At 42.0% G+C, this 57,905-nt stretch overlaps 2 protein-coding genes and 1 pseudogene across 2 annotated transcripts; all 3 read left to right on the top strand.

The window, feature by feature from the left end:
* Positions 1–1,899: 1,899 nt before the first annotated feature.
* Btk (Bruton tyrosine kinase) lies at positions 1,900–40,470 on the top strand. The gene is given in 20 exon segments (XM_032889760.1): positions 1,900–1,992; positions 10,303–10,425; positions 10,427–10,477; positions 11,160–11,264; positions 15,621–15,689; positions 18,762–18,843; positions 24,557–24,685; positions 25,071–25,138; positions 26,918–27,105; positions 27,491–27,553; positions 28,288–28,342; positions 29,083–29,162; positions 29,321–29,448; positions 31,971–32,045; positions 32,769–32,940; positions 33,462–33,678; positions 34,907–34,971; positions 35,843–35,961; positions 36,805–36,962; positions 40,028–40,470. Coding segments are annotated over 19 exon segments (1,989 nt in total). The 5' UTR covers positions 1,900–1,992; positions 10,303–10,332; the 3' UTR covers positions 40,100–40,470.
* Positions 40,471–41,099: 629 nt separating this feature from the next.
* On the top strand, positions 41,100–45,271 carry Timm8a (translocase of inner mitochondrial membrane 8A). The gene is made up of 2 exons (XM_032890182.1): positions 41,100–41,504; positions 44,260–45,271. Exons 1-2 carry the CDS (start codon positions 41,373–41,375, stop codon positions 44,419–44,421), a joined length of 294 nt encoding a protein of 97 aa, XP_032746073.1. The 5' UTR covers positions 41,100–41,372; the 3' UTR covers positions 44,422–45,271.
* Positions 45,272–56,723: 11,452 nt separating this feature from the next.
* Positions 56,724–57,905, top strand: part of LOC116888047 — a 10,525-nt pseudogene continuing 9,343 nt past the window's right edge.

Raw genomic sequence — 57,905 nt, 5'->3', positions numbered from 1 at the left:
CATCCTACCTGGAAATATTTGAATTTCAAAGTTGGAATCTAGTTGTGAGACATCACTCTTCACCTTGTAAAATACATTGTTGAGTTTGAACTCTTACACCAAATGATGCAGGTCTTTTTGAATATTAATTGCCCTGATTCATCAAGTACACAACCTTTCACTATTTATACAATACATTAATTGGGCTACTTTTTCCCCAGGCTAGCCTTGAACTCATGAGCCTTCTGCCTCTGCCCTCTACAGCATGTCCTACTGGAGTGCACCACTACAACTGGCTGGGCTACTTTCTCATCTTCCACACAGCTGTTTACTACAGCTGGCACCAAGATCAGAACCTACAACATGAGTGTGGAGGTCAGGAGAACCGCTAATGAGAACCACTTCTCTCCTTCCATGGGAATTGGACATAAGTCATCAGGCTTGGCAGCAAGTGCCTTACCTGCTCACCCATCTCCATGGGGAACAATTTGAACTTACACTAGCTTATTTGTTCGCACTATGGTATGAGTGAGAGTGCTGGCTAAGTGGCTGTGATCAAAGGTTCCTACCTTTATTCTGCCTTCCGCCTTTGCCTCCCTAATTTCCCATAATGCTGTTATTAACTCCCAATTCCCACCCCAAATGGACCTTTAGAAATGATGGAGCATGTGACAAGAAGCATCTAACTGAAGACAAAGGAAGGTATGGTGAGTGTCTATGGTCACTCCATTGGTGGCTGGCACAGTTACTGCATGTGACTAAGGAAAGGTCATAACTTGTCAATAAAGCTATGACCATAAAGGGAGAGCCATATGAACTTGGTGCTCATTGATCTGTACCAGTGAAATGATTTACTGATCTGCCATTCTACAAATGCTTAAAAAAAAATCCCAGCGCTTTCAATTCTGACCCACTTTTGGGATCAGTAATATGTTCCTGTATTAGGGTGTAATATGAAAATGGCCGGTGAGAGAAGACAGACAAGATCAGTCACCAGGGCCTCTGCCACCATCACGTGGCAAATATTGGCTACATTTCTTTAGAGAATTCTCAGGGAGAAGAGGGAAGCTGGGACACAAACTCAGGACCTGCCGAGGGAACATTCGGACTTCAAAGATCACATCTAGTCTTGTTTACTAGTTGACGGAATCAAAGACAATATTGTACCTTGTTTATCTTGGAGGAAAAAAATGAAACAGAATCTCCTATGTTGTGCAGGCTTTGAACTGGTGGTCGTCCTGCCCCTCCATCACCCCAGTAGCTTTAATTATATGTGTGTTTCATCATGGCTCATAAGGCTGAAATTTGAAGGTAGAATATTCAGAAGAACATTTGAAGAAATGGGGAAGGGCACAAGTCTTTGTGTGGGCTTATATTGAGGCATCTTTATGTGCAGAAGAAAATTGCTTTCTTAGAAAATGACTCAGCAGGGAAGTCTTGTCTCTACCTCTGTCGGGCTTTGTATTTCAGGGTCTCTGGGTGACACTTCTTTGTCCTCCAAGTTGAATTGTGTGATCCTGACTCTCCCCTACTGAGGCGACAGGAAACCTTAAAGACACTGGCACCTCTCTTCTTCCTGTACTGATCATCCCCCACAGTCCTTTAGGTATGTCATCCCTTTGCTCCAGGAAGGAGAGTCTGATGACCTGTTTGCTCAGCCTAGCCCCATCATCTTAGGGGACTCAACCACTGCAGTAATGGGAAGAAAGTGTCTCTCAGAGCCGGGCTCTATGGGTGTAATGGGGGGGGAGGGTTGGAGGGGGAGCGGAATGGGGGGCAGCTGGAAGCAGATACCATATTGCTAAGAAGAAAAAAAAGGCATTGGTTTAAGTCAGGAAACAAAAAAAGGGAACTGAGTGGCTGTGAAAGGGTGGGGTTTGCTCAGACTGTCCTTCCTCTCTGGACTGTAAGAATATGTCTCCAGGGCCAGTGTCTTCAGAGATCGAGTCCCACCTTCCAAGTCCTGGCATCTCACTACGTCTGGGAAGCTACCTGCATTAAGTGAGAACTGAGGTGGGTCTGGGGTGAGGCAGGGCTTGGGCAGCAGCCATAATTCCTTCTGTTGGAACCCTCGAAGGTCGGACAGGAAGCATGGCTGCTTCCATCTATCTACTGGCGGAGGAAGCTCATGGAGAGTGGGAGTGTCACCAGCAGAAGGCCTGGTATTCCCTTCCAACACTGGAGGGAATATAAGGGTCTTTTGAAGACAGCGACTGTGATGGGGTGGTTATAGGAACAGGAAACCTGAGGTGTCCATCTGAAAGGACAGCAAATGTTGGAGGGGAGCTCTGCAGCTCGCGGTGGGTAAGAGACTCCACAGGCAGCAGCCAGGTAAAAGCAAGTCGTTTTTACCAAACACAAAATGGGTCCTTGTATCGATGAGAACCTTAGAAGAAGGAATTCCAGGAGGCTGCTTGGTCTGCAAACCCTAAAATAGCTCATGTGTCTCAAACGGCAGTGCTGAGGAAAGGTCTGTGCTACATAGGGTGGAAGCAACTTGTTTTGCCCTGCAACAGGCCAAATAGTACTAGGATAAGGGCTGGCTCATAGGACGGATTGCGTGGAGGCTGTGGCAGCCTCGTGGTTAATAGTGGGTAGGAAACAGAGCCAGCGGAATGCAGCCTCTGCCTCAGCCAAGACAGTGTGGCCAACCCCTGAGGTCTCCGGAAAGGTTTTTCCTCTTACAGTTACCTACCATGTGCATGCTGTCTTTTCTCTTGGCTTCATTATCTTTCCTCTCATTTCCTTTCTGCTCTCTCTCCTTCCTCTTCCTTTCCTGGCCAGTATCCCCCTGATCCACAATCAGCACTTAACAGCCTTTTTAAATAGCATCAAATTTGTCCTGCCCCTTTCTCCTCGGGCTCCTTTGTTTTTTTTCTCCTATCCGCTCCCCATCTACCTGTTCCTTTGTTCTGGACCGTTACTGCTAGCGCTTCAAGTGTAAATAAATGTAAAGTAGTTAAGGCCCCTGGCAAGAGTAAGTGCTGGATCTCAGCAGTCGTTACTAGTTTGGTTCTACCACAGTCCTGCCAGTGCCCAGTAGGGTTGGCCTAGGGGCAAATAGAGAGAAATGTTTGACTCTGCTTAGATCAAGCTGATGGAGACATGCTGAAACGAGCCTCCAGACATCCAAATGGAATCATATCCTCCTCAGTACTGAGCTCTCAAGGTTGGAAGGTTTGACCCATGCCAAGCATTTCCAGGGACAGAGCAGCAGCTGTCCAGAGGCTGAGGTTGGGGTGGGTGTATGCAGCTCAAGGCCTATCCACCCATCCTCTCTGTTAGGTAAATGCCTTAGCTCTGTTCTTTCCCTCATTTTGTTACACTTCTGAAGCAAGGGCACTATTGCCTTTCTCAATTATTTGAAATGAGCCACAAAATGCAAATTCTCGTGGAGACCTAAAGTATTACAGATTCGCAGTATCCTTTAAGCCTTGCCTTATCCATTGTAGACTATGTATTTATCTTTTTATGTGGAAGAAAGGTCTTGCCTACCTAGTCAAGGCTATGTAGCCCAGACTCAAACTTGTGGTCCTTCTGGCTTACTCACCTGCATGCTGGGATTACATGAGGACGTTGTCGCATCCACCTGACCTCTATTTTATTTAGGCCGTTTAATCTATTTGCTTGTGCAAAAAAAAAAAAAAAAAAGATTACTGTTGCTAATTGCTATTGATGTTTTGTTTAGAATCTTCGCAAATGCCTATGGGGGAGAAGTAGTGTAACTTTCTGTCTACTTGTAGGGTCTTGGTGCAGTTTAAACAGGCACTATGATGTGTTCTTTCCATCTGAGCAAATTTCCTATAAAGTATCTTGTCAGTGATCTGGAGCCATAGCAGGAAGTCACTTCGATATAAGGGGGAAGATATCTCTTCTGAAACCCAAAGTTTGGGCGTTCTCCAAACAGTCATATGTATCGGTTTCTCTACTTTTCCCTGAGCAGTGCTCAGATCTAATTGCTAACCCCTGAAGAGAAGGGACGGCTAGAATTCAGGGGCACAACAGAACACAGAAGAGCTAGAGGTGGTGGGCACATTGTAATCGGGGCAGGACTAACGAGGCTGAGGCAGGAGGTTTGCCTGGAGTTCCAGACCAACCTGAACCACAGAGGAGGAGGAGGAGAGGAGGGGGGAGGAGGAGGAGGAGGAGGAGGAGGAGGAGGAGGAGGAGGAGGAGGAGGAGGAGGAGGAGGAGGAGGAGGAGGAGGAAGTAGTTGTTGTTATGGAGGAGACTGACTTTTTTTACTCCAAACCTGCTTGGTTATGCATGAAGCCATCAGGGGAGGGGGAGGGGACACACCTCTGAGGAGCCTGAAACAATTGGGCCACGTGTAACTTTCAGTTTGTTATGGAGGTTTATGTACAGTAATTGAGCATCATCTTAGAACTTTATAAACCTGGGGTGTCTAACCACAGGCATTCCTCCCCACTGCCCACTCTCTGAATGCCCTCTTCAAAGACGCCTCAAAATGCAAAAAACTTCAGGTTATTTGAACCCTAGCTTTTCTCACGGCTGACCGTCACCAAAGTGAAAATAAAGCCTGACTCTATAAAGAAATTTAGAGAGTCATGAGCAATTGAGTTTAGACAAATGGAGACAAATTAAAAATAAACTGGTTTAGTGAAAAGTGTAGAATAAAGCCGGAGTTTTTGTTTTTTTTTTTTTTTTAATCACTGAAAGTGACATGAAAATGAAGTAAAGATGTAGAGAAAAGAACTAAGTCTCTCAAAGCCTGCTATTAGGAGCAGAACTTGGTACACTATCTCTGGAGGTAGTTTGGCAATATGTAGAGAAATGCAAAATGCACACACAATTTTTCACATTTCTATATATATATGCATATATATTGTGGTGTGTATATGTGTGTTTATGATATGTGTGTCTGTTTCTGTGTACATGGTGTGTGTGTGTGTGTGTGTGTGTGTGAGGTTTTTTTCATGGTGTAGATGTGTATATGTATCTGTGTGTATATATCAGTACCTGTATGGTGTGTGTGTGTGTGGTATGTGTGTGGGTATTTTGTGTGTGTGTGTGTGTGTGTGTGTGTGAGAGAGGTGTGTGTGTGTGTGTGGTGTGTGTCAGTGTGTATGCATGCACAAGTGTGTGCCGACGCCTTCAGAGAGTGTCAGAGTTACAGGATGCTGTAAGTGGCTTGATATGGATGCTGAACTGAACTCCAGTCCTTTGGACAAAGAGCAGGCACCCTTCTTACCTGCTGAGCCATCTCTCCATTCCTCCTCCTCCTCCTCCTCCTCCTCCTCCTCCTCCTCCTCCCTCCTCCTCCTCCTCCTCCTCCTCATTTCTCTTTGTTATTTAGATTTTGAGACAGGGTTTCGCTGTGTATCCCAGGCTGGCCTTAAACTCACTATGTGATCCTCCTGTCTCAGCCTCCTGAGTGCTGAGAGGGCACTCATACTTCATAGCCATGGCTAGGAATAATGGTAAAGAAAAATCTTAGAACTGTTTTGTTTTGTTTTTTTTTTTTTGGCAAGAAGTATGTTGCATGGCAGGATGAATGGATATATGGATAATTTTAAACATAAGTAACCTATACATGATATGTGCAATATGATTCCAAATCTAAGAAAAGTGCACAGGAAAAAACAAAAAGATGCCATGATTCAAATACACCTATATAGGAAGTTTGTGGTTGATTTTTAAATTTTTAATATCATTAAACTTGAAACATTTTCTACAATGAATTTGCATTATTTTGACCTAATAGGGAAAAATAAATGTTTAACCAAAGGGAAACAAAAAATCATTTGAAAAATAAGCCAGATATAATGGAAATCTTCGTTATAAATCTGTTCACCTGTTGTGTTGACAAAGTAAGTATTTTTCAGTCAAATTTGAGCAGTGTTTCCTGAGAACTTATCGCTAACATTTGGGTTGCCTTGATACTATGAGCCTGGCATTGTAAAGACATTTCTTCTGCCTGGGCTTGATGATATATGCCTCTAATTCTAGTACATGGGGACGCAGAAGCAGGGAAATTCTGAGTTTAAGGCCAGCCTGATCTACATAGTGAGTTCCAGGATAGCCAGGACTATGTAATGAGACCTTCTCAAAGAAAAGAGAAAGGAATAGAAAAGAGGAGAAGAGAAAAGAAAAGAAAAAGAGCTACTGGGTTTAATAGCACCACATAAATTGGGTGTGGGAATGCAGGCCCATAATCCCAACACTCAGTGCACAGAGGAAGGAGAAGATCAGAAGGCCATGGTCATCCTTGACTACATAGGAACAGCCTCAGCTGGTAGGGTGGGAGGAAGAAAAATCAACCTAAATCAACCTGGGAAGTAATAGCATGCTACAGAAACTGCAGGCGCTATAGATGGATGAAGATGGACAAGGTACACAGGCTACACATATTAATTTTATTATGTTTGTTGTCAAGAACCAATGAAATAACCCATGTAAGATGTTGGTCAGAAGCTGGGATGTGTGGCTCAGTGGTAGAGCTCTAGCCTAGCCCGCACAAGGTCCTGAGCTTCATCCCTAGTACCACAAACATAAATGATAAAACAATCTAAAGTGCCTGGCAGCTAGATGACACTAGAACAGGACTTCTTTCCTTTTTGTTTCATAAAGAATAGAAATAGCCAGATGCTTGATGGCCAACTATCAAGAGCTTTAAAGGAGAAATAATAAGAAAATGCTACTTCTTTGATATTCTGGTTAAGTAGTTCTGTTGGAGTACTATTGACTCACAGCTCTCTCATCAACTCTCTCCAATCATAGGCGAGCTGGGTCATTTCCTCCATATTGCTCCAGTTGTTTCTAGTAGTATTTCATCTTACCCTAAGCAAGGATAATTGCCAGTAATGATTTCATTTATTGATTCTTCAAGTGCTATTGATATTAATGCCTTGGCATGGTGCAGGTTGTGTGATAACTGAACTCTGACTAATAGGCTTCCTCTTTTTGAATTCTACTGCTGCATATAGAGCTGAGAGGCTGCAAAAAGGTGCCTATGTGTATTCCTTGTATTTGGATTTTAATAATGTTACAACACTGAAACTATGTGTCACACCAACAACTCGGATTTTCTCCCTTTTCTTTCTTCCCACCTGTATGAAGCCCTCTCAGTATATGTGACATTTCTGTTACTTCAGTTTCCACTGAGTCTCTCACCCCTTGACTAACACATGCAAGGTCAGCTCTCATCATGCATATTTTTGTGTGTGTTTGAATGGCGTCTATTAGCCAATGAAATCACTAGAGGCAAAATTAGAGCTTCCCACAATAAGTAGCTCCAAGGCTCTACCTGTTATCTTCTATATTATTGGCTAATGGACCAGAGGTACCTAAGAAGGAAGTACCTCCTTTTTAGGCTGTGTGAGTCTGGATTGCATTCTAAGGAAAGGAAGAAGAACGAAAGGATAGCAAACCATGGACATTCCAGTAACCATGCAGTTCAACGGTCTAGAGGTAGAGGCTATCTTACTCCTTGCTCAGAGGGGCATAGTGGCTTACTTCCTCATATTAGACTAGCACTAAACCTTACCTCGACACAAGCACTGTACAAATTGGATTTGTTCAAAGAAGGAAGGAAGGAAGGAAGGAAGGAAGGAAGGAAGGAAGGAAGGAAGGAAGAGGCAACAGCAGCACATGTCTTACAGGACATTAGAGCAGGTATCAGGACTGAAACTGACACTGGGTCTAAGCAGGAACGTGTCCACTAAGATCATACAACATAATAGAAGGTAAAAAGGCTCATGGTTCCTTGGGATGCATTTGACCCTCTACTGCTCATGCTACTCAGTTTCCTTAGGGTTTTATTTTGCCTTCTGTAATTTGGGTCTTTGATTATGAAAAGACACTTGATTGTAATTCATCATGAAGCAAGAGTGATATTATCGCAAATGGCTTAGCAGTCAATAAGTAATAATGACTTATTAATTGCAATCAATAAGTGATAATGACTTATTAATTACAAGCAACAAAGTGATAATTACTTATTAATTATAATTAATAAGTAACGATGACTTATTAATTACAATTACTAAGTAATAACCAAATGATAAGTAATAATAACTTATTACTCCATGACATAGCAATTAATAAGACTAGAGTATAAGGTTTGCTGTGTTATCACTGCTTGTGAGTAATTGGAGAATTATGCTATTAAGCGAAAATTTGGAGGTTGGCTGAAACTGAAGGTAGGACTGACGGCTTGTCACTCTGGTGGGAGTTCATTTTAGGCAGAGGGCAAGAAAGGGGACTTATGTAGCAAGGTGAAGGGAAAGGTTTGCATTTCTGCATCATTTCTTTTTAAAGATTACTAACAAAACATTAACCCCAAGCTGGAGAGATGGCTCAGCCATTTAGAGCACTGACTGCTCTTCCAGAGGGCCTGAGTTCAAATCCCAGCAACCACATGGTGGCTCACAACCATCTGTAATGAGATCTGATGTCCTCTCCTGGTGTGTCTGAAGACAGCTACAGTGTACACAGATACATAAAATAAAGAAATAAATCGTTTAAAAAAACTAACCCAACCCCTTGCCAGAAGGCAGCAGCAACTGTGCCATAGACAGAAGGCAGAGATCATTCTGACAGTCTCTGAATCCATTTTTGTCTTCTCAGTATGGTAATAGAACTGTCTGGGGTTGGGGATTTAGCTCAGTGGTAGAGCGCTTGCCCTAGGGGCAAGACTAGGGTTGGTCCCCAACTCCAGAAAAAAAAAAAAAGAACTGTCTACACCACAGGAAAGGGCAAAACAACTGTACATAGCACCAGGATTTAATTAAAAACCACCAAACCAAACCAAACCAACCCCAAACCCCCCTTGTTCTCCCTGCTTTAAAAAAAATCACCTTTTCAGAGGAAAAAAAGTAGAAGTGCTGACTTTATTTATTTGGCTTTTATAGTGCCACAAAAAGCAAAAGGTATTTCGTGAGAATAAAATTTCACACTCCTTCCAGGGCAAAGGCCTCTGATTCTAAGCTAAGTTCCAAGGAGATATAATGATTTTTTTGTTACTCTGTGGTCCGTTTTTATGACTATCATCTTTTCACATATCTTTCTAATGAAACTTTAGAATTGGCAAAATTGTGTGTAAACTTTAGGCAGATTGAGGTAAGAGAGAGTGTGTGTGTGTGTGTGTGTGTGTGTGTCTGTCTGTCTGTCTGTCTGTCTGTCTGTCTGTCTGTCATTCTTGAGCTGTGCTTGGTGTGCATACCTATAGTCTAGATAGCACTGCAGATGCTGAAGCAGCAGAATTGGTCTGACGTCTGGCCCTGTCTGGGCTTCCAAATGAGTAGAAGGTCAGCATGAGCTACATTGGGGTTTCAATCCTCAGCACCACAGAAAAGCATTTGATGGCTTTGTGGAATTTTCTGGAGAATTCTAAGCATATTTCTCTTCCTAAATGAGCACAGCTGGCATCCTTAAGAGTAACATAGTTACTTTACTTTTTAAAAAATATAGATGTTATTTTATTGTATGGTTATGAGTGTTTTGCCTGTACTAACATATATGCACCACTAGCACAGTGGATGCCCAAGGTCAGAAGAAATCACCAAATCTCCTGGAACTAGGGTTACAAGTGTTTGTGAGCCATCATCTGGGTGTCAGAAACTGAATCCCGATTTTCTGCAGGAACGAGTGCTTTTAACCATGGCTCCATTGATGAATCACTTTTACCTGGTGCCATCTAAGGAGAAGGGAGAGGGAGGCCGGAGTGCTAAAGTACTGCAGGAAAGCTGAAAACAAAGCTCTCCTTTACATCCTGGTTAGCAGGGAGTGAGCTAAGTCACCTGGCTGGCAGTTACTGTGTGCTCATAAGTACAGGTGAAGCCTCCATGTCCTTTTTAGCTACAGACCTGAGCGGGTAACTTTCGATAGATTACATCATTGTTTAAGATCCTGGGAACTGAAAGTTCAGTGTGTGCCTTAGTGACTTCTGGTACTTGAATTATCCCTTTGAGCATATCAGGGTCAACGGTTTCACAGAAAATTTTGCAGTTTACAGATTTGGAATGTGTCATAAAAGGGTAAATAGTGTAATGTGGTGTCTAGATATTCCTGATCACCCGCGGGCACATTGTTGGCCTACAGAGCATTCAGTTCCCTTACACAAGAAGCCCGGTTTTATAAACTCAGCACATAGAATCAATCCCCTGGTTAAATAGTATGCATTCACTGTACTTGAAATTTGACCAAGTTGGGGACTGTGAAAGAAGACGTTCAGGCAGAAATAAGGCTCCTTGCTAGTGCTATCTATTTGTGTTTTGTTTACAACAGGTAGCAGGGTTAAGGCAGAACCAGGTCGGACAAAAATGACTATGCTAGAACCTTAAAACCTTTTACTATCCACAGCACACAGACAAGTTCCAGAGAGAGGAAGCCATGGCTGCAGTGATACTGGAGAGCATCTTTCTGAAGCGCTCCCAGCAGAAAAAGAAAACATCACCTTTAAATTTTAAGAAGCGCCTATTTCTCTGACCTTCTGCTGAAACTTTAATTACTATGATATGACTTTGAGCGTGGGTAAGTTTCCCAAATTCTGACGCAAATTTCACCATTTCAAGGACATAGTCTTGGATCTTCTGTGAGGCACGAGATATGTCTTCCATGGTAGCAAGGGTTGGTGGGTAGGAATTAAGTAGACCTGAGTACATCAAACTCAAAAAAATATTTCCTAGCCTAGGAGGAGGTACAGTTATGCCAGGGAAAAAAGTCAAGGGTGTTAGGAAGCTATTCAGAATGTCTTACCATGGGATTGTGTGGTTGGTAAGAACTCACTATATGCTTGTTGAGAATAAAATCCAAGAACTTGACATTGCTTTTTTATTTCTGTTGGAAAAATGCATATAATCATTTATTCTTCTATGTTACCTGCTTCCCTTTTGGTTTTTAAAGGTTAGATAAAATGTTGGATTTTTTTTAAACTAACAGGTTCTGCCAGGCACAGTGACACATACTTTTATTCCCAGCACTCGGGTTTATGTAGTGAGTTCTAGGCCAGCCAGGGCTACATAGTGAAACCTGTGTCCAAAACAAACGAACAAAAACAAAACAAAACAAAACAAACAAACAAACAAAAAACAAAAAAAGGTTCTGTTAGGCTGCAAGTACCACCTCACCACGACAGTGACTAGATAACAGTGTGTAAATATCTGGTTGCTTGATCACTCGTAATCTTTCTCCATTTTCTTCCTCATTCTTTCCTTCAGAGAAGAGGCAGTAAGAAAGGTTCAATAGATGTCGAGAAGATCACCTGTGTTGAAACAGTAGTTCCTGAAAAAAATCCCCCACCAGAAAGACAGATTCCAGTTCCGGTAAGATGAAGCTTGTGTCAAAGAGGGGGAGCTACAGACTGTAAGGCGCTTGAAATTCTCAAATACTCCAAATACAACGGTGGTGGTGTAGTGCATTGTTTTGTTTCCTTAACAAATTCTTCACAGGGAGCCAGCAAGATTGTTCAGTGGGGAGGGGAACTTGCTGCCACGCCTGATGACTTGAGCTCCATCCCTGAAAATTGTCCTCTCACCTCCACCTAAGAATTGTGCCTCATATGTGGACACACACGCACGCGCGCGCGCGCGCACACACACACACACACACACACACACACACACACACACACGAAACAGATAGCAAGAATGCAAGAAAAATAATTGTTTTCATTCAGGCTGGATATGGTAAAGTGCTTGCCACAGCAAGCCCAAGGGGCTTCAGAATCCCCAGAATTCACCTCAAGCCAGGCCTGGCAGTGCATTTGTAAACTCAGCACTCCTATGGCAAGATGGGAGGTGGAGACAGGAGAATTCCTGGAAGCTCAAGGTCCAACTAGTCTGACATATGCAACAGCTGAAAAGTGATCTTGTCTCAAAGAAGGTGGGAGGTGAGAACTGATACCCGAGGCTGTCCTCTGACATGCACAGGCACGCTCCTGCAAATACATACATACATACATAAATACATACATACATGTTTTAAAAATTGCTTTCTTTTTTGAAGATTTACTTTTAAATATGTGTATTATGTTTATATGTGACTATGCATGTTATATATATACATACATATATACATACATATATACACACTCATATACATTATATAATTAGAATATAATATTATTATATACCTTGACTTATTTTCTTTGGGAAGGAGTTGGTATTTTAGATTTTTTATGGGTGTGTGTAGCATAAGCTTATGCAAATACACGTGAACCTGTTTGAGTGTATGTGGGAGCCAGGGACCTTTCTCTGTCAGTCACTCTCCTCCTTTTCCGTGTAAACTTTTAAAATTATATTTATCTGTGTGTGTGTATTATGTATGCATGTTTGTGTGTATGTATGTATGTATGTACTCGTTATTTATTTGAGACAGAGTCTCACCATGTAGTGATTGCTAGCCAGGAATTCCTTATGGAGACCTGCCTGAGTTAGGCTCACCTGCCTCTGCCCCCTCAGTGCTCGGATTACAAGTGTGTGCTAGCAGGCCTGGCTGCACTTAGTTGTTTGTTTGTTTGGTGCATGTAAGTGGGTAGGTTCAAATGCACCACAGCATGAATATGGAAGCCAGAGGTCAACTCATGGAAATCAGGTCTTGCCTTCCACCATCAAGTTCCTGGAGATTGGATTGACGTCACCAGGCTCGGTGACAAGTGCTTTGACTCTCCGAGCCATTTGGGGAACTGGAGTTACAGACATTTATTAACTGCCAAGTTGGTGTTGAGAATCAAATCCAGGTTCTCTGAAAAACAAAAAAACAAAAACAGCAGACATCTCCTTAGAAACTATCTCCCTACCCCCCTTTTTAAAGGTTTACTATTTGTGAATGTTCGTGTGCATGTATGTGCACTACATGCATGCCTGCTACCTGGTGTCAGTGGAGGCCAGAACACTGCATCAGTTCTGCTGTTTGCTGGGTCCCCTGAAATTGAAGTTGCAGGCAGTTGTGAGCCTCCATGTAGGGACTGGGAACCAAATCCTGGTCCTTTGCAAGATTAGCAAGTACTCATTGCTTTTTTCTGGATTTTCAACAGGTGTGTGTGTGTGTGTGTGTGTGTGTGTGTGTGTGTGTGTGTGTGTGTGTGTGTGTGTGTCCCTAGCTATCCTGGAACTTATTCTGTACACCAAGCTTGGCCTCAGCTGGCCTCAGAGTCACAGAGATCTGCTGGCCTCTGCCTCCCTAGTGCTGGGATTAAAAGTGTGTGCCCCAAACATTTTTAAAGGTATTTGAGTGTTTTTGCCTTACGTAAGTGTAAAGATGCTAGGTTGCATGTCTGCTGTGAATGAGTCAGAAGAGGGTGTCAGAGTGACTGGGCCTAAAGTTCCAGGTGTTTGTGAGCTGTGGTGTGAGTCCTGAGATGTAAACTGGTCCTCTGCAGGAACAGGCTTCCACTCTTTAATTGGTTGCGCCCATCTCTCTCCAACTCCAATAATGCTTATTATTTTTGTTTATATTACATTTCATTTTCTAGACGTTGCTGAAAATCTATGTAGAATTTATTTCTCCCATTCTCTATAACATGAGATATTTCAAATAATAGTTAATTTTTCAGAGAAAACATATTTTATTGCTGACTTATTTTTACCTATAAGATTAAACAATAATGTGTCATTTGTGAATTGTATGTTTCTTTTTTGACCACTTTTTTGAGGCATTTTGAGGTATTTGAGTTTCTCCCACTTTCAAAGGCATCTTGATATAAGACTATCAGTCCTTTGTTAATATTGTGTTGAAAATATTCTTCCAGTTTTTTAGTCTTTGAATTTGGTTTTGTTTTATTTTATTCTGCCCATGCCTCTTTCCTTCCTCTTCCCTATATGTCTCTGCCCCTCCTCCCCTCCCCCCCTCCCTCTCCCCCTCCTCCTCCTCTTTCTTCAAGAAATGGTCTCTGTATGTATTTTCCAGCGGGCTGCTGGTCTTGACCTTATGTAAAGCAGCTTTCTGTCTCCTAGATAGTAAGTTTAAATGTATATGCCAACACATACAGCTCTTTTTTCTTTTCCTTCTTCTTCTTCTTCTTCTTCTTCTTCTTCTTTTTCTTCTTCTTCTTCTTCTTCTTCTTCTTCTTCTCCTTCTTCTTTTTCTCCTTTTTTTCCTCTTCTTCCTCCTCCTTCTTTTTTTTCTTCTAAATTTTCTTTTTCTTGATATTTTTATTTATTTATATTTCCAAATGTTCTCCTCCCCATGTTTTCCATATCCCTCCCTGTTTTCCATATCCCTCCCCCTGTTTTCTCTATATCCCCTTCCCTGTTTTCCATATCCCTCCCCTGCTTCTGTGGGGGATGCGCCTATCTCAGCCACCCACCCAACCTCAATGCCCCTCTGGCATTATCTTACATTGAGGAAATGAGCCTTCACAGCACCAAGGGATTTTCCTCCTATTGATGCTGGACAATGCGATCCTCTGCTGCATATGTGACCTCTTTTTCTGTTTGTATTTTTGACAGTCTGACAGTCTCCCTCTGTAGCACAGGTAGCCCAAGTTGGCTTAAACTCCCTCTGTACCCAGGCTCCCAAGTACTGGGATTACAGCTGTGTACCATCACACCCACATCCTCATTTCTCTATAATTGTTTTTTGGCAGTGCTGGTAATTGAGTCCAGAATATCGTGCATATAAGGCAAGCACTCTAGCAGTGAGCTACAGCCCCATCCCATCATGCTTCTACTTTCATCTTATTTGCTTAATTCTATCCGAACTTTACATTGGAGTGTGATGTGAAATAGCAATCTAATTCCTAATTGCTGAGAAACTACATTTTTGCCAATGTTTTGAAATACCTATGGATCTATTGGAATGGAAGTAATCATTAAGAAATTATTTTGGTCCCTGGAGAGATGGTTCAGTAGTTGAAAGCAATCGTTCCTCTTTCAGAGGCATAGGTACAGTTTCTAACATGTGACTGGATGGCTCACCATCAGTACAACTCCAGGTCCAGGGCAAACCATGCCATTTTCTGGCATCTATAGAATAGACAGGCGACTAAATACAAAATAAATATTTTTTTTAAATAAAGGTCTGACATTTTTGCTAGAGTTTTTTGATGCCATGGGAGAAGATTCCCAGTACTGAAAGAAACCTGGAAAAGAGCAGCACTCCTGTCTTAGTTACTTTTCTATTACTGTGTAAACACCATGGCCAAAAGAACTTATAAAAGAAATGTTCAGGGGCTGGAGAAATGGCTTGGTGGTTAAGAGACAGCCTGCTTTTCCAGAGATCCTGAGTTCAATTCCCAGCAACCACATAGTGGCTCACAACCATCTGTAATGGGATCTGATGCCCACTTCTGGCATGCAGGTGTACATGCACATAGAGCACTCATATACATAAATAAATAACCATTAAGAAAAGAAATGTTTAATTTGGGGCTTATGGTTTCAGAGGGTTAGAGTCTATGATGGTGGAGCAGAGGCATGTCCAGAGGAACAACTGAGAGCTTACTTACATCATGGTCCACACCTCAGAAGCTGAGAGGTTGAAAATGAGTCTTTTGAAACCCCCAAGCCTATCTCCAGTGACACACGTCCCCCAAGTACAACACACGTCCTAATCCTTCTACCAAAGATTCCACCAACTAGGGACCAAGTATTCAAATTCATGAGCCAATGGAGGCCATTCTCATCCAAACCACCACAGCATCCATAGGTAACCAACTCTATTTCCTTTTTTCATTACAGAGGAGGGGTGAGGAGTCTAGTGAAATGGAACAGATTTCAATCATTGAAAGGTTCCCGTACCCATTTCAGGTGAGTTATTTTATCTAAGGCACTCGGAAAAAGCCTCTGTAATGAGTAATTAGAAATGAATTGAAGGATACTAGGTCCCAGCGAGTAGAAATTGAAGCCATCAAGGAAGACATGTTAAGGAACCAGGCCTGTTTGGCCCACTGCACAGTATGACAGTCATTAAATTGAGTTTCCAAGAGAGAAAGAGTTTATTTACAAGGTAGAAATAGGAGACGCATATCTCAAATAGTCTTCTTTGCTAGGGTTGGAGGACATTTATTGAGAATATAAGCACGGCAACTTAAGGTATGGACACAGGTGGTTAAAGATAATCAGTTGTTGGCAAATGCAGAATCAATTGTCACTGCTCTTCCTGGGACACATATTCAGAAAATGTATAATCTGAGGGTGGAGTTTTCATCTCTATTAGATCATTCTTTGAGGATCTGTACCGGCACAAGTGAAGAGCCAATGGTTTCTCTTAATTTTCTCTCTCCACACTACCCCTTCTAATTTTTCTCTCTCTCAGCCCACTCTCTGTCCCTCGAATCCCCTTCTCCTAACCTCCCCCAACCCCCGTTCTAACCCTCTTCCTTTCCCTCCTGACCCCACCTCCTTTTAGTCCTTTCCCTTTCTGTCCTAAACTTTCCATAACAATCTTCCTCTTCCTCTCTCCTCCACCAGTTTTAAAAATGATAAGATCTCTACAAAAGATGTAAGGCAGTTCTCAAACTTACAATCCTCCTACCGTAGCCTCCCAGCTGCTGGGGTTACAGGCTTACTAACTATTGCTACCACACCCAGTCAGAACTGGTAATTGGTTGGTAGAGACCTTGAGCTCCTTGAAAGGTAACCCAGGCAAAAAATTATTATAATTAATCTTCTGTCTGAGGTCTTTGCAACAAAGCTGGGCTGGCTAATACATACCTCAGCTGTGTTATTTGCAGGATTAATGGGGTGTTTTTGAAGTCAAATAAAAGCAAACAAAAGGTAGGTTAGTAGATGAGATTAGCCCAGCTGTGTTTGTTGACTGGTAATGACATAAGTTAGGATTCTGTCCTTCTATGGAGTCTTAGACATCTCTACGTCTTATTTTCTGAATTCCAACATTCATGAGATTGGCTCTCAGGTCCTTGGAAGATACTTTTGAGCTGCAAATGACTTATATTTACTAACAGAAGCCCTTCATTTAGTAAGTATGCCGCAGAAGCCTCCTGGGCAGCAAGACTAACAGGCAGAAAGAAAAATGTAAATAAGCAAAGGCTTATTTATTTACTTACATTAAAAGCTTACATGCAACATATGAAATTGACAAGCATATTTGCTTTTGTGTTTTCCCCACCTACCACAATTTCTTTCCATCTACACCTCAAAAAGGTTGTAAATCAGCGGTAGCCATATTCCGTTATGTCTTCTTTGTGATGAGTGAATTGAGAAAGACACTCTGCTTATTGACTGCTCATCTCACTTCCTCCTGGTTCTGCATGTCTATTTAATGGTGGTCATGTGGGTTGAAAAGGCAGAAAAGGGGAGGGAAGGGATAGTATTAGGAAGTTCAGTAGGGGGAAGGCTTATTAGACACTCATATACTCTGGTCTGGTCTAAACAGATGGAGAGTGTCTTTTTGATAGATGCAGTGCAAGCCATAGAAGAGAGTACGATTTGGGCTTCCAGTTGGCTTGTTTGTATCCTGAGAGCTGGGTAGGTCACATGCAGTGAATGTAGCAGCCTCTGAACAGTGAAAGTCAGAAAAGGAAGTGGAAAGTCTCAGGAGAGGGGGTTTTCTGTCATAGATTTATGAGCACAGCAAGACCAACGGGCAAAAAGAAAAATGTAAAATGATTTCTTTCATGTTGCTGACTGTTAGAAAACTTGTAAAGGTAGGGTGTTTGTGACATAATTTTGACTATCGCTGCCTTGGAACTTGATCTTGTTTGGCTGCATGAGCAGATAATGAAGAACAGCATTATATAATTCATAATTCATAATTCAAAAAACTGTATTTGACTTTAAAATTCATTGTGTGATATCTATTAACTTTATGAGAGTTAGACCTCAAACTTTTTTGAGACATTATTTCACTATGTACCCAAGGCTAGCCTAGAGTTCACCATCCTCCTGCCTCAAGTTCCTGAGTAATGGGATTACAGGTATACGTCACAGGTATATGCTTGACTTTAGAACCAAATCTTTCACATTTTATGCATCTCTGTAATACTTAACACAATGAAAATGGTGTTTGAAAAATACTGATGGATTTGATGATAGTCCCTGATATATACTTATTCAATTTGAAACAAATTTGTAGTTCTTTTTTTAAAAGATTATTTATTACATATTAATATATTGTAGTTGTCTTCAGATACACCAGAAGAAGGCATCAGATCCCATTACAGATGGTTGTGAGACATCATGTGGTTGCTGGGATTTGAACTCAGGACCTCTGGAAGAGCAGTCAGTGATCTTAACTGCTGAGCCATCTCTCCAGCCCCAAATTTGTAGTTCTGATTTGGGTTTGTTTTGGCAAATATTAGTGAGAAAACGCTACTGGAGAGAGGTGTAAACATCACAAATTAAAATTTTACTCCCTCTTATCCTAGCCAAAAATAAATAAATAAATAAATAACAAGAGTTTAAGTCATATAAATTACTCCTTCAACTTTCTCCCATATAACCCAAAATTTAATACTCAGATCATAAAATATCCTTTGCTAAAGGAAAAAAATCTATCAGCTAAAGAAAACATTGGAAACTAATTAGACATATAAATTAAAACACACATTAAGGGGACTTAAGAATATTCAAAAGCTAAAAAGTTTGAAGCCTTACATCCTTGGACATGAGGAGTTCAGGAATTCTTTAGGTGGTTTACCTAACTCCTGGACCAACGCTAAGTGAATACCCTGTTTGTTTGTTCTTTTTTTGTTTTTCTTTCTTTCTTTCTTTCTTTCTTTCTTTCTTTCTTTCTTTCTTTCTTTTATTTTTTGTTTTTCTTTCTTTTAAACTGTACCTTAAACCTTACTCATTGCTCTGAGATCTTTCTTCTTACTTTCTGAGGCCTAACTTTGGAATTTGGTGTGTTTGTCATTCCAGGTCGTATATGATGAAGGACCTCTCTATGTTTTCTCCCCAACCGAAGAGCTGAGAAAACGCTGGATTCACCAGCTCAAAAATGGTGAGGATCGCTTTGAAGTTAAACTAGTTTTAGAAAGGAAAATAAGGAATTTGTAAGAAAGAGAGGAGAGGAGGGAGAAAGAAAGAGAGAAGGAGAAATAGAGAAAAGAAAAATAAATTAATGAAAGGGAAAAGACTAAGCAGGGGGTAATAGAGGAAGGCGAGGAGAGTGAGAGTGTTTTACCTCAACAGATTAATGTTCCATCATAGGAATAAAAGATAACTTTATAAACTGAGAGTTCTAACTGGGTTCCATCATCATCTCTCCAGCACAAATTTGTGCTTTAAAAATGTGGCTATTATTGGTGGGTGGTGGTGATGCTGCTGCTGGTGGTGGTGTGTGTGTGCGTGCGTGTGTGGGCAATAATGGACAACTTTCAGTATTCAGTTCTCTTCTTCCATTGTGGGTTCCAAAAATGGAACTGGTGTCATTAGGTTTACATCGAAAGTTCCTTTTTCCGGGAAACCATCTCACCAGCCCTCTCTAATGCAGTTTCCTAATCATGGGACACCTTCATGTTCTGATTTATATAACAATATCATGTAAATGCTGCACCATTTACAAAGCCGGTGTATGACTCGATGATTATACAATATTTAACTTGCTGGGTATGAGATGCCTATCTATAAACATTCATTAGAAGGAGTGCTAGAGTGTTTGAAGTCAGAGTCAAAGAGCTTAGCCACTTTCTCCCATTGATTTTTGCCAAATAGGCCATGGGCTTCTTTGTGGTCCAGCTTTTTCTCCCAAATGGCCATGATGATAACGCCTGCCATCCTCACCTCCAGAGTTGCCTAAGAATCAAAAAACATTAACATGTTTTAAAAGTATGGGCTGAGAGATGGCCTAGAGGTTAAGAGTACTGACTGCTCTTCCAGAGGTCCTGAGTTCAATTCCCAGCAACACATGGTGGCTCACAACCATCTGTAATGAGATCTGATGCCCTCTTCTGGTGTGTCTGAAGACAGCCATAGTGTACTTATATATAATAAATAAATGAAAACGAAAATAAAAAATGTATGAAAAAAAAAGCCATAAGGGACTAGATAAGCCAGAGGCAGCCATCTCTTTATTGTGGGTAAATGTCTTCCAAGGAGCTACTTTGTAGTCGTTGCTTTGTGGAGACCTAAACTTGAACATTTCCTCCGCGTTTCACCACACAGTGATTAAGATAAGCTTCACTGTAAATTCGTGCAGCACAGGATGCATGCGCATATTCTAGTGAGTATATATAGCTACGTGTCAAGTGACTGAGAGATTAACTGGTTGAGTTGACATCAGGAAAGGCTGCCTAGAGAAACAGGAAGGAGGGCAGACTGATAACGGCACAGTTGGGCTAGCATGACAGCCCTTTGTCTTCACGGACATTTAGATTTCAATACTTGGTGGTTGGCCTTGTTCGCTCCTTGAAAGTATAACTAGTATAAATTATAATCACCAACTGTTTCGAAATAAAGGAGGAAAGGAAGAAAAGGGCCATTGATTTATTGAATTCTTACTGTGCATCAGACACTGAGCTAAGTAACTTGTTGTATGCATTATTGGATTTCATTCTTGCAATAATCTTGGACTAATAGCAACCATAGCTAGCACCCTACAGGCATGAACTATGCTCCACTGTCTGTGATTAAGTGCTTCAAATGTATTGGCTCATTTAATTCTCTCAATTGTTTTATGATTTACCATTTCCTATTTCCAGGTGAAAAGAATTGAGGCTCAAAAGTAACATAACTGCCTATGAGCATATAGAACAAAGTCAATGGGGAAGCCTGATATAGGCTTGAGACTCGGTCTCAAAATGAATATCTGTTCTAAGCCAGAGAAGAATTCCTAAAGACTGATCTAAGAACTAGAGAAGGCATCTATATTTGTACCTCTTTGGCTCTGTTGACACTGTTTCATTAACAGTTTTTGTACACAGAAAACAATTGAGTAAAAAAAAAAAAGACACGCATATTGAATTTTCTATGGGAGTTAAGTACCTATCACTAACCCAGGTTCTGCAATGCTGGCTGACAGCGAGTTAGTTAGGAAACAGGAAACCATGGGCAGACTATCTGAGGAGAAGCTAGGGAGAAATGTGTGAGTTAGCAGTTCTTTCACACTTTGAACACTCATTTCCAAACCAAGATCATTAACCAAAATGACCGGAGGCTAAACATGAAGCTAAGATAGCAGAAACATTGTCACTTCAGTTACATTGTTAATGGTCCCTAGACTGTGTGGCTAGGGACAGTTTTGCATTCTCTTCTGTTTTGCTGAAGATACCTCCAATCTACATTGCCAAACCAATTTGGACAAACCCCAGAAGACAACGCAGGAGCTTTCTTTTCTAGCAAGTAGTATTGTTGATGAGAGATTTAGATGAAAGTCTTAATAATCTCGGGTTAGTCCTAATAATCTCAGGTGCTAATGGTGAAAAAAGAAAAGTGCTGTCCTGCTTGATGTAGTGGTGTACATCTTTAATTCCAGCACTCAGAAGGCAGAGACAGGAGGTTCTTTGTAAATTCCAGGCTATCTTGGTCTACATAGAGAGCTCTAGGCCAGCCAGGGCTACATAGTGAGACCCTGTCTCAAAACAACAATAATAAAAAAAAAAACAAAAAAACCCCAACAACCAAAAATCTTTATTAGAAACCTTCGAGTCTTATTATAGTGATACTATCCCTCTCTTGGGTTAAAAGCATCAAATGAAAATCACCAACATGCAAAGGAAACGACTTTATCTGAGTATTGATTACTGCTGGAGGGGTATTAATCATAAAGAGGAATGGAGGAGCCTTCCAAATTATTAGGTCCAAGTGAGGTTAAACAGTGAGTGATTAAAGTGGCTTGCTATACACCGTAGGTCTGTGTCATTTGTCCTAAGAAAATTGTATTTTCTGTTTTCTATTTCTTCTTCTTCTTTCTCCTTTGGATAACAGAAATGGACCTATGATCTATACGTCTTTTGTTTCTCTCCCCCCCTATCTCTCTTTCTCTCTTTCTTTCAGACACTCTCACTATGTAGCTTTGCATGACCTGGAAATTAAGATCTAGAACTTTCCATCGACTTTTATCTGTTGTGTATCACAGAGATCTGCCGGCTTCAGCCTTCTGAGTGCTAAGATTAAAGGCACGGCACACTACACCCAGTGCTGAGAGGCTTCTGAACAAATATATTACAAAAGGAGACCTCAGGAAGCTTTATTTCCTCTCACTAGCATACATGCATAGACTACATTGTCAGAGTAGGCCATTGTTAAGTCTTCTAGTCAACTAGTGCCCTGACCTCCAGAAGGCAGAAAGGAGCTAGAGGTCTTGACTGCCACCCACCATGTGCTTGGTAGTGGTACAGAGGAACGCTGACATTTTGGCAGGGGAGTTTGGATAAAAGACTCAAAGCTCGTGATGAAAAGCTCAGTGGAGCAGCATGTGCCTAGCATGCTCAAGGTCTCCATTTTAATCCACATAATTACCCCATCCCCAATTAAGTCCATGTTGTGAAAAGCATCAAAAAGTCATCATCTTTTTTGTTTCTTTTGTTTTTGTTGTTGATGTTGCTTTTTTTGTCGTTGTTATTGTTGGTTTGCTGGTTGGTTTTCGTTTTTGAGAGAGGGTTTCATGTAACCCAGGCTGGTCTCAAACTGGCTACGTAAATTAAGGATGGATGGTCTTGACCTTCTGCGTCTACTTCCTGAGTCCTGGGATTACCAATTACTACGCCTGTTCTATGAGGTTCCAGGGATTGAACCGGGGTCTTTGTAGCTAAGCAAGCACTCTCTCGACTGCGCTACATCCTCAGCTTCAGGATTTTGTAGTGTATTTTCCCCAGCCAAAGCTTGAACTTCTGCTCTTCCTGCCTCAGCCTCCCAAGTGCTACTTTGGACTACACAAGGAAACCCTGGTGCAAAAACCAAAACCAAACCAAGCAACCAGTCAGCCAAAACCACGACCATAACAAAAAAGCACTTTTAAGTTATTTTCCACACTGGAGTGTTTTAGTTTTGTCTTATAAAACCTTCCTAACAGTGACGTGTGTGTTTGGAACAATCCGGCTCTTGTTCTCAGCGCTCACCTTCGCCGATTGTTTCCACTGAGTTTACTTCTCTCGGTTATCAGACACCGTGGTCCCTAGGTGTCTTTTAAAGTATTTACTTGCTTGATTATGGGTATTACTGTGGGCATTTGTATGTCGAGGCCATCTGTGAGCTCAGAAGAGAACTTTGGGCGAGTTGTTTCTCACATTCCGTCTTATTTCTGAACCAGGCTCTCTCCCGTTTGCTACTGTGTTACTCATTCAAACTCTGGTGGATTTTCCTGTCTCTACCTCCAGTCTCCATTCTTTTCTCTTTGACCTCCTTCATGGTAGAAATGCTAGTTACTGATTTGTGCCACCACATTTAGCTTTTTAAATGGGGTCTGGGAATGCAATTCAGGCTGCTAGGGTACTTTTACCATATGTCTGTCTATCCTGCCCTACATACATTTTAAAAGCTAAATTGTTTTTCATACAATATACTTTGGTCATGTGTTCTACCTTCCCTAACTCTTCCTAGAATTTGGGATAATCCTCCCCACCTCCCTACCCACCCAACTTTACATTCATTCATTCATCCATCCATCCATTCATCTCTCTCTCTCTCTCTCTCATCTCTCTCTCTCTCTCTCTCCTCTCTCAAAAAAATGAAAATCAAAACAAAAAAACAACAATAAAACATTAAGACAAAACATCCTTTTGAAATTGACTACATTGTAAGGTTCTTGAGATGCCACTGAATAAATGAATTATGAAGTTATTACACCTATATGCAAACCAGTTTGTGTCCATTACTTTGATTTCTGGGAGATTTTTTCTTTTGAGCCTGATTACCAGCCCTGTAAGGGAAATGGAACTGTGTATGTATGTTTGGCAATAAGATTATACAGCACCACCACCACCACCACCACCACCACCACCACCACCACCACCACCACCCTCACGCAAGCCTATCTTAGTCAGTGATAGAGGAAGCTGAGAAACTTGGTGTTTTTGGTTTGTATGTATGTTTGGTTTTTCCTAAAGGCAGACTCACTTGCAATTTCCCTCAAGCTCAGCTCTGTTGACTACTCTATATACACAGAAAGCCTAATGCCGTAAGTTCTGCCAAAGGCAATTCTGTGACTCAGGATCCAGGCCGAGTAGCTTATACCTGGAATCTCAAGACACGGGAGACTGAAGTAGGGGTCATTGATTTTGAGTATAAGGTCACTCCAGGACACATCTTGAATTCTAGGACAGCGTGGGCTACAAAGTGAGACTCTGTCTCAACCAACAAATAAGAAAAAAAAAGATGACTCAGTAAGTGGGAAACAGGAAATTGGTGTATTAAAATATGGAATGAGTTGAATGTGGGCACATTTATTTCCCTCATCTGGTAAACAAGCACAACTCACAACTGCCTTGTAGCATAAAGACTCCTAAGAAAACATAGATATCATCTTTGTCACTGGCTTCTAGAGCTATCAGCTAGTCGTCTTGTGCTGATCGGAGGATACTCATTGTGACAGACCACTAAAGATAACTGAGGGAACCTCTTGTGAACCAACTGGGCTGCTTGCTTTCTGTGTCCTTCAGAGTGCTTGAGAGGAGAGACTAGTTGTTTTGCTGCTCACCACTTCTGGCAAAGGGAAAGCGGGCAGATGGCGTGTTGTCTGGCATGTTCTATGTGGTCTCTCCTCTCTCTTGCAACAGTAATCCGGTACAATAGTGACCTGGTGCAGAAATATCATCCTTGCTTCTGGATTGATGGACAGTATCTCTGCTGCTCTCAGACAGCCAAGAATGCTATGGGCTGCCAAATTTTGGAGAACAGGAATGGAAGTAAGATATCTAATCGACACAACCCCCCCTCCATAACTTCCTTCTCTGTGCGTCGTCGTGTTGCTGAGGATGGAACCCAGGCTTTCATATAATTGGGTCCCTATCCTGATTTCTCTTTATTTTGACGTTATTTCCATCACACTCTCAAGGGTCTGTCAAATTTAAAGACGCAACACAATTTTTGCACATTTTCACCGCTAGGGGCGGGATTAGTTAATGATGGCTGAAACTTAGCTGGTATGCTCAGATGTGTGACTAAGCACCAAGAATCTCTTTCTGACGTGCAGAAAGGCAGTGCCTACAACAGCAAAGCCCTGGACCAAGTCTGTCTCGGGGCCCTCCCCTAAAGTGCATTTTACACTGTTCCTGGCTTCTTGTTTTACAGGCTTAAAACCTGGAAGTTCTCACCGAAAAACAAAAAAGCCTCTTCCCCCTACCCCAGAGGAAGATCAGGTATAAAGGGAAATTACATACAGCTGTGGGTTAAGTAAAAATTTGTTGTCACTGGGCATGGTGACACACATCTTTAGTTCCATCATTTGGCAGGTAGAGGCAGGCGCAGGTGGATCTTTTAGGAGTTCGAGGCCAGTCTGACCTACAGAGTGAGTTCTAGGACAGCCAGAGCCAGAGATCTTGTCTTAACACACACACACACACACACACACACACACACACACACACACACACACACACACACACACACGGTGATGGTGCACGATTTAATCTGGAGAGCACTTGGCAGGTGGATCTTTCGAGTTTGAGGCCCACCTATTCTACAGAGTGAGTTCCAGGACAGACAGGGCTACACAGATAAACTGTCTCAAATGACAACAAATGCTGTCAAACACTGACCACACATCAGAGTCTTAGACTTGCCTAGAATTTAGGAATACTCACTAGTATTATGTTGAGCAAAAGGGTCTGCCCATCTACTTAGATTTCCTCTTCAATAAGACAAGGGCCCTATTTAATGTAAACACCCCCCTTCCCTCCCCCCTTTTTTTGAGATGGTGCCTCACTATAAAGTGTCAGCTGTCCTGGAACTCACCTTGTAGACAGGCTGACCTCAAACTCACTGAGATGTCTTTGCCTCCAGAGTGCTGGGATTAAAGCTCACCATGTCCAGCTTATTTTTTCAATTAAAATGTTTTCAAACATATAGTAAGGCAAAAAGAATTTAGCACTGAGCCACATTTAAATGCTATCATTATTTCCCACTTGTTTCTCTTATTCCCTTTTCATTCTGAGATTGGGTTTCATTGCATACTCAAATGTAGTTCAGATGGGCTTCAACTGCTAACCTTCCTTCATCGCTCTCCCAAGTGCTGGCGTGACACATGCATTGTTTTACATTTTTTCTCAAACTCTTAATCTACCTGCCTCTCTCTCCTGAGTGCTGGGATTACATCCATGTTTCACTATCCCTACCTAACATTTTGCTCCAAAATTTGATTTTGGGGGTGGGGTGTTGAGATGGGTTGTCAGGTAAATTGCCACCAAACTTGACAACCTGAGTTTGATTCTCGAAATACACATGGTTAATGGAAAGTTGTAGTCTTTTATGTGTACATTGTGAAACATGTGCATGAACACACACACACACACACACACACACACAACACAGTGGGGGAGAGAGACAGACACACACAGGGAGAATAAATATAATTTTAAAAACTTTGATGTGGTAGTCCATGTTTTCTTTAAGAGGTTTTATTATAGGGGTTGGGGATTTAGCTCAGTGGTAGAGCGTTTTGCCTAGCAAGCGCAAAGCCCTGGGTTCGGTCCCCAGCTCCGAAAAAAAGAAAAAAGAAAAAAAAAAAAAAAAGAGGTTTTATTATGATCATTTTGCAAAGAAGGAGTCTGAGGTTCTGAATTACATATTGGATCCATGTACTACTTAAGTGCCAAACAGGTTTCTGGGGCTCAGATAAAGAATGCTAATTTTTGGGTCCTACTCCCAGAAAATGTGCTATAAGTGATCCATTGGAAACCTCCTGAAGAAGAACCCTGAAGACCTCCTTAGGTGATCTTCATGTATACCCAAGTTGGGAGCACCTACTTGAGGGGCAACTGGTTGTGGAATGTATATTGACTAAAATATTGATTACGCCTAATGTGGGTTAGAATGGTTTCTTTCTTATGCAAACCATAAAGTTGGAAGGAAGGAGGAGAAGAGGGTGCTTCGCAACCAGCCGACCTTCTCCCCTACTACTTGTCCTCCTAACCACACAGATCTTGAAAAAGCCACTCCCCCCTGAGCCAACAGCAGCACCAATCTCCACAAGTGAGCTGAAAAAGGTCGTGGCCCTTTATGATTATATGCCAATGAATGCAAATGACTTACAATTGCGAAAGGGCGAGGAGTATTTTATCCTGGAGGAGAGCAACCTACCATGGTGGCGAGCACGAGATAAAAATGGGTGAGTTTGTACAGCTCTTCCAAAGTCTTTGCCTGCCCACTACACGTGCCCACAAAACATTAAGACATGATTCTTGTACGCTGTTCGGATCAGAGTTTGTTCTCTGCACAACACAAGGAATACATTCTCCCTTCAAGTATTTCCCAACTCCATCTGCAACATCTGTCACCTCTGAGAACACCTGTGTTGAAGTGCATACATGGAATGCCAAAGTTGAGACACTTCCTTTTTCACCTGCTTAATTATGCATTAGAGACATGGTTTTCTTTAATGGCTATATTTCTATCATTATTTGAGATTTTGTTTGAGCTCAGGGAATCGAGTACAGGAATGTGTCTTCCTGTGGGTAAAGAAGCATTGTATGATCATACTATCTCCTCTACAGGCAGGAAGGCTACATCCCCAGTAACTATGTCACTGAAGCAGAGGACTCCATAGAGATGTATGAGTAAGTATGTTTACGTCTCAGCGCACACACTTCCAGGAGAAACAAAGTACAGCATAGACATTTTAATACTTTTTGTCTGTTTATTTTTCAAGCCAGGGTTTCTCCTTGTAGTCTTGGTTGTTCTGGAACTTTCACTGTAGACCAGATTGGTCTTGAACTCAAAGAGATCCTCCTGCCTCTGCCTTCTGAGCACTGGGATTCAAAGTGTGCGCCACTATGGCGTGACTTTCTTTTTTAAATATACTTTTTAACAAACTTTGTTTTGTTCAAGATTGATATCAAAATTAGTAACACAGGCAAATGATGCCACCATGCCAAATTAGAGTCTGTATCTTGCTGGGATGCCCACCCCCAAATTCCTATACATATGACTGCTGCAGAGGTCCGCAGACTCCCAAATTCAGAAGAATCTCAAAGGCTGAAACTCTTACAGGAAACATCTGAAAGCATGCAAACACCAAAATTTGAACCAGTGTCCTTTCTTCCCTCATCACTAAAGTGGGTTGCCCTTGAGTGAGCCAGTCCCTGTCTGCCCTCTACTCTCTGTAGCCATGAGTCCTTGGTGCCAACTTGGGCTTCAGAAGAGCTGAGCAGGCTGTGTGGATGATTGATACATCCTTGATGGTGTTTGAATGACATGATGGGATTATAGTTCTAGTGAGCCCTAGAGGATGCTCTAACTTCCGGGACACCTGGACATGGTCTTGAAGCCAACCAAGCACTCCCTTTCACAGGTGGTACTCCAAGCACATGACTCGAAGTCAAGCTGAGCAACTTCTAAAGCAAGAGGTGAGTTCAGGCCACAAGCAAAATGCATTCTCTGTACACAGTAAGTAAAACCCAGAACTAAGTCCAACCTTAAGCTGGGGTTCCAGTTTGACCTTTTGAGGCATTAAAAGTAGAGAGGTTTCATCTCCAGCATGGCCCTTGAGCAGAAAATCAGGGCTATTCTATTTCCTCTCTCTCGTGTTTGGGCAGGTAGGATGCAGATATAAACACTATAGCAGTGAATGTGTTAAACTGCTTTGGTTCCTAAAGCCAGCTAATTTTGGTCCCTTGACAAGTTCAATGGGCACTTGCGAACCTCCCTGCTTGACTAGTACACAGTCTCCTTCAGGAATTCCTGGCTTAATTCTGACTTATTCTTCTGAGTCTCTATTTTATCTTTGCTGCTCTGTTACCTTCTGGGCAGCTCCCCTCTAGGGCTGCATTCCCTTTCCACCTACATTGCTAGATGCTTTCTCTCCTGCAGCTCTTAAATCTCATCCCTCTGCCTACAAGTCAGGGTGATTCTCCTCTTCACCTCCCTCTTGGTCCCTTGCCCATTTAATCTAAAAGTCCCTCTCCATCTTCTGGCCTCGCCTTTGGCTGTGTGGCAATTCTTTATTATCAATCAAAGTCAGCTGGGGGCAGGGACCCTCGGGTCTGAAAGCCGTTCCTTTGGGAGCCGAAATCAGACAAAGCATTAGAACCAGTTCCCAACAGAACACCGTTTTCTTTTACAGTGAATGTCTTTTTTATTGTTTCAGGGGAAAGAAGGAGGTTTCATTGTCAGAGACTCCAGCAAAGCTGGAAAATACACTGTGTCTGTGTTTGCTAAATCTACAGGGTAAGTGTTACCGGGGACAAAGGTCAAAGGCGGTCTCCCAACACTTCCTGATGCTTTGCCTCTCTCACTTCCTCAGCCTTAAACTTAAAACTCACCTCACCTCACTGAGTCCTCCTGTATCTTGTTCCCAAGTTACTGACTGAATATCATTTCTTCAGGGAGCCTCAAGGGGTGATTCGCCATTATGTTGTGTGCTCCACACCGCAGAGCCAGTATTACCTGGCTGAGAAGCACCTTTTCAGCACCATTCCTGAGCTCATCAACTACCATCAACATAACTCTGCAGGTGAGTGCCGCAGGCAGGCAGCTGAGGTGGCCTGCAAACGCCCAGAGAAGCAACTCAAGGCCCAATGTAGTCACACCAGGCAGTGTGAATTATTTATGACAGTTAGTCACTGTGATGCTGGACAGGGTTCTAGTCCCAATGTAGTCATACAGCATATCTAATAGAAATAGATGCTTTTTTTTTTTTTGGTTTTTAATATCGTGCCAGGGAATTGAACTGAACCCAACATTCTAGGCAAGTGTTCTGCCACTGAGCAACTTTCTCAGTCCTGTTTGTTTTTACTTTAGTTTTCTTTTGGTTTTTCAAGACAGAGTTTCTCTGTGGAGCCCTGGTTGTCCTAGAACTCATTCTGTAAAACATGCTGGCCTTAATCGCAGAAATCTGCCTGCCTCTGCCTTTCTTTCTTTTTTTAAAGATTTATTCATTTATTATATATAAGTACACTGTAGCTGTCTTCAGACACACCTGAAGAGGGCATCGGATCTCTTTACAGAAGTTTATGAGCCACCATGTGGTTGCTGGGAATTGAACTCAGGACCTCTGGAAGAGCAGTCGGATCCTCTTAACTGCTGAGCCATTTCTCCAGCCCTGCCTCTGCCTTTCAGTGATGGGATTAAAGCATGTGCCCCCACGTCTGGCTTTTCTTTTTAATGTTTTTTTAACAAGTTTTTAATTAATTCTTTGTAAATTTCACCCCAATCTCAAATATCTGAGCTGGTCACGCATCCCTTCAATATCTGCCTTCCGTCCTTGCAACTCCCATCCCAAAAGAAAGCAAAAAGTAAGAATAGAAATTAAAAACAAACAAAAAAATCTTGCCCCAGAAGCTACGTATATCATGATTAGCAAGCTTTACTTGTTAATGTCCATTGCAGTGAGTCATTGATCTGGTTCAAGGCCTCCGGCTTCTGCTACACTACCAATGCTGGATCCTCACCAAGACTCCTCTTGGAAAGCCTGTTGTTGCCCTGGGTCATGGAGATCCTGCAGTTTGGATCTGTAGGACTGATCCCTTCACCAGTTCCATAGATGGAATAGATGTTGGGTGGGAGCCCTGGATCTGGGCCTGAGAAATATCTGAGCTGGTCAGACCACCCGCTCTCCTGCACCTGCATCACCAGGGTCAGCTCTCCCACTTTGCCCAATCAAGGGGTAGGGCCAGCTCACCTGCTCTCACAACCTTGGGGCTGGCTCTCCCATGACCCCACCACTCAGAGCCAGCTCTACTGCACGCTACCCAGGCAATGTGTGTGGGAGGGAGCAGTTTACCTTTTACTTTTACACAGGCTCTCACTATGTTATTCAGACTGTCATGGAACTTACTCTGTAGCCCAGGCTATCCTTGAATTTCTGATTCTCCTGCCTCAGCTTCCTGAGTTGGGATTACAGGCCTTCATGGTGGGACTGACTATTTCCCTTCTTCCTCTGTCATTTATTTTTATTATTTTACTCTGTGTGTGTGTGTGTGTGTGTGTGTGTGTGAGAGAGAGAGAGAGAGAGAGACAGAGACAGAGACAGAGACAGAGATAGAGACAGAGAGAAAGCAGGTAGCCATAGAGGCCAGAGGCATTGGATTCCCTGGAACTATTGTTACATTGTTACATGTGTGCTGGGATCTGAACTCAGGTCTTCTTCAAGAGCAGTATGTGCTCTTAACCACTAAGCCACTTCTCCAGCTGAGGACTGACTTCCAATTTGGTGCTAAAGGAAGATACTAAGATACCAGTGAGTAATGAATCAGAGAGCGTTCACTAGCAATTATTTATGTTTATACCATGTACTCTTGCAATTGACTCAGTTCTAGAGTAAAATTCTGAGTCAAGATCCTTGGCCTGAAAGAACATACAGGTTAGACAACAGCAGAGCAGAGTTTAAAGTACACACAGACTGGGGCAATGAAAACCTGGGATATTGATAAACCAAGAACACTTGGATAAGTGCTATGCCAGCCTGAACACTTGGGAATGTTTCACCGAGGAGGTAGGATGTGAGCCATGGGGATGTGTTTAATAAGGACAGTATTTCTTCCTATTTTTTTCTTTCACATTTTTTTTTCAGTTTTTATTTTCTTTTGAGATAAGATCTTGCTATCTTATCGTGTAGTCCAGGTTGGCCTTGAACTCACAGCAATCCTCCTGCCTCAGTCTCCAGACAGAAGAAATTACAGGTATGAACCACTATACCCAACAATAGGGAATATATTTCAATATATTTCAATTATTATTTTCCTTTTTTTTTTTTTGGTTCTTTTTTTTTTTTTTTTTTCTCGGAGCTGGGGACCGAACCCAGGGCCTTGCGCTTCCTAGGTAAGCGCTCTACTACTGAGCTAAATCCCCAGCCCCTATTTTCCTTTTTTTTGTCACAAACATTTTGGTGAACGGAGAAACCATCAGAAAACACTGTGGTTTAGTGGAGATCTTCTGCGATTCAAAATGAATTAGAAAGATTCATACTAGATTTGTGAGAATTTAAGATGATGGACTCCCATCCCCTGTGCTGACATTGTGACCTCTCTGTTTCAGGCCTCATATCCAGGCTGAAATATCCTGTATCGAAACAAAACAAAAATGCGCCTTCTACGGCAGGCCTGGGCTATGGTAAGTACTTATTTCTGTGGAGTTAGAGGGACTGGTGGTTATTAAGAACTACCTCAGTAGACCTTGCCTTTTAGGAAGCTCTAAAGATGTACTTTTCTGTGGCAGCTGTCTCTAGGAAGGGCTAGACAGAACCAAGGTGTTTAACAATTTTCTCCCTCTAGTGGTTCCTTCTGGGACTGCAAAAGCAGATTCCTAAAAGGATTTATTGGTTAATGGTTTAAATGTTTACATTTATTTACTTGTGCCCGCGAATACACATATGCATTAGCATACTTGCGGAAGTCATAGGACAAGCTGGAGTTGCCTCTCTCTAACATACAGGTTCAGGGGGTCAAACTCACGTCTTCAAGCTTAGTGGCAAGCACTTTCACCTACAGAGCCATCTCACCAGCCCTGTTTATTTTATCATATAAGAATCCAATATCATTCATTAGTTTATTAACTGTCATTATTAACCCAATCATAACAGAATTTTGGAAGGTCGTTTGGTGTATCTTCTTTCCTCCTGGCCAATTTGTACCTAAAATTCCCAGATTCCTCCAACTAGTAATCCTCCCGCCTCCCCTGAGATTTACCTGAATAAAGAAAGGTAGATAAGTACTCCTGAGAATATTTATCCTCTTTAATGTTTTCCCTATTTATTCCTTAGTAGGGAATCTTATCTATTGCAGTCATTATATATACATGCCCGCTCAAAGAATCACAACAAGTCTTTGTTGGTAGGATCATGGGAAATTGATCCAAAGGACTTGACCTTCTTGAAGGAGCTTGGGACTGGACAATTTGGTGTCGTCAAATATGGGAAGTGGAGGGGCCAATATGATGTGGCCATCAAGATGATCAGAGAAGGTTCCATGTCTGAGGATGAATTCATTGAAGAAGCCAAAGTCATGATGTAAGTTACATCCTAAATTCAGTTCTCAATCCAGTTGGAGAAGGGCCTGGGAACAGTAAGGACAGTACACTGGGGTTTAAGGTGACTTACAGTGCAAGGAGCTTGGGATAGGGGCTCTGAGGTTTGCCTTTGGTGGGTTACCTTACAGATCTGCTAAGGTAATTCTTTCTCTGACTTAGATATCGGTTGAGAATAGTGTTGGGCATGTTTATAGACCCTCTCAGGAGCATTTTGGGGGATATGGACAATATTAGACTTTCAAAAGAAAGGATGACTCTAGTTTTACCCATTGTTCTTCTAAACTTGGGCTTGTTTTCTTCTTCATTTGATGGACTCCAAATCCCTGCCCACGCTCACATTTGAGGAACTTTTGGGGTTTGTCATGGGAAGGAGAGAATAACCTTGCTATTATGATACCTTATTTGGTGGTGTATGCTAGGGCAGTCCCTTTCCTGCCCTGGCCCTTTATGACTAGTCTGCAGGGGCAAGATGGGAGGACTAGCTCTTTGCCTCTCCCATAGGAATCTTTCCCATGAGAAGCTAGTGCAGTTGTATGGAGTCTGCACCAAACAGCGCCCCATCTTCATCATCACTGAATACATGGCAAATGGCTGCCTCTTGAACTACCTGAGGGAGATGCGGCACCGCTTCCAGACACAGCAGCTGCTTGAGATGTGCAAAGATGTCTGTGAAGCAATGGAATACTTGGAGTCAAAGCAGTTCCTTCATAGAGACCTGGTGAGACCTCAGAAGGACTAGGGTGGGGATCAAGGGGTGGAATGAGCGTTGGACGATATAGTGTCCATGGCTGAGGAGGGGTGCAGGTGCCAGCATTTAGATTTTCACTAGAAATCATTACAGGTTAAGTGTGTATCTGCCCCATTGGCTTGTGCAGTGCTGGGAACTGAACTCAGAGCTTCGTGCATGCTAGTCAAGCGTCTTACCAACTGACTACAAAAACTGTCTTATTATAGTTAACAAATACCTAAAGAGGGACATTGTACATTTGAAAAAAACCACTGTACTTTCCAGATTCTCTCGGAAATCTGGACCATCTGAGAAGACAGGACCCATAATCTCACTGCCTATGTTAATAGTCACCTTGAGGTGGGGTGTAGCTCTCCCCTTCATACCCAGTGTGCTTCATCTTCTGCAGTCTCCACTACCCACTTTACTCTTTTATTTGCCGCTTAGCTCCTGGAATATCAGTTTGTACCTCTGTTTTTTTTCAGCTAGACAGAGACTCAAGTTGTCCTATTCTCCTTGTCAGAAAGACAGAAAACCAATGCGAACATGCTGGCTGAGTCTTCCGAATTCTCTCAGCAGTTCAGCGAAGTGGAGAGCTGTCCACATGAACAAATTGTTCTGACTGCTTGCTTTAGGACTGTGTCGCAGCTTGCTCTCCATGCGATGAAAATGCAGCAAAATCTCTCAGGATCAGTCAAGTTTGCTGCCTCACTCGCATCATTCCAGCACTTTTGAGAATGAAACAGGAGGATTCCCATGGGTTTGAGGGAAGCCTGAGCTATATAGTGAGTTCTTGGTCAGCCTGGAGTATAGAATAAGACCTCCCTTTCTTCCTTAAAAAAAAAAAAGTCAAGGAAGATAGCTTTGCTAGTAAAGTTCCTATAAAGTAAGAAAAAAACCCCACCAAGTTCAGATCCCTAGCACCAATATAAAAGCCCAGTATAGCAGCACATACCTGTAATCCCAGCACCAGGGCATTGAGGTGGGAGACAGGCAGGTCCTTGGAGTTCATTGGCCAGCCTAGCCCAATGAGTGAGCTCTAGGCTCAGTGACCCTGTCTCAAGAAACAAAGTAGACAGTCATTAAAGAAGACACCTGACATCAACCTCTGGCCTCTAACCTGCACACACATACATGTGCATATGCAATTCCATGCTGGTGGGCAGAAACTATGTCTTTAAGGTCAAGGATGCAGTCTTACATATCTATTGTACTATAGGCAGCTCGAAACTGTCTGGTAAACGATCAAGGAGTTGTGAAAGTATCTGACTTTGGCCTGTCTAGGTGAGTATGCCTTTTTTATCTTCCCATTTCTTATTTATTTTAGCAAAGGGGTTGTGCTATGTGGTTTATGGTGGCCAAACTCATGAGTACTGTATCTTGCCTCGACTTCTCTACCACTGAGATTCTAGGCATGAACCATCACCCCAGCCTTTTCCTTTCCTTCACTGCTGTGTGCCTCTTCTTTCTTCTTTTTCTTCCCCACCCTTCCCCCTCCGCATCCTTCTCCTATTTCCCCAGTATCTTATCTTGATCTGCTAGACCTGCTGACTTCCCCGCATTACTCCTTCCTTGGTCTAACCCTTATTGGTTCGTGCAGACTGTAAGAAAAGGGGGAAGAAGAAAGGCAGAGAAAGAAAGGGGTGGAGTAGACAAAAGGAAAGGAGTCCTTATTAGGTTTTTTCCTATTTATTCTTATTGTAACCATGCTGTCAATCAGGACAGTGAAATCAGACGTCAAGATGACAGCTGGAACTGGTGGCCCAGGCCTGTAATCCACGTGACTCTGGAGGCTCAAACAGTACCAAGATTGAAAAGTCAAGGCCAGCCTAGGCAATTTAGTGAGACACTGTCTCAATGGTTTTTCAAAAGTACAAAAAGGATGAAAAGTGTTTATCATTAGTAGGGTCTTAGCCTAGCCATGTGCAAGACCTTAGGTTCAACCACAAAGAAGGTAAATAAATACTTTTCTAAAGAGAAAGAAAACAGAGGTTTTGTTAAAAGTAACATGTGTAAAAGGCATTGGCTGGCCAGCAGAGACTTTGAGAAAGAAAGAAATTGTGCATTTGGACAGCCTGCATGGTATGTGCTGAGAGGAAAGGCACACGTCAAGCCGTCTAAATCTCAATGGCAATACGTCTTGAATCTCTGGCAGGTATGTCCTTGATGATGAATACACCAGCTCGGTAGGCTCCAAATTTCCAGTCCGGTGGTCTCCACCAGAAGTGCTTATGTATAGCAAATTCAGCAGCAAATCTGACATCTGGGCTTTTGGTAAGTAGATAAGAACATACAGATTAGGCTGTCAAGATGGCTTCGTGGGTAAACTGCTTCTCACGCAGCCCTGATGACCTGAGTTCAATCCCCAGAACCCACACAAAAGCTGGAAGTAGTAAGGAATACAGGCATCTGTACCCTCGCCATGACTCTACCAGCAGATAGGAGGCAGAGGCCAGAAGACCAGAGAATCACAAGTAGCTAGCCTGTAGAATGTGCTAGAAAAACAGCAAGGGAGAACTTTGTCTCAAACAAGGTGAAAGGTGAAGATCAACACCCGAGGCTGCTATCTGACTTCCACTGTGGGCTGTGGTGCAAATGCTCAAGCACACACGGTGGGGTGGGGGGAGGGGAGAAGAAAGAATATAGTTTATGCAGCTCAAAGAAGAACATATCAGGAAAGTTCAAACTTGTATTCTTCTTGTCATTCAGCTGATCCTTGGGTGCTTCTTATGTGTCAGGGACCACAGGGGTTTCTGAGGACAAGCACAGCAAACTGGACATAATCTCTGTCTTCTTAGAAATTACAATATATCCCGGGAAGCAAACCATTCATTATTCAACAGCTTCTGAATACTGATTATGTACTAGGCACTCTGCCAGAGCCTGAAGCTACCAAGACAAACAAGACACAATTTCTCTCTTCTACACTAATAGTGGGCTAGCATAGGGCAGCTCTGCTAGCCGCCAGTGTAGCCAGGACTGTAGCAGAAGTCTGGACACAATGCAAAATCCATAGAGGGGGAAATCAGCTTATTCTAATCTTGGAGGTTCATCAAAAAGAATTAGGCCCCACATATTCTAAAAAGACTGAATACACTTCTCCTTTTTATCTTCTAGGGGTTCTAATGTGGGAAATTTACTCCCTGGGGAAAATACCATATGAGAGATTTACTAACAGTGAGACAGCAGAACACATTGCTCAAGGCTTACGTCTCTACAGGCCTCATTTGGCATCAGAGAGGGTATATACCATCATGTACAGCTGCTGGCACGAGGTAAGGGTTCCCTCTTAAACTATTTCCTTGAACTCAATTTCTCTTTTAGCTGGCTAGTCCCTGCTCTCCATGGTCACATGTCAGCTGGGCACTGCCTTACAGCTGCACGTGCTTTCTCATTCTGGGCTTCATCCCAATCCTCTGATGGCCTTCTCATACCCACCCTAATCCTCACTAGAGTAGTAGTAGCAGACCCTGATACCTATTTCAGCTTTAAGAGTGGGGACTTTGGAAGACCCTGCTATCTACCAAAGGCACTCAGGTAAGAGAATGGGTGTGGTAAAGTCTGTAATCACCCAGGTGGTGGTGGTGGTATATGCCTTTGATCTTAAAGCCAAAAGGAAATAAAAAACTCTGTAATCATTGTCTTGGACCCACCCTTCTTCCACTTACCAACCTTTTCTGATCGAGGTTCTAAATGAAACTTTATAAACCCTGTCACTTAGGAAGGACCTAAGATAGTATTGGTATTGTTTGTCTGCTTTGGTTTTGAGGTTTTGCTTCTAAAATATTTAAAAGGTCTTTTATTATTTTATATGTATGAGTGTTTTGCATATATATGTATATATTATATTATATTATATTATATTATATTATATTATATTATATTCTGGGAGGCCAGAAGAGGGCATCAGATCGCCTGGATCTGGAGTTACAGACAGCTACAAGCCACCATGTGGGTGCTAGGAATCAAACCCGGGTCTAGTGAAAGAGCATTCAGTGCTGTAAATACTTGTGCCATCTCTTTAGCTCACTGTGGTTCTAATTTAACTTTTTAAGGTTTTATTTTTATCACAGATGAGGTGGTGCAGTTGTAGTATTTTGGAAATAAGGATCATGTTTCACTATTCTAAAAATGTTTTGTTGGGGCTGGAGAATGTGGCTTAATTGTTAGAGAGCTCACTTAGCATTAATGACCCCCTTGTTTGGTCTCCAGCACCTCATAAGCCAGGTGTGCACAGATGTCTGAGACCAGGTCTCGGAATGTCAGGCTGGCCTCAAACCCTTTATGTAGCCAAGGTTGACTTTCAACTTCTAGTTCTCATGCCTCCACACCCAATTTCGGGAGTCAGGGGCATGCATTTCTATGCCCTACTCCTAGGAATTTATTTATTTATTTTTTAGCATTTTTTGAGACAGTCTCTCTACATAGCCCCGACTGTCCTGGAACATACTATGTAGACCAGGTCAAACTCTTTAACACAGAGATCTATCTACCTGTCTCTGTCTTCCAAGTATCAGGATTCAAGGCATGTGCCGCCATGTTCAGCCTCCTAAGGGATTTGTAAAAATATAATTTACTGGGCTTCTTTCCCACAGAGTCTGTATAGGTACATATGCTATGAAACACTGAAATTCTTTCAAGTTTCTCAGGAACTGCTGAAACTTGAAAACCACTGATTTAAGTACTATGAAATTGATGACCCTTCAGTTCTGACACATTGAAGCCATTCTGGCATGAATCCTTCCTCAATTATGAAACACACCAGGGGCAACTATGTAGTCCTAACACTCAGGAATTTGAGGCCAGAGGTTTTACCGTGATTTTCAGGTTAGCCTGGGCTACATCTTGTATTCCAGGGCATCCTGGGATACAGAGTTACATCCTACCTCAAAAATCAACAAAAATCTAAAATAAAATTTCTTTTTAAAAAAGACCAAATAGCATCTGATAAGTATGGAAGGCTCCAAATCCTACCTTAGAAAATCTCTTTCAAGATTACATAATAATATGATTAGTCTACTGTATAACAGTACTTTGTGACAGTTACCTCAAAATAAACAGCTACTACCTTACTGTGAAAAAAAAAAAGAGCAGATCTCAGTCAGGCATGGTAGCACATGCCTTTAATCACAGCATTCAGGAGGCAGAGGCAGGTGGATTTATGTGAGTTTGAGGCCATCCTGGTCTATATAGTGAGCTCTAGGACCTCCAGGTCCTTTACCTATGTCAAGAGACTCTGTCTCAAAATAAAAGAACAAATGTAAAAATGACCTAGTCTAAAAACCCTCCAAAAGAGCCTTAATCTGACCGTGGATCTCCAAAAGAGTAGTAATCTTAAAGTCAGACTAACAAAAGACCCTGGTTGTACAGAGTCCATTCCAGGCAGTCTGTGGCTTTGCAAAGCTATGCCTTCTGTTCATTTACCTTAATATTCACAGAAAGTGCATTTGGAAGCTGGCTAAACGTTATCCCTGGCTTTAGGAGTTCTGTTCTGCCAACCGACTAAGCATACCTGATGGCCATTTTCATTTCAAGCTCCGAAATAATGAAGTAGTGTGTATAAATTGGCAGTGAACTTATCCTCCGTTTTAATCAGCCTTTCAGCTTAATTTGCAAATTGTTCTTATCGCACGAATAACTTGATTTGTGCCAGGCAGCGGTGGCACAAGCTTTTAATCCCAGTAGAGACTGGAGGATCTCAAAGTTAAGGCCAGCTTGGTCAGCAGAGCAAGTTCCATGACGGCCAGGGCTACACAGAGAAACTCTGTTTTGAAAACAAACAAATAACAAAATATAAAACAATAGCATCAATAACAAACAAACAAATGAATCAGTACAAGAGTAACCCTAGTCTCCTTTGTATAAAAGCCAGGTAAAAGCTCAGCTAGGCAGTCCTTGCTGGTTTCTGGGAAGAGATGCAAGGGAGGAAAAAGTAAAAGCAAAAGTCATTAGCATTATGGGCTAGAGAGCTGGCTCAGTTAAGAGCATTTGCTGCTCTTTCGGAGGATCTAGTTTCAATTCCCAGCACAAACATGGCAGCTCGCTCACAATTGTCTGTACCTCCAGTTCTAGGGGATCTGACATCCTCACACAGACAAACGTGTAAGCAAAACACCAATGCACATAAAAGCAAATTAAAAGCAAAAGAGTTGCTAAGCTGAAAAGCACACAAAAACTTAATGGAGACTTGCTAGTTTGTTTTTCTTCTTTGTGTGTTATCAAGAAGCTGCTGCAGCTTGGTATTTAGTATATGCTTAATAAACATAATACTTTGTGATTTACTGCACAGGGTTCCTTGTAGATTCTATACTGTAACACTGTCTATTTTCTTTGGTTTTAGAAAGCAGATGAACGTCCTAGTTTCAAAATTCTCTTGAGTAACATTCTAGATGTCATGGATGAAGAATCTTGAGCTGGCTGATAAGCTTCATGGATCTACTCCTCTCCTCTACAAGCCCCAATTCCATTTTTCCTGAGGAACTCCCTGGTTCAAGGGCTCTAGCCTTCCACGCTCCTACTGTACATCTAGGAATGCCTTTCTTCTCTAACTCCCCAGCATAGTGCTTCTGAGCAAAGGCCAAGGAATTTCTGGGCCTGGTATTACTTCAAGACTCCTAACAGACTGAATTTGGGATGGGAACATTTCAGGGGAGGGAAGATGTAAATAGCCCCACTAGTTGTTCAACAGCTTGTTGGTTAAGTGTTAAGAGTTTGGGGGTAAGAATGGTGCCATTAAAATGGGAGGGATTGTTTTGATACAATAAAATTACTGGAAAGAGTGAAGTTATCTATTTTAATTCATTACAGCCGCCCTGAAGCTCCCTGAAAATTTCAGAAAATCTGATCATTAGTTTGACATATTTCTAATCTAGAACTCTACAGAACTCACATTTCACCCCTCTATTTTAAAGACTTATTTATTTATTATGGTAAGCATACAAGAAGAGGGCACCAGATCTCATTATAGATGGTTGTGAGCCACCACGTGGTTGCTGGGACTTGAACTCAGGACCTCTGGAAGAGCACTCAGTGCTCTTAAGCGCTGAGCCACCTCTTCAGCCCCATTTCACTCCTCTGAATTCTGGACGCATTCACAAACTTTCCAGAGCGTTTGGCACACAGTAGACAAACAGAATCATTTGAATAAATCTTAATGTTAGGGACGAACCCAGCCAGAGCCTCATCTCCATATATTTAGAGGAAAACTCAAAGAAATGGACTCAGGGGCCGAGGGTGGCTAGTTAATTCGCAAGCAGAGTTCTGGCTTGGGGGTAAAACCAGAGCTGAGAAAGCGCGGGCCAATTTGGAAGTGGGCAGGGTGGAGTTGTAGGGCGGACCCTTCACTGGACCACGTGGTATGAAGCAACTTCCTCTTTTCCTTTGTGCTACTCTTTTTGGATTTTGGCTCCCACAGCGCGGCAGCGCTCCAGGGAAAGGCCGGACGTTACCGCGGTTTGCAGCGGGGAGCAGATCCCGCTCGCAGAGACTGCGGAGCGCGGTGGCCCGAGGGGAGCAGGCAGAGCCGGCAGGGACAACAGCCCCGCGCTGACGCGGTGAGCTCACAGGGCGGTCCCCGAGGCGGGGGCGGGGGGCGGGGGAGGTTGTAGTTCCGGTTCCGTCACCCAGACACGTGAAGGTCGGCGAGTCGGTTCTTTGCTCGCTTCGGCCCGCGTGGTCGTGCCGGGATGGAGTCCTCCTCGTCCTCTTCGGGCTCGGCTTTGGCCGCCGTGGACCCTCAGCTGCAGCATTTCATCGAGGTGGAGACACAGAAGCAGCGCTTCCAGCAGCTGGTGCACCAGATGACGGAACTTTGCTGGGTGAGGAGCTCAGGGCTCAAATCCGGACGCTGTGCCTACTTTCTCCGTGCCCTTGCCCCCACGGGACTTGCTAGAATGTCGGGGACTCCAGAGTGGGAGGTCTTGACTGTACTCCAGGTTCTCAGATTCCTTATGCTGAGCCAGGAGGGACTATGGTGACTCTTCAAGGAGACCGTAGGTGCAGAGGATTGGGAGTCACACACTTACACTGCTGTCCCACCCAGCACTCTGAGGCACGTGAGGTTCAAGTTGGTTGGTGCTGGCCACTAGAACGCATCAGAGTACCCAGTCCTGGAGTTTTAGGGAGCCAGAATCCCAGAGAGTCTGTGACTTATTTCTGGACTCCTCGGGATTTACCTAGATTACCCAGATACAACCCCTCCTGATGAAAAGACAAGCGGCACCGTCTCATTAAGTATAAAAGTGGCATAATCTCTCCTAACATACACATTTATTTGCCGTCACGTTGAGTCGTTGTGTAATGCCAAGCCATTAAGGTTTGAAGGTTGAGAAATTGAGTCTGCTCGGAGAGGGGACTTTGGCAAAGGGGCAGAGGCATTTGTTTGTAGCTGAGATCAAAGTGTTCTGGTTGCCAAGGGCAGCACACTGCCCTCCACTGACATAAAAACTTAAAAGAATTTCAGAGGCCAAGGATAATATCCATTGGAATGGGAGAGACTTTTAAGAGTTGCGTATAAGAGCAGAGAACCATGAACACAAATTCATTTCTAAAACCTTCAAGCTGTATACAGACATTGCTTTACTTGATCCTTTTTCTGTAAACGTAGAATAGATATTGCTAGACAGTGATCTTTAGAAATTCTCCATTAATTCTGGTTTGCCTTGGATCAGAGGGTTTCCCTCTTTTTTCTCTTTCTTTCTTTCTTTTTTTTTTTTTTAGGCAAGTTTTCCTGAATTCCAGGCTGGCCTCATACTGAATGGATAGCTGAGAATAGCCGAAAATGACCTTGAATTCCTGGTCTTCCTGCCTCCTCACCTTTTAAGGACCAAGTTTACAGTCATTCACCATCATCTCCAGCTTTTAAAACCCCTTTGAAAAATGTGTCTTTAGAGACAGGGCTTTACTATTCACCCTCTAGCTGTCTTACAACTAGAAGTCCCTCTGCCTCCAGCAAGCTAGAATAGGTTCTTTTTCTAAAAGTCTTTGATTCATTATATTTTCCTGGGAGTTAGGTGTGGTTAATGACCATTAAGGATTGATGATGGGACTTGCCTTTAATTCCAGCCAAGGCAGGTTGATCCCTTGAGTTCAAGGCCAGCATGGTCTACAGAGTGGGTTCCAGGACAGCCAGGGCTACACAGAGAAACCCTGTTTTGAAAAACCATAAAAGAATGAGCTAGGAAAGAAAGATTTATTTTTTCCAGTGTTCTAGCCACGAGTAAGTATTTCATGCTCTAATAAAAGAACTCTGTATCCACAACCAGATTAAAGCAGCCCAGATTAAAACCCAGTGGTTACTTAAGGATGGACAGTAGGATGAGGAATGGTTGGGAAGGAGAGGGAGGGGCTTGAGAGTGTCATGGTGAATATGATCAAATTATATCATACACATATAAGAAGTTGTTGAAGCATTTTTTTATTATTTTTTTTCCCTTTTCTTTTTTTCGGAGCTGGGGACCGAACCCAGGGCCTTGCGATAGGCAAGCGCCCTACCACTGAGCTAAATCCCCAACCCCGAAGCATTTTTTTAAAAACCTGAAATACAGGGCCTTCTTTAGAAAACATTAGGTTTTCAGTTCTCCTGAGGATTCAAGAACCTTTGTGTTAGGTAGGAAAATCAGTCCCTGAATTTTGGGAGCAGAGACAAAGGGATCACAATTTCCAGGCCATCAAGCCCTACACAGTGAGACCTTGTCTCAAAAGACAATCAACACTGCTTTAAATAAACAAGGTTATAGAATGTTGGTATGTAGATTTTCTTGTTCATTTTAGGGTACCTAACTGATTTATCTCTTAATCATTTTCTTCCACCGTTCATTTAAAGGCATTTAATGTCAGCATTGTTGTATATAGAGTTACAGTCCAATCCAGAAAAGGGTTGGGCTTTTTTAGGGGGAAGGGGGTGGAGACAGGGTTTGTCTGTGTAGTCCTGGCTAGCCTCGAACTCAGATCCACCTGCTTCTGCCTCCTAAGTGCTAAGACTAAAGTTGTGTGACACCGTCAACCTCCACCCCCTATGAAAAAGGTTATTTCAGTTGTATTTGTGCTTTTCTTACTCTTACATCTAAGGTGTGCCACTTTCTGGCCCCTTTGAGCAAACTCTGCCAGAGTTCCAACTTAATCAAATGAAGACTGATATTGGTGTCTATTCCATGCCTTGCTGCAAAATGTAAGCCTGTGTCCAATTGCTTAACAATTGGTAAGATACCAAATGGGAAAAGTTTTATATTTTTTTTTCAGTCAGCATAAAAAAAGCCCATGGGCTTCATCACGGCATATGTGTTCTTTTAACACATGTATTTCTTGCCTGTCTTTGATTTCTTTCTATCATAGTCTTCTTTCTAGTTCTCTCTCTCTCTCTCTCTCTCTCTCTCTCTCTCTCTCTCTCTCTCTCTCTCTCATATACAACACGCAGACAGACAGACAGACATAATTTTAAGCTAGGTGCCACAGGTAAGAGAAAATAGGTCTAAATGTATTAACAAATCAGATGATTTAGGCAGAATTATTTCGATAAGCAAAGGACCTTGATTCGCAAGTTCCCTTTGTAATTCTCTTTCTTGTTCTGAACAGGAGAAGTGCATGGATAAGCCTGGGCCTAAGTTGGACAGTCGGGCTGAGGCCTGTTTTGTGAACTGCGTTGAACGCTTCATTGATACAAGCCAGTTCATCTTAAATCGACTGGAGCAGACCCAGAAGTCCAAACCTGTCTTCTCAGAAAGCCTTTCTGACTGATCTCAGCATTACCTCTTTGGAAAAGTAGTTCAAGAAGGGAAGAGCTGCTGCTGAGGCGGTTAAAGAAATGGCTATGGGGGGATTAACTCCCAATTCTCTTCATCATCTTGGGACATATTGTCACCTGAGAATGAACAAAGACCAATTTTTATGTATGGGAGTTGAGAGTCACGTGTATTCGGTTGTGTTTTTTAAGCTAACTGTGTGGTAATAATTTAGATAAATGGAAGTATGAGACACGTATTGCTGTGTATTGGGACGGCGCTTTCTCAAGGTCCCTTATTAACTACTTTATAGAATTTGGACAGTGGAACTGCTTTCTAGAATTGGATAGTGGGACCACGTAGGGTGAATCTCGATTTGTATGGGTTTATATCTGAATTTTTTAGGGAGAGCTTTATGGCAGAAAAATTGGCAATGGGGAAATACCCTGGCACTGATGAACTGTGAGCTTTCTCACAGTTTGACTTAGAGCTGAAAAAAAGTCCTATGGAGGATTCATATAATCCACCTTCTTAGGTTGTCCCTCTGCCCTATACTGTGACTTACTTAAATGTCAAATTGAAAATACGGTCTCAAGGTAGAACAGGGCGTGAGAATCCAGGGCTTTAGTCATATAGGAACCTAGTTCATGAACATTGTTCTTATCACCAGACAGCCACAGGAAGAAGTTAACTTACTTCGTATATCAGGATACAAAACATTCACAGATGTGCCTAAAGAAATAACGACTTAGGCCAGTTTAAAACTAACAACAGATTCAGGTAGAGGTGCATGCCTGAATGTTAGTCATAAATTCCATTAACTGCATTCTTTTGGTCACGGAAATAAAAGCTCGCCAGATCAACTTTGTGATGAAGAGGCTTTCTGTTTTGCGTTTTTAACTGCAACTCGTTTTATGGGGGCTCACTTCAAGACAGAAATGTAGTTAGCTTCTATTCTAGAGGTCCCTGAAGTTTTTGTGAGAAGAAAATACTTGGAGATGAGAAGGGAAAAACACTGTGCTAATACCGTAAGTCTCTGATAGGAGCCTGTGTTGACTCCCCTCTTGTATTGAAATTCTCATAGACTAAAGGAAAAGTGTTTAGTACAAATCATGAATCTGGACAAATACACATTCGTAATATATCCTCATGGGCACTACCAACTACCAGAAAATTTTGGCAAATCGTGATGAGATTTTATATATATATGTGATGTCTATGATTATATGACAAACTAAAGTGCCTTTTCCAAGCTAGACTCAGGGATTGAATAGAACCAGCCCTAAGGTTGGAGAGATTCGTCCTAGCCAAGGGAGACAGTGAGATTTCAGTGTAGTAAGCTCCATTGAGAAGCAACAAAAAGTAAGTCTGAACACAATAAGGTGTAGGGCATTGTTAGTTTCTAACAGCTAGCAGCCTAGACCTGAAAGAACCAAGTGACCAAGCCTTACAGGTGCCAAGGGAAATTGGTAGAGGTAACAGTCAAGGAGCCTCAGGGTGGAAGTTACAAAACTAAGAGTGACTAAGGAGAACATAGGACAGTGTGAGGCCTTTCTGCTGTTACCTAGCATGATGGAAAACCATGTGATTTTTTTTTTGCAAATGTATGATGTCATATAACTTGCTGCTTGGTGCAAGAGTACTTAGGGTAGACATCTGACTGGCATATAACTTATATGTCAAGGTAAAATCCAAGTGGCACAGGGAGGTCTTTTGTCTTTTTTTTTTCCTTTGTGTTTTGAGACAGTGTCTGTCCTGGCTGCCCTGGAGTTGACTCTGTAGACCAGATTGGCCTCGAACTAAGAGATCCCGACTCTCGAGTGCTGGGATGAAAGAAATGCCCCAGCACGCTGGAACTTATTCTTCATTCTTACTGTATCTTATTACTATATCATTCTTTCTGATTACTCATTCAGTAACAACATCTTCTCATTGTATATATGCCGGAAGTTAAATGTTTTCACTCTATAATCATCACATGCTCAGCTAATACATCCAGAGAGGTCACACATTATGTCAGATGTGTACATTATGCTTTGACACTGTCCTGTTCAAAAGCACAAGGTACGAGGCAATGGAGAAGGAAAAGTGGAACAGTTTTTCCTGCTTCCAGAAGGGTAAGAGCAGCCCCTAGGGTTTTGTCAGCCTTAGGGTTTCACATTCAGCTGTCCTCAATTCTAGTGGCACAGATTCAGTTGTTTCCCCCATTCCTCGTCAGGAGGGGTTATTCCAAGGATTGTCCACTGGCACAGTTCTCTTAAAACTCTTCCAGGCTTATATTTCTTAGCACATAATTGAATCCCAGGCTGATGGAGGCCAGCCTTGTGTTCCACATCTTCAGTCTATGTAGGCATATGGGCCTTACTCAGATGTGCCTTGCTCAAATGTATGCTTCAGATAGGGTTAAATGCATTCTCATGGCTTCATGTACTGAAAACTTGGCTCAGTGTGGTGATAACAAAAGGAAAAATTAAGAGATGGAATCTGAAGGTTGAGGAGATGGTTTAGTGGTTACGATCATCTGGTGCTCTTGTGGAGACACTGGGTTCAGCTTCCAGAACCCACATGGCGGTTTACAGTTGACTAACTCCAGTTCCAGGGGATCCAACTCTCCTCTCTGGCCCCTGGGTTGTGAGGTGTAGACATACATGGAGACAAAGCACTCATACAAAAAATATATCGGTAGGACCTGAGGGTAGGTCATTAAGTCATTGGTGACATTAAGGTACCTTTCACAGGGCACTGACTTCTTCAAAGAATGAGTTATTAGGAGACCCATGCTCCCACCTGCCATAAAGTGGTAGCTCTAACAGGAGCGCTTGCCACGGCCAATGTATTGTTTGAGCACTCAAAACTCTAGATCTCAACATTTTATAGTCATCCTGCTTCGGGTGTATTATCTTACTATATTGTCAAAAGGCAACAGGTGTGGACTCAAAAAAGAGCATCTCCAAAGGCATAGACAAAAAGGAAGCTAAAAAATCCATTAACAAAACCATAGATAGGACCAATAAAATTCCTAAGACCATCTTAGGCTGCAATTGCTTGGGTTGGGGAAAGAACAACAAAGGAAGTACTGTGGACTTACTGGACACATTTAAGCCCAGGTTTGGACAGTTAACTTTAATGGTCACAAATCACAGGACAGATCAAGTACATCCAGACCAGGGTTGTGCTCCTAATTGACTTTCCTAAACAGCACATACTTTCAAGGTCATGTCCAACTGAGCATCCTCTAAAAAGGGCAAGAATATTCAAAGTGGTTAGGTTAGTTACTGTGGCCATAGGAAGGTTTCACTAAGGACGTGTAATACAGAAGTGACTACTCAGGGCCACGAAGATGACTCTTGGGATAAAAGAATTACCCTTTTAATTCTTAAGTAAGAAATCTAAAGTGATTTTGCAAATTCCTTAGCACCTTAATAAGCATTATTTCAGCGCTTAGACCATTCATATAGGAACTTATTTAAAAAGACAAAAACTTCGCATAACTAAACCTACATCTTCCAAAAGTCAGTGTCACAAATGTAAGGCCTATCTGGCATATTCCTGACAGTTTCTGCGGTACATAAATTTATAGAAAGGACAATAATAGGATACGGAAAGTCAAGGTTCTGAAAGACTACCCAAAATCAAGGGCTGGTGAGATGACTTAGTGGATAAAATTGCTTGCCACTAATCCTAATGACCTGAGTTTGATTCCCAGGACCTACAAGGTGGAAGAAGAGAACAGCTTTCTCGAAGTTGTCCTGACTTTCACACACATGCCTGTTGTGGTGGTTTGAATGAGGATGGCCCCCATAGGCTCACAGATTTGAATAGTCATCAGGGAGTGGCACTGTTTGAAAGGATTTGGAGATGTGGCATTATTGGAGGAGGTGTTACTAGAGGCGGGCTTTGAGGTTTTAGAAAGCCCATTCTAAGCCCAGAGTCTCTCTTTCTGCTCTCTGCAGAGCCTGATGGAGAACGGTCAGCTACTTCTCCAGCACCTTGTCTGCCTGTGTGGCACCGTGCTTCCCACTATGATGAGAATGGACTAAACATCTGAAACTGTAAGAAAGCCGTGATTAAATGTTTTCCTTTGTAAGAGTTGCTGTGGTCAGGGTGTCTGTTCGCAACAGTAGAACACTGATTAAGACACCATTGCACGTGTGCACCTGCTCTCTCACCTGACCCCCCCACCCCGACACGCACGCGCGCGCGTGCACGCACACACACAAATTCACAGCTATTACTGCTGCTACTACCACTACCACTGCCACTGCCAGTGCCACTGCCACTGCCACTACCACTAGTAATATGAAAGCTGGTTCATCCAGTGCTGGGAATAGAACTGAGAACTTTCCGCATGCAAGGCAAGGATTCTATAAGACTACACATCATTAGCTCACTTCTGCTGTGTGTGGGTGTGTAACATACCCAGTACTTCATGAATACTTACTATCCCTAGCTGTTAATTTGAATAAAGAAGATTTTTATTTATTTTATGTATATGAGTACACTGTAGCTGTCCTCAGACACACCAGAAGAGGGCATGGGATCCTATTACTGGTGGTTGTGAGCCACCATGTGGTTGCTGAATTGAACTCCAGGACCTCTGGGAAGAGCAGTCAGTGCTCAACCCTTGAGCCATCCTCCAGCCCCTGAAGGTTTTTTTTTTTTATAGTATCTGGCCTGGCGCTCACTCTGAAACCCAGTGTAGCTTTAAACTTAAGGCAGTCTTCTGGCCTCAATCCCTGAGTGCTTAGATCACGAACATACACTTTATTGCTCATCTCTTTTTTTTTTTTTTTTGGTTCTTTTTTTCGGAGCTCGGACCGAACCCAGGGCCTTGCGCTTCCTAGGCAAGCGCTCTACCACTGAGCTAAATCCCCAACCCCTATTGCTCATCTCTTAATCTGAAATTTGTCCTTTGGTGTTTTTGAGACAGTCTCTCTGTGTGGCTTTGGCCATCCTGGAGCTCAGTATGTAGTCTCGACTGGCCTTGAACTCACAAAGATCCTCCTGCCTCTGCCACCTGAGTGCCGGGATTAAAGATGTGTGCAATCTGAAACATTTTGAGCTTTATATTAGCGCTCAAACATTTTTAGACTTGAGATTTCTGGATTGTGTAAATAAGTATTTCTGTGTATATATTTATGTGTAAATGCAGATATTGAAATATCTGAAAGAATTTTGAGGCATTTCTGGTTCTAAGTGCATAGTATAAATAATACTCCATCCGTATGTTGGCAAAAGGTTTTTTTTTTGTTTTTTGTTTTTTTTTTAAGACAGGGTTTCTCTGTGTAGCCCTGGCTGTCCTGGAACTTACTATGTAGACCAGGCTGGCCTCAAAGATCAGCCTGCCTCTGCCTCCCAAGCACTGTGATTAAAGGTGTGCACCACCACTGCCTGGTAGAAAAAATACAAATTTTACTGTAAGGCAAAACTACGTTCAATCCCATGCAACATCTGTGCAACCTCAGGCAAGTCATTTAACCTATTTCACAAAGACATGCAGGCATGTAGGGGTGTGTGTATGTACGTCTGTGTCCGTCCATATGGAGGCCAGTGTTTAAAACGAGTATTTTTGTATCATTCTCTACCTAATTTTTGAGACAGGGTCTCTCACTGAACCCAGTCCACCATATTGACTAGACCGGATGGCTGGCAATCCCTGGGATTTGCCTATCTCTGTTCCCCAGCATTGGGGTAACAGGTATACGTTTCCAGGCTTGGTGTTTGTGCTCATACTAAACTGAGGGATCCAAACTCTGGTCCTCATCGTTGTGCAGCAAGCAGTTTACCTACCGAGTTACTGCCTGGACCTCACTTAACCTCTTTCCTCATCAGTGTCTTCACCTATAAAACTGAGATAGTTGTACCTACCTCACTTCAGTGTTGTGAAATGAGATGTTGAAAGCACTTGGCATGCTGTAAATTCTAGCTGATTATTATCTGTTGTTTGGAAACGAGCCTCTTAAAATTATTTATTGTATATGTGTAGAGGGGTGCGTGTGTGCACATACACATGTCTCTTGTTGAGGTCTGTCCCTCCCTAGCAAAGCTGTAGCCATTTTGTTCCATGCCCGCTAGCTATTTCATATTGTCCCTGTGACATGCGTACCAGTCACTGACACAGAAAAATAAAACTTGACTCAGAGCCGGGTCCTGCTGTCCACATACCCTGTTATGTTCTGTATGTTCTGACGTTTGTTAATCTAAGAAATTCCACAACTATAAGCTTACATAGGACCCATCAAATTAAAGTTCAATAAAAACTACCGCTTCCAGCACTTGCATATGACCTCATTGTGGGTTTTGCAGTATAAGTCCTTATAAGCTGGCCCTGAGAAATGTCCACTCTGAGGCTGTTGCCCTGGTCAATCAGTCTTCGGGTGTATGTTCAATAAACCATCCCTGTCTTACTTAGATCAGTGTTTGTCTGGTTTGTGGGGCAACTCCTGAACCCCAACACTTTCTGTCTCTACATGTGTGTATATGTGTATAGATCAGAGGACCCAAGAGTCATTATTTTATGTATGTATGAGTATACTGTAGCTGTCTTCAGACACACCACAAGAGGGCATCAGATCCCATTACAGATGGTTGTGAGCCACCATGTGGCAAGCAGATCTCCATAAATTCGAGGCCAGCCTGGTTTACAGTTAGTTCCAGGACATCTGAGGCTGTTACATAGAGAAACCCTGTCTTGAAACAAAACAAAACAAAAATTATCTTGAGATGCTAGAGATTTCTCAGTTCTTAAGACCACTTGTTGTTCTTAAAAAGGACCTAAATTCAATTTCAAGTACCCACATGGTGGCTTACAGCTATCTACAATTCTAGTTCCAGGAAACCCAATACCCTTAGTGTGTGAAGAGTGTTAATCAACAACATGGCTGCTTTGGCAGGATCATCAAAGAACTAGGTCAATGCGATCCAACTTGAATGACACTCCTTTAATCCCTCTGGCTGGAATATAGACACCCTTAGTACACACTTTAATCCCAGTCTAACTGAGGAGCAGACAAAGTAACAAATCAGAGAAAGATTTGACTGAATAAGCCATAGTCCGATACACACAAGCCCAACTCTCATGAGAACAACAGGAAAGAAAGTCTACTTAAGAGCAGTCAGTGCCAGGAGAAATGTGGAATTGAGTTCTGTTGAGTTCAGTGCAGTTCTCTTCAGCTCCATGCAGTTCAGAGGCAGGTTTCCAGAGAAATTCAGTTAGAAGCCACAAGAAGGTATTTGAATCAGACAGTTTGGAGAGGAGTTTGAGCCACAACAGATGAGTAGAACCAGCCGATCAAGAGTTCAGAAAAAGCCAAAAAGAGTGATTCTATCTGTTTAGCTGTAAGTCTCGGAGACTTAAACATTCTAGGCCTAGGTGAGCAGACAGAGGTTGGAAGGTGAAGCCTTCAAAGTCCAGGCTTGCAGAAAATCAGATTGTACTGGGGCTAGAAGCTGTAAGCTGTGTATTCATAAAGCTTAGGTATGGCTCTCACCTCATCCCTTCCTCTAAGAGATTTAGATTTACATTGGTGGGTACCAGGTACATAGGTACATATCTACATGCAGGCAAAAACTTTGGGGTTTTGTCCTATAATCAATGAAAAGTTATTGGAACAATTTAGATGATAGAGTAACATATTTCCATTTTAATGATTATTCAAAATGTCATATATGTATATATATATACACACATTTAAATTTGTATCCATTCTTTACTACTGCTGAACCCCATTCCAACTTCATGACCTCTTTTTCCCATTAGTAGTAGTAACCCCTTTACTCTAATTTGTGCTGATCATATGAGTATGGGTATGAGGCTATTCATTCACTGGGGCCTGAAAAATTAAATTTGGTTTTTGCTTTGCTTTTTTTTTTTTTTTTTTTTTTTTTTGAGAGAACCAGCCTCTCCTCTTTTAGATTTATTTATTTCATGTGGTGAGTACACTGTAGCTGTCTTCAGACATACCAGAAGGGGGCATCCTATCTATGCCAGTCACCATGTGGTGGCTGGGATTTGAACTCAGGACCTCTGGAAGGCAGTCAGTGAGTGCTGTTAACCTCTGACCATCTCTCAATCCCTTGTGGGTTTTGTTTGTTTGTTTGTTTTTGTTTTCTGTTCTTTTAAGACAAGTTCTCATGTAGTTCTAGACGACCAGAAACTTGCTCTGTGACCCTGGGCTGATCATGAATTCCAGATCTTCCTTTATCTCTCAAGTGCTGAGATTATTGTGGGTGCCACCGTGCCTGGCTCCATGAATGCTTTTAGAACTTGTAAGAAATATATAATTTGAAAGTCCTCCAGTTACCCTTATATATCCATTAAGAAAAGAACACTTTAGCAGCAATGCAGAGATTGGGGTGGAGAAAATAGTTATAGAGTATTATTTCATTAGTTGAGGGAAGAGACTGCAGGAAAGGATTACGGTAGAAGTGGGGAGGAAGAAGAAGGTCAATACCAGGAAGAGAATGAAGTTCTGAGAGAGACACTTGAAGTGAAGTAGAACGGGGAGGGGGGATAGAAGGGAAATAGGAGCTGGGAGGTAATCGCAGCCACTCAGGACCTGAAGCAGAAAGGTTTTTGTTCAAGGTCAGCTTGAGCTATGAGCTATGTAACATTAAGTTTGTCTCAAAATAAACAATTTAAAAATGGCTGTGGATGTAGCTCAGTGGTCAAACAATTGCTTTGCATGAACACAGCTGGTTTCAATCCCTGCTGCTGTGGAAAAGAAAGCAGAGGAAGAGGTTCATTGGAGAATAATGTGCTGATGAGAATGGCAACAAGGTGGCTGAACAGGGAAGATAATGGACTAATCAAGGTTGAATGGAGCAGGGGGTTTCCTGTTTGGCTAGCCTTAATTCCACCCACTAGATAGCCCCTGAAATTTTTAGTGCCTCCCAAAATTAAGAAGCATGCACAAACACCTACATTCAGAAACCCACAATGCTCTATAAAATTTCAACTGGAAAAATTAACAAACAAGCCAAGCACAAAATGGTGAACTGAAATGAATCACTGAATTTTTGTTTTGTTTTGAGACTGGATCTTCTCGACCCAGGCTGGCCAAGGGTTGAGAATTCCTAATCCCTCCTGTCTTGACTGCTCCAGTGTTCGGCTTATAGGCCAGCATTACCACACCCATCTCATTTGACTTTTATTTTGATAAAGAAGAAAGAATAGAAACAAAAATAAACAGTTCTTAGTATGCATGAGACCTTGGCTTTGATTCTCAGTGTAACACACAGAAAATTTTAGAGTATTTCAGATTCTCAAATTTCGAAGTAGCTATGTTCAACCTGTATCACGCTGTCTTCGGAAGAATTCTGTATTTGAGTCATCTTGCCTCAGGGACTCAGCAGTTATTTGTGTGACTGTAATTCCTTCCTGCAGTTATATATTTTTTTAAAGGTTTAGACTACTTGATACACATTGTACCTGGCCTGATTTACTAATGTAGTACTGTTCCAATTTAATCCAATGTGGCCTGGCATTGCTAGACACACATTGTTGCTACAAAGTGGAGATTATCAATACTGCCTACTTATTTTCTAGATAGGTATTTTTTTTTTGCCATCCTCATATACAAGGATATACCTTGTTTTTAAGGGTTAATCTCAGTTTCCTGTGCTTTCTGATTTTTCCTTCCCTCGGGCAGGTCTTAAGGACATTTGCTTTTCTTAAAGACTGCCAACACTGTCAGGTTCCCCTTCCCACTGTACCATTCGTCCTGTTTTCTAGAAGTCACTGTAGTCCCAAGTCCATTTCTCTTCATAAGGTTTTACAAACATTTCTAATAGACAGCTCTGACTCATTTAAATCCTCACTGATATGAATCCTTCTCAGAAGCCAAGCTTGGTGGTGTATCCCTGAATTCTAACACCAAGGAGGCTGAGGCAAGAGGATTTTGAGTTCACTCCCAGTCTGGCTCACACATCTTTGATGTCAAACTGGGCTACAGAATGAGCCACTGTCTTTAAAAGAGAAGCAGGGCGCTCTACATGGCTCAGAGGGCAAAGGTACTTGCCATGCCAGCCCCAACAATCCGAGTTCAATCCCTGGATCCTACTTAAAGGTGAACAGACATAACGGACACCACAAATTTGTCCCCCGACCACCAAGTGCACATTGAAGCATGACACCCCTTACTGTAATAAGAATTTTTTAAAAAAGCAAGACAATAACAGGAACCCAGATCCTGAGAACCCCTTCTCAGTCTTTTTCTTTGTGTGGGTTTTCATTAGAATTTCCCACTAAATTCTGAAGTCAGAAACTGAGAGAATTTCTGCTCACACTGATAAATATGAGTCTTTTTGGCTCCATCTACTGGTTGGAAATGTTACTTCTTCTGAAAACACTTTCAACAGGCATGGAAATAGTGTTTGCTGGGGTCTGGGAGTTGTCACTCAAACCATACGTACACCAGTCTCAGTTAAGCAAGAATAGTTTATTGAATGCACAGCATAATACTGGAAGTCCAGGTCCACAAGAAGGGAAAACCTAATTGTGGCATCAGTCTGCCTCAAGGCAAGCTTTTTATGTGAAATACCAGGTTCAAAAGTTGGAAGGCAAGCAGGGAAGTTGTACAACATTTTGGCTAACCAGACAAAATTTTGTCAGCTAATTGTTAAGCTGATTGGTCCTGCGGGAGGTAAGAGGGTGGTGGACAGGTGGTGAACGGGGAGGGGGGTTCAGAACATAGAGATAACAGGGTAACAGTAATTCAACCATCACTTTTTGCCTTATTAGTAGCATTCTTCAGTGTCAGTGTAATAACTATGGACTTATTTCACCTTGTGAGTATCATGGAATCTGAATACAAAATGGCTGCAATTAGGTTAAAAGGAGCGGGCCTTACCAGCTTTTCCAAGCTCTGAATACTCTTTAACCTACTTAAGTCAACATAGAATCAACCACAACACATGAAACAGTTCAAAGACATTGAAATATAACTGGTTTTGACCACTGAAAAAAGACTGGAGTCAGGAAGTAAAAGTGCCTTGCTTTACCTCAGATTTGCGGCTGCTTATAACAGACCTGCCATGCTGGCTGCTTTTCTGTCGCTGTCAATGTGCTTGCTTCTGCAATTCGACAAGCCTCATGTTTAGTCACATAGGTGAAGTTCTCATTCACGGTCCTTGGTCAAGTCAGCTATGATTTGAACCCACCAATAACAAGAGGTCAGCCGTGATGCTGACTAGCCTAGTCCAAGAAACAGTGGACCATGTGCTCAGGGTTTTGGAGGTTATTTTCCCAAGTCCCTGCCAGAGTGAATGCATTCCTTCAAACATCCATTCAGTCCCCGATGCCTGTTCTGAGTATGGTCTTTTTTCATTCCTGTTTTCCCGTAACAAGAAGGAAAGTCATTTATATTTAAAAGAAATAAAAAAATAGGGGGTTGGGGATTTGGCTCAGTGGTAGAGCGCTTGCCTAGCAAGCACAAGGCCCTGGGTTCAATCCCCAGCTCCGAAAAAAAAAAGAATAGAAAGAAAAAAAAAGAAATAAAAATAACATATGTCACTTTTTATTCAATTTTATTTTTCTTGGATATTTTATGTATTTACATTTCAAATGTTATCCCCTTGACATATGTCACTTTTTATTCTAACCAATTGGAATGTACAACCAAAATTTTGATACTATCCTGTTATGTGTGGGTATGAGGAAACAGGTATTTTCTTCTATTATTTGTAGGATTGTAAATTGGTACTATCTCCATGGTCAATATATCAACCGCATTTGACAGGTTACAAAGGTACACTTTCCATTCTAGAATCTGACCTCTAGGAATTCATCCTTTTCGTGTACCTGTGTGTGAAAACTGACATATAGTAAAGTTTATATTTAAAAGAAACTGTACCTAACCCATGGAAGTAGTACTTAAATAATCCTTGTCTTAGTTCGGCTGTGATAGGGACACTGAACAAAAGAAACTTCAGTAGGAACTGGCTTATATATCTCGAGTCATGGTCCATTGAACAGAGCCAAGACAGGAATTCAAGGCTAGAACCTGGAGGCAGAAAACTTAAGAAGGATCACTAGCCAAAGGATATCACCATGCATAGTGGATTGGGATTGTCCACATCAATCATTAATCAAAAAATTTTCCATAGGATTGTTTATAGGCCAATCTGATGGGGGTATTGTCTCAACTGAGATTCCTTATTCTTGGATGATTCTAGCTTGTGTCAAATAGACAAAAACCAACCAGGACAATCCTCTACTGAAATAATTGAGATGCTATGCAGTGATAAAAACAAAAAGGAATCTCTTTATATATTAATATAGAATAAGCTCTAGTATACCAGTACATATTTTAAATTAAAATGCTAAGGATCAATAGCTTGGTAAGTTACTATTATTATAAATGGTCTCTTGAAGGGTATTATTAATATTGTTTGCAAGTAGCGAAAGGAACCTAGCTGGTTGAGGGTAGCGCTGTGAAACACACTTTATATTGTATGGTTTTTGTTATACCTCAATTTTTTAATAATGTGATTAAATTAACTATTCAAAATGATATAATAATTATTCTTACTTTCATTATTTGTGGTACTGGGAATAAACCTGGGGATCACCATGCAAGGAACACACTGAGCACTAAACTACACCCAAAGACCATGATAATGTATAAATTAAGGCTGGGGAGATGACTCAGTCAGTAAAGTACCTACTGTGTAAGCATGAAGACTTGAGTTACAGTTCCTGGCACCTCCATAAGAACCCAGATGTAGTCATCTATAACCCTAGCAAGGTTGGGAGGAGCCAAGTGGATCCCTGGAGATCATTACTCAATAGGTTAGCACTGAGCTCAGTGAGAGACTCTTGACTCAGATGCTAAGGGATCCAGCTGCCTTTCCCTCCTGAGTGTTGGCATCGAAGGAGAGTGACAGCGGGCCAGGCCATTAAGGCAGTTTTTAAACCAATATTTATAGAACTAGAATCACAACAATCATGCTTCTGAATACTATTTTAAGATATGAATCAGTTTTGTGTGCTTCATCACATAGTTTGGTTCCAGGAGTTCTGTGCATTTCAAGCATGTATACAGTGGAACAGTACCCATGTTCAGACTTTAAGCAGCAGTCCAGACTTACTGTGGATATTGGTTATGTTTAATGGAAAAAAAAGAGTCTGCTGTGTATTACGTGATCTTGCATATGATAAACAGGTATATAATTTGCTCTTGGGAGGGAGGATTGAAAAAAATATTGACAAATAGACCTGTCAAGACTAACAGAATTTAATTTGAAAACATTTCAATTATTATCAACTATATGAAATGTTTTCAAATTAAATTTTGTTAGTTTTAACATAGATCAGCTGTAAAAGCATAGACATTCACATAGACTCAGTAGGTTGTATTTATACATTTAATCGTGTGTGTGTGCATGTGTGTGCGCATATGTGTGTGCGTGTGTGTGTGTGTGTGTGTGTGTGTGTGTGTGTGTGTGTGTAACAATAATAATTAAAGAAAAAGAGGCAATGAATTTGAGAGGGAGGAGAAA

The sequence above is a fragment of the Rattus rattus genome, chromosome X (genome assembly GCF_011064425.1).
Source record: "Rattus rattus isolate New Zealand chromosome X, Rrattus_CSIRO_v1, whole genome shotgun sequence".
In the NCBI taxonomy this organism is placed as follows: Eukaryota; Metazoa; Chordata; class Mammalia; order Rodentia; family Muridae; genus Rattus; species Rattus rattus.
Note: the sequence above shows the minus strand (reverse complement) of the source record. Positions and strands in the feature narration are given on the sequence as shown.

Excerpts from the sequence above, each read along its gene's own strand:
- Timm8a (XM_032890182.1), top strand. The coding sequence starts at position 41,373 with ATGGAGTCCTCCTCGTCCTCTTCGGGCTCGGCTTTGGCCGCCGTGGAC. Across the intron at positions 41,505-44,259 it reads AGATGACGGAACTTTGCTGG|GAGAAGTGCATGGATAAGCC; the intron begins GTGAGGAGCTCA and ends TGTTCTGAACAG.